This window comes from Helianthus annuus, chromosome 10 (assembly GCF_002127325.2).
Source record: "Helianthus annuus cultivar XRQ/B chromosome 10, HanXRQr2.0-SUNRISE, whole genome shotgun sequence".
Lineage (NCBI taxonomy): Eukaryota > Viridiplantae > Streptophyta > Magnoliopsida > Asterales > Asteraceae > Helianthus > Helianthus annuus.
In genome coordinates this window covers 22,729,112-22,801,200 of record NC_035442.2, presented here as the reverse complement: position 1 = coordinate 22,801,200, position 72,089 = coordinate 22,729,112, and the positions used below count along the sequence as shown (strand labels likewise).

Here is a 72,089-nt window from a genome sequence, read left to right as displayed (position 1 = left end):
CAAGACTTTAACCGCGTCTAGGTGCATGCCGGGCCAGTAATATCCAGCGTTCATGATTTTGGCCACTACCATGCGCGGGCCTGCGTGTATGCCACATATTCCGTCATGTATCTCTCTGATAAGATACGTGGTATCTTAAGGGTCGACGCATCATAGGAGTGGCCCCAGGTATGATTTGTGGTAAAATACCATCCCCCATCTGATAGTGACACGCCTTGTATTGTAGCTTGCGTGCATCTGCCTTGCTCTCGGGGGTAACATCTGATTGTAGGTATGCGATAATTAGCGTCATCCAGGATGTTATACCATATTGGATGACGTTAACTTGGCGCAGGGGTACTGAGGGGTTTTGCAGGATCTCAATACGTATTTCCTTTGCCAGATGTTGGAAGCTAGTGGATGCGAGTTTTGAAAGTGCATCCGCGGGTTTGTTTTCACTCCTATTGATATGGCAAATATTGAAGGAGGTGAACCGTGATTTTAGTTGCTTGGCTTCTTCAAGGTAGAGGATCATGATATCTGATATTCGCTAATTTACACATATTTTAGTCCCCCGTTTTACCCCCATTTTATGCGTTTTCGGCCGTAAAACCGTCATTCGGATACTTAATTATCTACATTTTGGTTTACAGGCCTAAAACAGCATACCAGACGAGATGATACCAAAAACGAGGACTTTCCGGACAAAACGATGAAGCTGCGAAGATTCTGTGGAAAAAGACTGACCTGGGCGTTTGGCACGGTCATGCGGCCATATGCACGACCGTGCATATCCGACAAACCAAGAAGATCCGGCAGTGAACCAGGCGTGCAACTCACCGTGCAAGGCACTGAAGGCAAGCCCGATAAGGAACGACCGTTCCCGATGAAGAACGATCGTGCGGATCCGAGGTCAAACATAAACTCGGAAAAGAACGACCAAAGAACCGAGCGTGCAACTCAAACCTCGGAAAGGAACGGTCGTGCCAAACCAAGAACGACCGTGCGTGACCGAAGACCAGTCAACGATCTGTGACGTCATGCAGTATGGTGGCCCACCACCAATAATGCTTAAAGTGCACGGTCGTGCGATCGGGAGAACGGCCGTGCGACACCGAAATTGCATATAAACAGAACAGAACCATTTTATCCGTAACTCTGGACATTTTGGGAGCTCTGCAGGCGATTTTGAGGCTCCGAAGGCTGCTGCTTTCACTCGGATTCAAGCCACATTGCCCGGTTTTGCTCATTTACTATCCAGATTCTCATTCTTATGCTTGTTTATGGTTTGGTTTCTCAAATCTTTCCATAATTTTGTTATGTTTCAAGCATCTAGACTGATTATTATGTATTAATGTAAGCCTTCGGGCAAAAACACAACAATCCCTTGCTTGATTATAGCTTGTAGTATGTCAATCTATGTTTGTAATGACATTTTGAAGTGTTTTCTATGATTATCTTTGATGATTAGTTTGCAACCTTGTTATTGATATTGATTTCTTGATTATAAGTAATTGTGTTGGATGATTGGTGCTTGGTTAGGTAAGATAGTTGCAAAATGAAGCTTATTTAATCATGTATTAGTAAACTTTTAATTTGGTTAACTAGTTTAACTTGGTTAAAATGTAGGCACCATGATACTCTAACGGGTTAGTGGTTTAATAAAATGTAATTATTATTAATCAAGAGAGCTTGCCCTCACGGAAGGACTCTAACGGGTTAGATGGTGTTGTTACGAATTCCTGCCATGATTTGTTAGCTTAGTTAGTAGTTTCGGCCAAAATTGCTATCTTGGTGAATTTATGTGCAAGATTTGTAAAATGAATTCGGTTGTGATTTAATCTAGTTTATGCTTGTCTCGGTGGTTGCATTGTGTTTATCGGTGTTGCTTTCCTTGATTAAGTGAGGTTAGAAAACTCCTAACGGATGACTAACTTATTTTTAGGAGATTTTTGTAGACATTAATCAATCGCACGTTAAAGAACAATTTTAGGTGGTTAAAGTGTGTCTATCGTTTTAACTTTCCGAATGATTGTCATGTTAGGATTCCCGAAAGGGATACTAATTGTCTCAAAATGGAAAATTGACCGAATGCTTCTAGTGCCAAAACTGACTTAGTTGACATGCTGTGGTTGTGTATTAAGCAAGGCTATTTATATATATTTTACTACGTTTTATAAGTTTTTATTTATGCTTACTTTAGTTTAATTAAAACCAAAACAACTTATGTTTTTACCGGTAATTCAGTGACAAAGGTCTAGTATTATTTCTCCGCCCATTTCCGTGGATCGATACTTGGTTCTTACCGATACTTTACTACATATATGACGGGGTACACTTGCCCTTTCGTGTGTGTTTTGATGTAAAAGTAATAATCACTTTTATAAATTTAAAACCAATTCGTGTGTAATTTCATTGTAAAAATATGTGTAGTCACGCACGTATCAAGTTTTTGGCGCCGCTGCCGGGGAAATGGCGAGTTTTAGGAACGACCCGAGTCATTGTGTTATCGGTGTATATACTTGTTAATATTTGTGTATATTTTCGTGATTGTTTATTTGTTGATTTATTTGTTAATATTTCTTGCTTTTAATTCAATTTATTCATTTTCGTGATTCTCTGTACACTTGTAAATTTTTATTCTTTTTATTTGTTCTAATCCGGATTTATTTATTCATTTATTCTTTGAGTTTTCGGCTCTTAAAAATCATTCTTGTACTAGCCGATTCGATTATTTTCGTTGCTTTAATTTTTATAAAAATTTCGGCCCATTTTCGGATTTTTATAAATTTTACAGCCCATATTTATACATACTCTGCTTCTATTCAAAAAAAAAAAAAAACAGCATTATTTTATTAATAAAATATTCATTGTGTCAGTTTTTCGTTTGCAGGTTGATGTCCTCAACTCCCGCACCCGCTATTGCTGAGCCGACTGACGAACCAGCGCATAATCTTAGAAGAAGTAGGAGGCTGCGCGAAAGGTCACTCGTCGTTGCACAACGCATTGCAAATGCAATTGACGAGCCGGTGATTATCTCTGAAGACGAAAGCTTAGAGGACGAGGAGAGAGTCGTCATGGCGGACGACGACCGACCATTGAATGAAACAAATCAGCCCGGAAGGGCAGGCCTGGAGCCGAGTATCCTTCAGCCCACTATAGATGCACCTAATTTTGAAATTAAATCTAGTGTTATTAACATGTTGCAGAATTCGGTGCAGTTCGACGGACGTGAGCATGAGGATCCCGGGAGGCATATCGCTGCTTTTCTTGCTATTTGTTCGATATTTAGGATGACTGGTGTTTCAGAGGATGCAATTCGGTTGAGGTTGTTTCCGTTTTCGTTACGTGACAAAGCTAGAGCTTGGCTTATGTCACTTCCTGCCGGGTCCATCAGGACCTGGAATCAGTTGGCGGAGCAGTTTATGCAGAAATATTTTCCACCTGAGAAAACGAACAAACTACGGAACCGGATTGTTTCCTTCCGCCAAGACGAGGGCGAGTCGTTGCATGCGGCTTGGGAGAGATTCAAGGATCTGTTGATTGATGTGCCACATCACGGCTTCTCCAAGCGACAGCTGGTTTTGACGTTCTATCAGGGGCTCAGCTATAACACGCAGGAGCGATTAGACGTGAACGCGGGCGGCGATCTTGGAACTAAGACGCCGACTGAAGCGTATGATATTATCGAAAAAGCTGCGTTGAAATCCAGCTCGCGTCGGGATGGAGATAGAGGTCGGGCAACATCATCATCATCTCGCTCAGGAGTTCATGCTGTAGACGACTACACGGCCATTACTGCACAACTCTCGGCTCTTACATCGAGATTCGACAAGTCCCAGATGATTGCGCATGCTGGCTCGGGATGTGACCAGTGCGGAGTGTCACACGAGCCTGGGGCATGTTTTCAGGGAGTCGTATATGAGGGCCATGAAGAGGTAGATTTTGTGAGTAATCAAGTGAGGCCGCAGAACAACCCGTACAGCAACACCTATAATCCCGGATGGAGAAATCATCCAAATTTTGGGTGGCGAGCGAATGCAGGAAATCAGAACCCATTGGGGTTCACTCAGCGTGCTCCTACGCCTCAGCAGGGTCAGCAGTACCAGCAGTACAACCAACCCTACCAGCAGCGTCCATATTCGTACCAGAATCAGGGTACTGGGAGTAGCTCCCAGCAACAGGCCCCTCAGTCCAATTCCAAACTGGAGGATATGATGGCTCAGCTCCTCTCTAGCTCTGAAAAACGATACCAACAAAGCGAGTATCGTTTTCTAGCTAACGAGGGAGAAATGAGGAGTCAGAAGGCCTCGATTCAGAATATCGAGAATCAGGTTGGTCAGCTGGCACAGATGATGTCCAAAAGACCCCCAGGCGGTCTTCCGGGTAATACAGAACCAAACCCGGGCGGACAGAGGGATGTAAATGCTGTGATGACCAGGAGTGGAAAAACTACCGGACCCGTCATATCGGACTAAGTACCGATCACTGAAGCGGTCCCGACTGACACACCGGACGAGGTGCAAGCCAGGCTACGCCCAGCAAGTACAGCACAAGTCCAGGAGCCGGTCAAAGATTACACTCCTCCAGTACCTTATCCAGGCAGGCTGAAGAAGCAGAAGAATGAAGAACAATACGGTAAGTTCCTAGAGTTGTTTAAGCAACTACACATCAATATACCGTTTGTTGAAGCCTTGGCCCAGATGCCAAAGTATGCGAAATTCCTTAAGGATATCCTCTCGAATAAACAGAAGCTCGAGGATATATCATGTGTGGTGATGAACGAGACTTGTTCCGCCGTTCTGCAAAACCGTCTGCCCACGAAAATGGGAGATCCTGATAGTTTCACGCTCCCGTGTTTGATTGGAAACATGTCTGTTAGCCATGCATTGGCTGACTTGGGAGCGAGTATTAACCTTATGCCATATAAGGTTTTTACTAAATTGGATCTGGGTGAGCCGTCACCCACTAGGATGAGCATTCGGTTGGCAGATCGCTCAATAAAGTATCCGCGCGGATTTGTGGAGAACATGCTTGTAAAAATCGATAAATTTGTTTTCCCCGTGGACTTTGTTATCCTTGACATGGATGAAGATTCAAGGGTACCTTTGATACTTGGACGTCCTTTCCTCAATACAGCGAGGACGATTGTTGATGTGGCAGCTGGCCAAATCACGCTCCGAGTGAATGATGAGCACGTGACATTCGATATCAAAAGATTGATGCAGCATCCGCAATGTCACGATGACAAGCTTTATTACGTCGACATTGTCGATGCATGTGTGTGCTCTCATTTTCAAGGTACTATTGACGAGATTGATTCGGACACACGTCTGTCGTGTGGGGACCTGATTGGCATTACGCAGGAGGGCCACGATTTCGAGCAGCCAGTCTATCAGATTGGTGACGATGGTTCCCAGAGTCCGGAGAGATTTCTTGAAATTGACCATGTGAAAAAGGGGGAAGCAGAGCCTGCGGTTGATGATCCGACGCCTTTGGAGTTGAAAGAACTCCCGCCACATCTCGAGTACGCATTTCTAGACGAGGAGCGTCGCCTACCGGTCATAATTTCAGCATCATTGGAAAAGGATGAGAAAAATCGGCTTCTCGAGGTTCTGAGACTTCATAAGAGAGCCATTGCATGGAAAATCATGGATATCAAGGGCATCAATCCTTCTTTTTGTACTCACAAGATTCTGATGGAAGACGAGTACAAACCATGTGCGCAGCATCAGAGACGTTTAAATCCAAATATGCAGGACGTGGTGAAGAAGGAGGTGATTAAATTGTTGGATGCCGGCATGATTTATCCTATTTCTGACTCTGTATGGGTGAGTCTGGTGCAGGTTGTACCTAAGAAAGGTGGTATGACTGTAGTCTCGAATGATAGGAATGAGCTAATTCCTACCCGTACCGTCACTGGGTGGCGAGTTTGCATTGACTACCGCAAGCTCAATGATGCTACTCGCAAGGATCACTTCCCGCTTCCATTCATCGACCAGATGTTGGAACGTCTGTCGGGGAAGTTGTATTACTGTTTCCTTGACGGATTCTCTGGGTACTTTCAGATTCCTATCGCTCCTGAGGATCAGGAGAAGACTACCTTTACATGCCCCTTCGGCACATTCGCCTACCGGCGGATGCCTTTTGGGTTGTGTAATGCACCAGCAACCTTCCAGAGATGCATGGTTGCAATTTTCCATGACATGATCGAGGATTCCATGGAGGTTTTCATGGATGATTTTTCGGTATTTGGAGATTCCTTCGATCACTGCTTGGAAAATTTGAGAAAGATGTTGAAGAGGTGTGAGGAGACGAATCTGGTCCTGAACTGGGAGAAATGCCACTTCATGGTGAAGGAGGGCATAGTTCTGGGACACAAGATTTCGCATGCTGGTATGGAGGGCGACCCAGCCAAAGTGGATATCATTTCACGACTTCCGCCTCCCACCTCTGTTAGAGCGATACGGAGCTTTCTCGGTCATGCCGGGTTCTATCGGCGATTCATTAAAGATTTTTCAAAAATCGCCAGACCCATGACCCGTCTGTTGGAGAAAGACGCTCCGTTCATATTCGGAGATGATTGCTTGAGAGCCTTTGACCTTCTCAAGCAAAAGTTGATTGAGGCCCCTATTTTAGTTGCACCGGACTGGAGTTTGCCGTTTGAGATTATGTGCGACGCGAGTGATTACGCCATAGGGGCCGTTCTTGGTCAAAAGAGAGAAAAGCACTTTCATCCGATCTATTATGCGAGCAAAACTCTTCACGACGCTCAAGAGCATTATACCACGACTGAAAAAGAGCTCTTGGCGGTCGTTTTCGCATTTGACAAATTTAGATCGTACTTGGTGCTTTCGAAAACCGTTGTGTATACTGATCACGCTGCCATCCGATATCTCTTCAGCAAGCAGGACGCTAAGCCACGTCTGATCAGGTGGATCTTGTTGCTGCAGGAGTTTGATATTGAGATTCAAGATAAAAAGGGTGCGTTGAATGTAGCGGCTGACCATCTATCTCGGTTAGAGCATGGAGACATCGTGGACGCGCGTTGGGATTCCATAAATGACAACTTCCCACACGAGTCTTTGATGAGTGTTGAGATATGCGATGAGTCGCCATGGTTCGCTGACCTTGCGAACTACCTTGCTTGCGGGATTCTGATCAAAGGGTTGACTCACCAGCAAAAGAGGAAATTCTTTTCGGATGTCAAGCACTACATTTGGGATGACCCTTACTTGTTTCGGGTTGGTGCTGATCAGGTGATTAGGAGATGTGTTTCAGGGAAGGAGGCGACCGACATTCTGCGCCACTGTCACGAGGGACCTACCGGAGGCCACCATGGAGCCAACTTTACCGCCAAGAAAGTATTGGACTCCGGGTTTTATTGGCCGACTATATTTCATGATGCGCAGAGCTGGGTTAGAGCGTGCGATGCCTGCCAGAGAGCGACAAATATATCGGCACGTGATGAAATGCCTCAGACCTGGATTCAGGTTTGTGAAGTCTTTGATATCTGGGGGATAGACTTCATGGGACCATTTCCCCCCTCACGAGGTAATAAGTACATCCTGGTCGCGGTTGACTATGTATCGAAGTGGGCGGAGGCACAGGCCTTGCCCACCAATGATGCCAGGGTGGTCGTGAGATTTTTGAAAAGCTTATTTGCCCGGTTCGGCGCTCCGAAAGCGCTTATCAGTGACAGAGGGACGCATTTTTGCAATACTCAGCTCGAGAGAGCTTTGTCCCGTTACGGTGTGCATCACCGTCTATCCACGCCCTATCATCCACAGACAAGCGGGCAGGTGGAAGTCACGAACCGGGGGCTGAAAAGAATCCTTGAGCGGTCAGTAGGTGCAAACCGCAAGGATTGGTCAGATAAGCTTGATGAAGCGTTGTGGGCCTTCCGTACGGCTTACAAGACGCCTATTGGGACTACTCCCTTTAGGCTTGTTTACGGAAAGGCATGCCATTTACCGGTTGAGTTGGAACATAAAGCGATGTGGGCGCTAAAGACCGCAAATCTGGACCTAAAAGCCGGAGGTGAAGCCCGGTTCCTCCAGATTCACGAGTTGGAAGAGTTGCGACAGCGCGCTTATGAGAACTCCGTGTTGTACAAGGAGCGCACGAAGAGATTGCATGATAAACGCTTGAAGGACCACAATGAATTCCAAGCGGGCGATCTCGTCCTTCTTTACAACTCGCGGTTGCGCTTATTTCCCGGAAAGCTCCATTCACGTTGGACAGGCCCATACACGGTTAAAAAGGTATTTCCGTATGGGACTGTTGCAATAGAGAACGCGGACGGCGTTATTTTCAAAGTAAATGGGCATCGCTTGAAGTTATACGTTGCCGGGCCGACAGAGTCGGTGATGGAGGTCATTGAACTCCAAACCCCGCACACATCATAAGTGTGGGGAGGAGAGAGTCTACGCTGCTGACTCGTGGATCAAAAATGCAGCAAGAGCGTATTTTGCGCTTTAGGGGTAGTTTAGTCATTTAGGATTTATTTTTCTAGTTTTAGCTTGGAGTCTTGCTATCGACTCGTCGACAAAAATTTAGCATGAGTCTACGCTACTGACTCGCCGACAAAAATGCAGCAAGAGCGTCTTTGGCGCTATAGGGGCAAAATTGTCCATTTTTATGTTTTTATAGTTTTAGCGTAATTTAGGTTAGTTAGGTAGTTTCCGATAGTTTGTACAGTTTCTATTCGTGCCGAGCGAGGGTTCTATGTTGCAATATTATTAGAACAGTTGGTGTGTCGAAAAAAATGGCGAAAAACGGCCAAAACAGTTGCTGGAAATGCATTCTGCAGAAAATTCTGATCTGCAGCTGATGCACGCCCGTGCCAGTATCCGCACGACCGTGCGTTTTCGAGGATCAGGCACGATGGGTCGCACACTCGGTGCATCACCGAGGAAAATGAAAAACGTCGGTTTCGCACGACCGTGCCAAAGGTCGAACGACCGTGCGGCAGGTTGAGGGCATTTATGTCATTTTGCACATTATATATACCCTCATCTGCAGAAAAATCTATCATTCGCGAACCCTAGAAACTGCAGCCGTTCCAGAGCGGTTTTTACACCAAATCGCACGATTTTTCGCACGATCTCGCACCCAACTTCGCACGGTACGTCTCTAGTGTTAGATTTCTTGTTTTCCCACTTTCTAGGTTAGATTTATTCCGATTCTTCAAGGAAATTTTTAGGGTTCTCTTCATAAACAAATCGAAACCCTAACCCTTGTTGAATCGAAGTATCGTGAACACCCGGTTGACTTTCAGACCCCTGTTGACCCAATGCTTGTTAAAATTTTATAGAAATCAGGTTGTTCTAAATACAGGGGTCGAAAACTGCAGAAACTGAACGGCACGGTCGTTCCTCAGGTGGAACGGACGTGCAGTTCCTACTTTTTCATAATTTCTGTTGTTGATCGGTGATGCACGGTAGTGCAACGGGTTGTCCGATTTTGCACGGTCGTTCTGCTTAAGGAACGGGCGTGTGTGTCCGACAATCACTGGGCTTGACTGTTAGTTCTCGGATATGCACGATCGTGCATATCGAAGCACGCACGTGCCATTTGCCCAGTTCAGTTGGACAGAAGCTTCATAATTTGCTGCTCGGCTGTTTTCAATTCCATTTTCTCCTGTTTCTGTCTTTCTAACAATGTTCCCCATTACAGATGGATCATCCCTTCCTACAGTTCGATCCTAACAACGAGCGTGAAGCTTTGTGCATTCCAAAAAGAGACGAGTTATGGGCCCGGAGGGGGCAATTCGGAGTCCCTAGATGGCTTGATTGGGAAGTTATGCAAGAACTAAATCAATACGACCGTTTAGAAAATATGATGAGTCGTCCACCTATAAATCTGGTCGGTTGCAACCGACCCGTGTACTTGGAGCTTACCATAGAGTTCTTTGCATCATATGCTTATGAGAAGCCAGTTGCTGCTCGTAGACCCAAATTCCGCCACAAGGAGCGGATAGCTTTCCGATTGTGTGGTAAATGGCACCGGTGGTCGGTTGGTCGTCTGGGAAGGAGACTCGGTATTTACACTAGGGAAGACATGGATGATGCCAGTGTCTTCACAGAGCAGTTCACTTTCCCGTCTGATGCAGCAAGGGATGAGTTTTGGGCTGCAAATGTTGTTGGGGACCCATACAACCCAAGGATGTCAAAGGCCTCACGACTTAAAGACCCTCTAGTGCGGGTGATGCACCATGTGTTTAGCCACACTATATGCGGGCGCATGGACAGTCTTGGTAACTGTCCAACACCAGATCTGATTTTTCTTTACGCATTGGTGGAGAAGGCGCCAATTAATTTAGCGGCGCGTATGGCTGAATACTTTGTGAAGAGCTCAGGAAGGACCCCTAACAGTCAGATACATGGCGGTCAATATGTGACCGAACTTGCATACAACGAACACCTCATGACTGACGAGGTACTTCAGAGTCTCAACCTGATTACTGAGGGAGTGCATGTTGACATCAGGTCGCTGAAGGCGATGGGGGTTATTGTCGAGACTGATCACGGGGATAGGTTGAGGGGGCTGAATAACGAGGTCTGGGACCCGTTACCCCCGCTCCCAGCAGAGGAAGAGGAAGAAGATGTAGAGATGCACGAGCAGCACCAGCCACACACACCGCCACACCAGCCGCAGCACCACGAGTTCTACCAGCATCAGGATTGGCCTGAATTTTATCAGCAGTTCCAGCAAATGCGGGTCACGCAGGAACAACATGGTACGTATATCGATCAGATCAGGACCAGCCAGGACCAGATCCGGGTCAGTCAGGATCAGCTGCGGACCAGTCAGGATCAGCTGAGGCAGAGCCAGGAGAGCTTGTATCAGGGGGTGAGTGCCGGGTTTTCGTACCTATTTGGGGAAATGCACCATGCATATCCCAACTACTTCCAGAACCCTCCAGAGTTCCCACCGTGGAACCCTCCTGGTTACGGTGGTGCGGGCCCGTCCTTCACGAGACACGATGACGATGATGACGAGTAGGAGTTGCCGGTGATAATCGTGGTGGCTTTTATATTAGTATTTGTTATTTCGGGTGTTATTTTTGCATACTATTTCCAACACCCTCGGATTGTTTTGTATTTTAAAACATTTTACTTTTTGTTATGTCTTTATTTGAACTATTAGTATGCATGTACATTATGGTTTATTTGTGTTTATCTATTACTGTTCTGTTTTGCTGTGCCATATGCCATACTTGCAGATTCTGGCTATCAAGTCTTTGATCGGAGCATATGACCAGACGTAGCTTTGGAAGTCTCGATTCATTTGGTATCATCTTGAGGGAAGTACTATTATCCTTTTTCTCTATATTTCGGGTTTCGCATTGGGGACAATGCGAAGTTCAAGTGTGGGGAGGGGGTTAACTTTGTTAACTTTGTTTGTCCTCTATATAAAAAAAAATCAGAAAAATCATTAAAAAATACCTGTATTTTGGATATATTTTAGTAAATAAACCGGTTGATTTTGTTTTAGAAAGCATCGGACTTGATAAAAACTCGACAAGCAAAATATTTTTGAAAAAGGAAACCGGAAAGCGTGACAAACAAAGAAAGACTTACATGATAGTTTTCACACTTTTACCCATTCCATCCGTTACGTGAGCATATTTGAGCCTATTGTTATATATTTGTTCATTTCGAATATAGGAGTGAGCCGGATGTTATGTGTAATTTAGAATTTGTCACTAGTATGCTTGTTAAGACCATGAACTTGTGAATTCGTGTAAAAGTGATAGAGGCACTTAGATTACCCCTTTGTTGTAAACCTTGTTCTTTGTGTTGTGCTTCCCGTTCACCTTATATTACCCTTTAGGATTAACCATGTCGAGCCTTCCCGTTTACCTTTGTTTACCCACATTATCGCCCACTTAGCCAAATTTAGCCTTTGTATGTTTTTAAACCCTTTTTAGTGTTGAAACTCGGACAAAATAATCGTTTAACTAGCATTTGTTTCGGTTTATTGTATAGTTATTTATATATATAAAAAAAAAGCAACACAACCCAGAAAATAAAACACCCTAAAATAGGGTGAAGTTGATAGAAATCGAGCAATTTTGAATGCTTAAATGTTAAAATTTCGTTGACAAGCTCGATTGCGCTTTAGTCGCCTTTTTAAGGCATTTGTATGTATAGTTGTATTATGTTCTTGCTAGTTAAACGCTAAAACCGAGTTTTAACCATTTTCGCCACTTTAAATGTCTACTTCCATACCCTTCGCCCAAGCCTAACGTTACAACCCGTAAAGACCTCTTGATTTACACTTATTTGCATGTTAGTTGGTGGAGACGAGATCTTATGACAAGCTTATGATATTGCATATTTCATTGACATGGCATTGAGTGTTTGCACATACACATTTTATGTATGTTTCATAAATAAAACCGAGTGTGTGTGAATATTGTGAGTCGTGTGAAGATTAACATGTTGAGTCAATTAAATGTGAAGTCACGGCTTTTTGGTTGTCGCTATTATAATTGCATATGCTTGTTGGGTTTGAGTCTTTTGATGATGTCTTTCGACAAACCGGCCAACCGTTTATAGTAGTTTTCAATAAAATAGTGTGTAAATTATCGTACTTGTTTCTTTCCGTCTTTTATTGCTTTTTAGTTCTGCTTGCTTGAGGACAAGCAAGGTTCAAGTGTGGGGAGATTTGATATTCGCTAATTTACACATATTTTAGTCCCCCGTTTTACCCCCATTTTATGCGTTTTCGGCCGTAAAACCGTCATTCGGATACTTAATTATCTACATTTTGGTTTACAGGCCTAAAACAGCATACCAGACGAGATGATACCAAAAACGAGGACTTTCCGGACAAAACGATGAAGCTGCGAAGATTCTGTGGAAAAAGACTGACCTGGGCGTTTGGCACGGTCATGCGGCCATATGCACGACCGTGCATATCCGACAAACCAAGAAGATCCGGCAGTGAACCAGGCGTGCAACTCACCGTGCAAGGCACTGAAGGCAAGCCCGATAAGGAACGACCGTTCCCGATGAAGAACGATCGTGCGGATCCGAGGTCAAACATAAACTCGGAAAAGAACGACCAAAGAACCGAGCGTGCAACTCAAACCTCGGAAAGGAACGGTCGTGCCAAACCAAGAACGACCGTGCGTGACCGAAGACCAGTCAACGATCTGTGACGTCATGCAGTATGGTGGCCCACCACCAATAATGCTTAAAGTGCACGGTCGTGCGATCGGGAGAACGGCCGTGCGACACCGAAATTGCATATAAACAGAACAGAACCATTTTATCCGTAACTCTGGACATTTTGGGAGCTCTGCAGGCGATTTTGAGGCTCCGAAGGCTGCTGCTTTCACTCGGATTCAAGCCACATTGCCCGGTTTTGCTCATTTACTATCCAGATTCTCATTCTTATGCTTGTTTATGGTTTGGTTTCTCAAATCTTTCCATAATTTTGTTATGTTTCAAGCATCTAGACTGATTATTATGTATTAATGTAAGCCTTCGGGCAAAAACACAACAATCCCTTGCTTGATTATAGCTTGTAGTATGTCAATCTATGTTTGTAATGACATTTTGAAGTGTTTTCTATGATTATCTTTGATGATTAGTTTGCAACCTTGTTATTGATATTGATTTCTTGATTATAAGTAATTGTGTTGGATGATTGGTGCTTGGTTAGGTAAGATAGTTGCAAAATGAAGCTTATTTAATCATGTATTAGTAAACTTTTAATTTGGTTAACTAGTTTAACTTGGTTAAAATGTAGGCACCATGATACTCTAACGGGTTAGTGGTTTAATAAAATGTAATTATTATTAATCAAGAGAGCTTGCCCTCACGGAAGGACTCTAACGGGTTAGATGGTGTTGTTACGAATTCCTGCCATGATTTGTTAGCTTAGTTAGTAGTTTCGGCCAAAATTGCTATCTTGGTGAATTTATGTGCAAGATTTGTAAAATGAATTCGGTTGTGATTTAATCTAGTTTATGCTTGTCTCGGTGGTTGCATTGTGTTTATCGGTGTTGCTTTCCTTGATTAAGTGAGGTTAGAAAACTCCTAACGGATGACTAACTTATTTTTAGGAGATTTTTGTAGACATTAATCAATCGCACGTTAAAGAACAATTTTAGGTGGTTAAAGTGTGTCTATCGTTTTAACTTTCCGAATGATTGTCATGTTAGGATTCCCGAAAGGGATACTAATTGTCTCAAAATGGAAAATTGACCGAATGCTTCTAGTGCCAAAACTGACTTAGTTGACATGCTGTGGTTGTGTATTAAGCAAGGCTATTTATATATATTTTACTATGTTTTATAAGTTTTTATTTATGCTTACTTTAGTTTAATTAAAACCAAAACAACTTATGTTTTTACCGGTAATTCAGTGACAAAGGTCTAGTATTATTTCTCCGCCCATTTCCGTGGATCGATACTTGGTTCTTACCGATACTTTACTACATATATGACGGGGTACACTTGCCCTTTCGTGTGTGTTTTGATGTAAAAGTAATAATCACTTTTATAAATTTAAAACCAATTCGTGTGTAATTTCATTGTAAAAATATGTGTAGTCACGCACGTATCAATATCTCCTTTCGCGGCATAGTCGCCGCGGACCTACCCCGCAACTAATAATGAGTCGACGTGTGCTTCCAAGTGTTGGACGCCGAGTTTGACTGCCAAGCGCAGCCCTGCTAGTAAAGCCTCATATTCTGCCTCATTATTTTTACTCTTGAAATCGAGGCAGATGGCGTAAGTAAGGTCTCACCCATCGGGGCTTACGAGTCGCAGACCTGCACCTACACCGTCTTCGTTGGACGCACCATCGGTGTATAGTGCCCAGATGTCTGATGAGGACGGCAGAGGTGTAGGAGTTTGTTCGTCTTCGCATTCTTGAATGCGATTCGCCGGTACTTACGCGATGAAGTCAGCTAAAACTTGGCCTTTGATTGTTGGCGTGGTTTGTAAATCAATGTGTGCGCGCCCAGTTCAATGGCCCATTTTGCTAGTCTCCCAGAGATTTCGTGTTTGGACAGGATTTGCCCGATCCTATAGTTGGTTAACACGGTGATGACTATGTTCTGCAAAGTAACGGCGTAGCCTTCTGGATGCGTGTACTAGTGTGAGTACCAGCTTCTCCATGATAGAGTATCTTGTCTCTGGATCATTGAGCATTTTTCTGACAAAATAGATTGGTGTTTGAACTCCCTCTCGTTTCACTATGAGTACCACACCCACCGCGTTGTCTGTGGCAGATAGGTGTAGGATGAGCGGTTCTTTCTTGCGTGGTGCGGTGAGAGTTGGGAGTTGGATCAAACACTCTTTCATTTCCCAAAAAGCGTTTTCTGCCTCTCCGGTCCATTGGAATTGTTCCTTTTTTAAGCAATTCCGCAGAGTACTGATGAAGGGGTAAGATTTAGCCGCGTGGTTAGCTAAGAATCTGTTTAACGCGGCTAGCCGGCCGACTAGTCGTTGCATTTCCTTTATTGTAGAAGGCGACGACATGCGCTCGATCACCTGAACTTTTTCCGGGTTGACCTTGAATCCATCTTTTGTGACGATAAATTCAAGGAACGTGCCTTCTTCCATTCCAAACGAGCATTTCCCTGAATTGAGCTTCATGTTGACGCTTCGCAGAGTTTGGAATGTTCTTTCGATATCTGTGAGCATGGTATCTTCCTCCATGCTCATGACAACTAAGTCGTCCATGTAGATTTCGACACTCTTGCTGATTTGATTGCTAAAAGTGTCATTCATCAATTTTTGGTAGGTTGCGCCTGCGTTGCGCAACCCGAATGACATTTTTGTGTAACAGTAATTCCCCGTAGGGGTGCGGAATGCCGTTTTGTCTTCGTCCTTGATTGCCATCTGCACTTGGTGGTAGCCTTTATAACAATCGAGGAAACACTTCCATCGAAATGGGGCGAGGTTATCGACTTCCTCGTCGATCTCTTGAAGTGCGTAACAGTCTTTGGGGCAGGTTTTGTTGAGATCTTTGTAGTCGACACAAATGCGCCAGCCCCAGGTCGTTTTTTCTACCATGACTGGGTTGGATAACCAAGTCTGGTATTTGACCTCCCGCAGGATACCTGCAGAGAGTAGTTCTTTGACCTGCTCGTTCATCACCTCGTTCTTTGCGGATCCAAGGTTGCCTTGGCCTTGGATCACCGGCTTTATACCCGGTAGGGTATTCAAGAAATGTTGCGCGACCTCGCGTGGCACACCTGTCATGTCTGCGGGTGTCCATGCGAAGATGTCTTAATTCCTGAAGAGGAGTTGCTTCAGGTGCGCCCTTGTGCTGATAGACAAGGTGTGACAACCCTCACAAAACCAGGTATCCGTACGACTTAATTTGCTATTAACTGTTGCCTAATTACTGTGCTTAACTGAGATTTCTGATAAACTGCTACTTGGTTGTTGATACATGTACATGTCTGCATCATACTTTGATTTTTCCTGTCACTACATTATTTATTTACTGAACTCTAGTGACAAACTTGATGCACAAAAAGCACAATAGCACTAAACGGATACACAGTGAACATGCTGATGTAGCCAGCGTCAGGCAGACACTGCCTCTAAAGGCCTGAATGAGCCAAAATTATTTTACTACACCATAGTGTGTGTAAGGATACAAGGGTTGTATGATTACGTCTCTAGGAATAAGATACAGAGATTGGATGTGCCTAAAACGTACTTTAAGCACGGAACACAGCACTTTTATTTACACACTAGCTTCTAGCTAATAAATAAAGTGCCAAAATATGAGGAATTATTCCTGACACTTTGCAGAATAAATTGTGTCGCTAAAAATATTATTTATGACGCTTAAAGGATATCTTAAGCACCTTAACGGATTACTATCCGACCGAACAACCGGACAATACCCGGAACATAAAAATATTGCCAAAATTAATATTGGTATTTTTCTGAGCCAGTTAGGGTCCCTGATTACCCTAACACCCGCTTTCTAATGCATTAAACAACTAACGGGGTTAGACCTCTCACTTAACGCACTTAACCAAACTGAACCGTAACTGAACGATTGGAAACGAACCGGATACCATTACATTCTAATGAAATCGGCCAACTAGTGGGACCCAGGGAGAGTACACCTTTGAATATTTAATTAGATTTCGCAAAGACCGAGACGACATTCTCTATAAATACCCTCACATCTCACACACACAAACACACACACTTCACAAAACTCTCTCTCTCCCTCCCCCTTGCTCCCTCTCGGCCGAACCACACACCCACACCCAACCATTTTTCGGTTCTTGATTCACCCATTCCAAGTCCATACAAGTGTCGGGGATCACGTACAACGAAGCTTGGAACAAACGGAACGCCAAGGACCTCTACCGTTTGCTTTTATCCACGCCGTATTCGACTAGTTTCTTCCCTAGCCTCGAGCTAGAGGTATATTGTTTAAAACTCGTTATTAGTCATGTTTAAAGTGGTTAAAAGGATTTTTATCGGTTAAATGTCGGTAACCCGCTTCATGAATCTTTAAAGTCTACTAAAAAGTGAAAATCGTTGGATAAAAGAACATAACGCGTGTAAATGTCGTAGTATTTGAATATGTTGGTTTTTATGGCCCGATCTATGATGTGGTGGCTCTCATCATCGTTTAACCCGACTTTGTTAGGATCACGTATCTTGACATACACTTGTTTCTTTGGTACAAGGGTTAAAAGGTGAAACTCCACCACACGGGAAACATGAACTTGTGTAAAAATGTTTTAACGAGAAAAATAGTATTTAAAACGAGCCGATCTACGTATGTACAAGTGGTATATTCGTAGGACCGGGTGTCGAGAAAATCATGTTTTATAAAAGTTGTATAACATGTTAACAAATGTGATTTTTATGAACTACAAGTGTAGAAACACTTATAAAATGAAAGATCCGACAAAATAACAATTTTTATAAAAATTGTCGGAAGTTGTAAAGAGTGATTTGTTCCAAAAACGGGGTTTTTGCAAGACTAAACTATTTTATACCTAGATCCACTAAAAATAACGAGATCTACGTAATAGTTTTTAGAAAAACTACAAGTTCATGTAATATTGTGACTTTACATACTAGTCTACGAATTCGAAGTGTTGAAACTTGTTTATTATGTTGGAAATTGATTGATTGAAATAAAAGAAGTGATTTTGTAAAAGAAAATGATACGCTTAAAAGCGTGGCCACCTCCAGTTACAGAGGAAACTCTGGCGAAATTTTCTAAAAATATAACACTTAGAATTATTTACAAGTGTTAGACTACTTTGACATGTTTTCAAATATATTTCGCCACAACTTTATTTATAAATAATCGGAGGTGGGATTTTCACAAAACTAAACGTGATAAATATATATTCGGTAAATATATTTTGTCACAACACTGTTTATGATTATTTTGTGAACATGTATAAATATTATTTTTAGAGTAAAAATAATATTTACTAACTTGTCAAACCCAAAATAATACCAACGCTTATACGACAAGCATAAAAGTTACAACGGTAATTTCTATTACCACCTAATCATTTAAAACGTAACTTACGCATTACGCGGAAATATTCACCAACACGTATGTTGTCAACGTATTATTTTGGAAAGTATTATGTAAAGAGAAAATATATTATTTTTGAGAAAAATAATTATATTTTGGAATGAGAAATAAAAATATATTAAGTGGGACTTAATGAGATAGTATAAATACACATGTATTTAAATCCCCCATCCTTGGGAAGGAAAGTAAAATACCAAGTATGTACACGAAACGGTTGTCTAACCGTCTCCTAAAAATATAAGTTATAAAGCTAAGGCACGGCCATCCGTCTAATAGAATTAGCACCTGTAGGTCGTTGCACAGCTTCGGATATTCGGATTACTTGGTAGAGATACGCATTCACTGTGAGTTCATGTCCCCCTTTTCTCTAACTGTTTTCAGTTTACTTAACTGCGGGGGTGAAATACATGTTACTATGATTTACGAGTACTTTACAACGGTATGTTTAACGTAAGGAGGTGTTAGACGATCATGTGAGTGGATAGGAACAACATGGGGCCATTAGTCCTCATGGAGGGACCGAGGGACAGGAGCGGTAGATCTATCTGGGTGTAGCGAGCCCAGCCCCCGGCCAAACTAGAAACGGACCGTGGGGTGACTTTGTCCACATACTTGCCGTGGCATAAATCTGCTAGGTTTGAGTCTCCCTATTTGCACTTCACATATGTCAGTGGCCTTGCAAACCATTGGTGATCACAAGTCCTCTTACACTGCTACATACCACAACTATTTTCATACTCACAAAGGTTTTACATACTCACTTACACATGAACTCGCTCAACATTATTGTTGATTTTTCAACTCACATGTATTTCAGGAAATTAAACGGATCTGGCACGGTATGGAACGTTTTCCGCTGCACTGGTCATGAAGTCATCAGGGTTTAGGGTTGTGTCTCTTACCTGGACAAGACACAATCCCTAAATCACGTTTATGTTTTGTTATAAGTTGTTATGTTTCTGAACAAGGTTATGGTTGCATGTTAAAAACAATGGTATTGTATGATGTTTTCAAAAACTTAATGGATGACTTGCATGGTTTTTAAATTCATATAGCTTTGTTATGATTAAGCTATGGTATTAAGAAGTCACACAAATTAACCACGCTTCCGCAAAGCCAGGGTGTGACAGCTTGGTATCAGAGCTCTGATCATAGCGAACTAGGATTCATTCTCGAGTCTAGACTATGATCACTAGGGCTCTCACGAAAACATTTTTCTGCATACCACTTAAGTCCAGATCCACAAACTTTTTACAAACAAATGTTGAGCACATATTATTCATTATTTTAGGCTCAGTCTGGGAGGCTGAGGATCAGGCTAGTGGGACTAGGAGTGTTGGCTAGTGGGACTAGGAGTGTTGGCTAGTGGGACTAGGAGTGTTGGCTAGTGGGACTAGGAATGTTGGCTAGTGAGACTAGGAAGGACAGTCTGAGAGGCTGGGAGGCTAGTGGGACTAGGTGGATTATGTGATTATTATCTGGTAACTTATGTGACTATTTGATTTACTGATTTTCGTGCTTATTCTGTGATTGTGTTATGGACCCATGGATTCACCAGCTACAGGTGGATCAGATACCACTGGACCTACCCATAGTGTCGGATGACATTATGTCATCGGAGCGTGAGGTGCATACCTCAGATTTACACGAGCACGGACGACGATGACTTTCGGCACCCTCTGGTAGAGATTCCGGCACCCATACCTTTTGCCTATGAGCCCATTGATGGCGACCCTGCTGAGTACCTCCCTATTGTTGCGATTCCGGCACCGATTCCTCTTGCTGCTTACCCTGCTTATGAGCTTATGCCAGACGCCGATGCCGACGGCGACATCGAGCTTTACGAGGACGCGCCATTTGAGGACGAGGATCCTGACATAGCTCCTCTACCTGCTGGCGGTCTCTTGATGATAGCTGACGTTCCAGCTGGAGACTCGCCCATTCACTCACCAGTCCCGGACTCTTTAGAGTCTGTGGCATCTGTATCATCTCGCGGGGCGAGCGCGCAGCAGTTTATTCACGACTCAGACCCTGATCAGGCGTCTTCAGCTGCCCCTATTCCGAGCTACGCGTTTGAGCATGATGAGATCGAGGATTCTGACCCTGTTTTCCCTTCAGGATTTGATCCTGACCATGATATCGAGTATATTCCTATGGATGAGCATATAGAGGACCCTGATGATCCTATCGATCCCATTGATCCAGACTTTGACTTTGATATGGCGTTCGACGACCCTGAGCCTGCCGTAGCCCCAGAGCAGGCAGCTGCTTTTGATCCTTTACCTGAGCATGACCCTGTTCATGCTGATTTTCCTCTTGAGCCTGTTGATGTTGATCCCCCTGTAGGTGTTCCTGTGATCGAGGGCGATCATGTTGCTGCTGATCCCATTGTTCCTTTACCCGTAGGTGACATACCTGCTGACCCTGTTATTGATCCTGTCGATCCTGTTATTGCACCTGTTGACCCCGTTATTGCTCCTATCGATCCTTTACCCATCGAGCCCGAGCACGCTCTTTTTGCTGAGCACATGGATCCTCCAGATGAGGAGGCACAGCACGGGTGGATACCGGCGGACGAGGATGTTCCACCGTTTCCCCCACATCACACTGGCACACATCATACTGAGTTCTCTTTTCAGATCCCACCGTTTATTCCTCCAGCGGGGCCTGGAGAGGGCTCTTCAGCCCACCCTTTCGGTCATGTACCGACGACCATGCCATTCATGCCTCAGATAGCATCTATCCCATCTTCTGTTGCACCTATTGATCTTACCAGCACGCCATTACTTTGGTCATCTTCCTCACCCATGCCACCCACAGATCCATACCACCCATTTCATTTGGGCCATACTATTGAGGATCTTTTGATGTCGTTTGTACACCAGCACGAGTCTCATTCGCAGCGACTCCAGGAGCTCGAGAGAGCTCAGTTGTCTTTTGGTCCATATCTTGGTCAGACATCTTCGTCATTTCAGCCTTTTCGATCATTTCCTCCTGACATTGCTGCCCGACTTTCGACCTTGGAGCAGCAGGTTGCGTCCATGATCCGTACTCAGCAGGCGATGGAGGAGGACTGGTACCACTTACGCCGCTTACTTTTTGCTCACTTTCCCCCTCCCCACCCCCATCCGCATAGGGCTCATTGGTACTGTAGTGGTAGGCGATGGTGAGACGACCGCGATTGTGACTGCACAGATTTTTGGAGACCATCTGACGATACAGATTTTTGCTGATATTTGTTGTTGTACTGGTTGTATGTGACACTGATGTGATGTTGTTTCGACAGGGGTGATGTAGCCCCTATTTGATTTATGATTGTATGATACAGTGACGTGCTGACACACTTGCTACACTTTATGGTCTCGATATATATAACAATCGCCGTATTCTCACCATATCTGTTTCACTTGATTGCTTATTTATGTTTTGTGACATGGGATGTTGTGTAGATGATATTTGTGACATGGGATGTTGGGACATGGGATGTTGTGTGTGATATATTGATAACATGAGATGTTATATGCTATTACTATTACTATATACGTATGTTTATTATGGCCTAATCGACGTACGCATCTTTAGAAGATGGCACCAAGACGTCAACCGCAGCCGATGCCCACTACTCCTGAAGAACTACAGCAAGTCATTGCTGCCGCCATTGCTCAGTATGCTGCCTCGCAAGAAGGACCCAGCGGAAGCAACACGAACATCAACGGCAACCAAAATCCTCCACATGGGTGCACCTACAAACAATTCTTGGACTGTAAGCCCATCAACTTCGACGGCACAGGAGGTGCTGTTGCTTTCGTTCGCTGGGCAGAGAAGACTGATTCCACCATCCGCATGAGCAAATGTGCGCTCGACCAGCAGGTCACTTACATCTCAGGGCTGTTTCTAGACGGAGCCCTATCTTGGTGGAACTTACAAGTGCAAACACTAGGCGAAGCTGCCGCCTACGCCCTGACTTGGGCCGAATTGAAAGAGCTTATGCGCAAGAAGTATTGTTCCCGTGCAGAAATTCAAAGATTGGAGACTGAATTTTGGCACCTAAAGATGGATGGACCGAAGGTTGCAGAGTACGTCCAGAGATTTCATGACCTATCTCAAGTGGTTCCTTACATGGTCACGCCTGAATACAAGCGAATTGAGCGCTTCATTTGGGGGTTAGCTCCCCAAATCATTAGCATGGTGACCTCCGCCAGGCCAGCAACTATTACGGAAGCCATTGATTTGAGCGTGGCTCTCACTGAGGAGGCAATTCGTTTGAACAAGTTTGATGAAGTCAAGGCGAAGAAGACAGAGACTCACGTTGAGTCCTCAGGAGACAACAAAAGGAAGTTTTCAAACTTCAAACAAGGTGTCAGTACGGCAGTAAAGAAAGGAAAATCAGCTGGTAGTACCAAGAAAGGAAAAGGGCACCAGGGCACCCAGCCCAAATGCAACAACTGCCAACGCCACCATGCGGGCAATTGTAACGTGAAAGTTTGTGAAACTTGTGGAAAACCGGGCCACTCAAAGGAATCATGTTGGGCTAGTACTGGCCGAGGAGGCCAGGGAGGAAATATGAATAGAAACGATAATCGTGGTGGTTTGGGAAATCGCCCACAAGGGAATAATCGAGGCTACAATGCAAATCAAGCCGGAACTGCCAATCAAAACAACCCGCCAGTTGGGGGCGGTGCAGGGAATGGAAAAAGATTAGGATGTTTTCATTGCGGTGACGTTGGGCACTTCAAGAAGGATTGCCCAGGATTGAACCAAGCCCGTGGAAGGGTGTTCCAGATCGGTGCACAGGAAGCGCGCCAGGATCCCAACGTTGTTACTGGTACGTTCCCTGTAAATCAACGTTATGCATCTGTTCTGTTTGATACTGGTGCCGACTATAGCTTCGTATCACTAGAATTTAAGAATATACTTGGGCTAGCCGCTAATAAGTTAGACATTCCCTACGTAATCGAATTGGCTAATGGAAAGTTGGTAGAAGCCAATGATGTGATCAGAGGCTGTGTGATTGAATTAGGAGAACGCGAGTTTACTCTAGATCTACTACCAGTCCAGTTGGGAAGCTTCGACGTGGTAGTAGGGATGGATTGGTTAACGAGAAACAAGGCTGAGATAGTGTGTCACGAAAAGGTTATTCGTATCCCGACCGGTGATGGTGAGACCATTGTTGTTCATGGAGAAAAGCGTGAGACGCCGTTAAGGATGATTAGTTGCCTGAAAGCAAGGAAGTGTTTGAGGAAAGGATGTGTTGCTTTTCTAGCACACATTGTGGATAAGAAGGCTGCTGAGCCGAAGATCGAAGACATCCCTGTCGTGAGGGAATACCCAGAAGTCTTTCCAGAAGACTTGCCTGGCTTGCCACCTCAAAGGCAAGTGGAGTTCCGCATCGACTTAGTACCAGGCGCCGCGCCTGTGGCTAAGGCACCATACAGACTTGCTCCGTCTGAGATGCAGGAATTGTCGACACAACTTCAAGAGTTGTTAGACAAGGGTTTTATCCGACCAAGCTTCTCGCCTTGGGGAGCTCCAGTTTTGTTTGTCAAGAAGAAGGACGGAAGTTTCCGCATGTGCATCGACTACAGAGAGTTGAACAAGCTAACGATCAAAAATAGGTATCCCCTGCCAAGAATCGATGATCTGTTCGACCAGCTTCAAGGTTCAAGCTTCTATTCAAAGATCGATCTTCGATCCGGATACCATCAACTTCGGATACAGGAGGAGAGTATCCCGACGACAGCTTTCAGAACTCGTTATGGACACTACGAGTTTCTCGTTATGCCGTTTGGTTTGACAAACGCGCCTGCAGTGTTCATGGATTTGATGAACCGAGTTTGTAAGCCGTACTTGGATAAGTTCGTGATCGTATTCATCGATGACATCCTGATTTACTCAAGGACGAAGGCTGAGCACGAGCAACATCTTAGAGCTATTCTGGAGCTGCTAAAGAAGGAACAGCTGTACGCCAAGTTCTCTAAGTGTGAGTTTTGGCTAAGAGAAGTGCAGTTTCTTGGGCACGTGGTGAATGGAGATGGAATCCACGTGGATCCAACCAAGATCGAGGCGATCAAAGATTGGGAAACGCCAAAGACGCCAACCGAGATTCGGTAATTCTTGGGTTTGGCTGGCTACTATCGAAGGTTCATCGAGGACTTCTCGAAGATCGCTCAACCGTTGACGCTCCTCACGCAGAAAGATAAGAAGTTTGATTGGGGAATCAAACAGGATGAAGCGTTTCGAGTGTTGAAGGACAAGCTTTGTAACGCGCCAATCTTAGCTCTACCGGAAGGTACCGACGATTTTGTGGTATATTGCGACGCATCGCGTCAAGGATTGGGTTGCGTGTTGATGCAACGTCAAAAGGTTATCGCCTACGCATCACGCCAACTGAAGGTGCACGAAAAGAACTATACCACTCATGATCTGGAGCTAGGCGCAGTGGTTTTTGCTTTGAAGATCTGGAGACACTACCTGTATGGTACGAAGTGCACAATCTTCACAGATCACAAAAGCCTACAGCATATATTCAACCAGAAGGAGTTGAATATGAGGCAAAGACGATGGGTTGAATTATTGAACGATTACGACTGCGAGATCAAGTATCACCCAGGGAAGGCGAATGTAGTCGCTGATGCCCTAAGTCGTAAGGAAAGGATCAAGCCCCTAAGGGTTAGGGCTATGGAAATGATAATCCAAACCGATCTCTCCTCGCGCGTTCGTGCAGCGCAGAAAGAAGCTCTCAAGGAGGAGAACCTTGAGAAGGAGTATCTCCGTGGGATGGAGAAGATATTGGTGCCAAACGAGGAAGGAACATTATGTTTTGAGAAAAGGATTTGGGTTCCTCTATTTGGTGAATTAAGGGAAGTTATTCTCGATGAAGCGCACAAGTCACGGTACTCTATCCACCCTGGATCGGATAAGATGTACCAAGATCTCAAAAATTACTACTGGTGGCCTAGGATGAAAGGCGACGTTGCTATTTACGTGAGCAAATGTTTAACGTGCGCTAAGGTCAAGGCGGAATACCAGAAGCCCTCGGGACTTCTGCAACAACCTGAGATTCCCAAATGGAAATGGGAACAAATCTCAATGGATTTTGTTACAAAACTGCCAAGAACGCCAAGAGGCCATGATATGATTTGGGTGATTGTTGACCGCCTAACAAAGTCCGCACACTTTCTGCCAATCAAGGAGAAAGACAGTACTAGTAAACTTGCGGAAATTTACTTGAGAGAGATCGTAGCACGACATGGAGTACCCCTCTCAATCATCTCTGATAGAGACGGAAGGTTTGTGTCAAGGATATGGCAATCCTTCCAAGAAGCTTTTGGCTCACAATTGAATCTGAGCACTGCGTTCCATCCGCAAACTGACGGCCAGAGCGAGCGAACGATACAGACTTTGGAAGACATGCTGAGGGCATGTGCTATGGATTTGGGCGGTAGCTGGGATAAACACTTACCTTTGGTCGAATTTTCATACAACAACAGCTACCACACCAGTATTGGTGTCGCGCCTTTTGAAGCCCTTTACGGACGCAAGTGTCGATCACCACTATGTTGGGCTGACGCAGGTGATAGGCAGCTTGCCGGTCCCGAAATCGTCCAAGAGACGACAGACAAGATTGCGCAGATTCTTAAACGCATCGAAGCCGCTCGCCACAGACACAAGGCCTATGCGGATCCAAACCGAAAGCATGTGGATTTTCAAGTTGGAGAAATGGTGTTATTGAAGGTATCACCCTGGAAAGGGGTGGCACGCTTTGGGAAGCGTGGGAAGTTAAATCCACGCTACATTGGTCCTTTCAGAATTCTAGAAAGAATTGGGACCGTAGCATACAAGTTGGACCTACCTGCTGAGCTAAATGGTGTTCACGATACATTTCATGTATCCAATTTAAAGAAGAGTCCAACTCAAGTTGACGTTGCCATTCCTATCGACGAGATTCATGTTGACGACACGCTCCACTTCGTAGAAGCACCTGTCGAGGTCACAGACTGGAAAGTTAACAGGACCCGCCGGAGCAGTGTCAAACTCGTCAAGGTTCGCTGGAATACCAGACATGGTCCTGAATACACCTGGGAGCGTGAGGACCGGATGAGAGAGAAATACCCCCACCTATTTCCTAAAAACTCTGCATCTACAAGCAGAACTTAAATTTCGGGACGAAATTTATTTAACGGGGGGAGAATGTGACAACCCTCACAAAACCAGGTATCCGTACGACTTAATTTGCTATTAACTGTTGCCTAATTACTGTGCTTAACTGAGATTTCTGATAAACTGCTACTTGGTTGTTGATACATGTACATGTCTGCATCATACTTTGATTTTTCCTGTCACTACATTATTTATTTACTGAACTCTAGTGACAAACTTGATGCACAAAAAGCACAGTAGCACTAAACGGATACACAGTGAACATGCTGATGTAGCCAGCGTCAGGCAGACACTGCCTCTAAAGGCCTGAATGAGCCAAAATTATTTTACTACACCATAGTGTGTGTAAGGATACAAGGGTTGTATGATTACGTCTCTAGGAATAAGATACAGAGATTGGATGTGCCTAAAACGTACTTTAAGCACGGAACACAGCACTTTTATTTACACACTAGCTTCTAGCTAATAAATAAAGTGCCAAAATATGAGGAATTATTCCTGACACTTTGCAGAATAAATTGTGTCGCTAAAAATATTATTTATGACGCTTAAAGGATATCTTAAGCACCTTAACGGATTACTATCCGACCGAACAACCGGACAATACCCGGAACATAAAAATATTGCCAAAATTAATATTGGTATTTTTCTGAGCCAGTTAGGGTCCCTGATTACCCTAACACCCGCTTTCTAATGCATTGAACAACTAACGGGGTTAGACCTCTCACTTAACGCACTTAACCAAACTGAACCGTAACTGAACGATTGGAAACGAACCGGATACCATTACATTCTAATGAAATCGGCCAACTAGTGGGACCCGGGGAGAGTACACCTTTGAATATTTAATTAGATTTCGCAAAGACCGAGACGACATTCTCTATAAATTCCCTCACATCTCACACACACAAACACACACACTTCACAAAACTCTCTCTCTCCCTCCCCCTTGCTCCCTCTCGGCCGAACCACACACCCACACCCAACCATTTTTCGGTTCTTGATTCACCCATTCCAAGTCCATACAAGTGTCGGGGATCACGTACAACGAAGCTTGGAACAAACGGAACGCCAAGGACCTCTACCGTTTGCTTTTATCCACGCCGTATTCGACTAGTTTCTTCCCTAGCCTCGAGCTAGAGGTATATTGTTTAAAACTCGTTATTAGTCATGTTTAAAGTGGTTAAAAGGATTTTTATCGGTTAAATGTCGGTAACCCGCTTCATGAATCTTTAAAGTCTACTAAAAAGTGAAAATCGTTGGATAAAAGAACATAACGCGTGTAAATGTCGTAGTATTTGAATATGTTGGTTTTTATGGCCCGATCTATGATGTGGTGGCTCTCATCATCGTTTAACCCGACTTTGTTAGGATCACGTATCTTGACATACACTTGTTTCTTTGGTACAAGGGTTAAAAGGTGAAACTCCACCACACGGGAAACATGAACTTGTGTAAAAATGTTTTAACGTGAAAAATAGTATTTAAAACGAGCCGATCTACGTATGTACAAGTGGTATATTCGTAGGACCGGGTGTCGAGAAAATCATGTTTTATAAAAGTTGTATAACATGTTAACAAATGTGATTTTTATGAACTACAAGTGTAGAAACACTTATAAAATGAAAGATCCGACAAAATAACAATTTTTATAAAAATTGTCGGAAGTTGTAAAGAGTGATTTGTTCCAAAAACGGGGTTTTTGCAAGACTAAACTATTTTATACCTAGATCCACTAAAAATAACGAGATCTACGTAATAGTTTTTAGAAAAACTACAAGTTCATGTAATATTGTGACTTTACATACTAGTCTACGAATTCGAAGTGTTGAAACTTGTTTATTATGTTGGAAATTGATTGATTGAAATAAAAGAAGTGATTTTGTAAAAGAAAATGATACGCTTAAAAGCGTGGCCACCTCCAGTTACAGAGGAAACTCTGGCGAAATTTTCTAAAAATATAACACTTAGAATTATTTACAAGTGTTAGACTACTTTGACATGTTTTCAAATATATTTCGCCACAACTTTATTTATAAATAATCGGAGGTGGGATTTTCACAAAACTAAACGTGATAAATATATATTCGGTAAATATATTTTGTCACAACACTGTTTATGATTATTTTGTGAACATGTATAAATATTATTTTTAGAGTAAAAATAATATTTACTAACTTGTCAAACCCAAAATAATACCAACGCTTATACGACAAGCATAAAAGTTACAACGGTAATTTCTATTACCACCTAATCATTTAAAACGTAACTTACGCATTACGCGGAAATATTCACCAACACGTATGTTGTCAACGTATTATTTTGGAAAGTATTATGTAAAGAGAAAATATATTATTTTTGAGAAAAATAATTATATTTTGGAATGAGAAATAAAAATATATTAAGTGGGACTTAATGAGATAGTATAAATACACATGTATTTAAATCCCCCATCCTTGGGAAGGAAAGTAAAATACCAAGTATGTACACGAAACGGTTGTCTAACCGTCTCCTAAAAATATAAGTTATAAAGCTAAGGCACGGCCATCCGTCTAATAGAATTAGCACCTGTAGGTCGTTGCACAGCTTCGGATATTCGGATTACTTGGTAGAGATACGCATTCACTGTGAGTTCATGTCCCCCTTTTCTCTAACTGTTTTCAGTTTACTTAACTGCGGGGGTGAAATACATGTTACTATGATTTACGAGTACTTTACAACGGTATGTTTAACGTAAGGAGGTGTTAGACGATCATGTGAGTGGATAGGAACAACATGGGGCCATTAGTCCTCATGGAGGGACCGAGGGACAGGAGCGGTAGATCTATCTGGGTGTAGCGAGCCCAGCCCCCGGCCAAACTAGAAACGGACCGTGGGGTGACTTTGTCCACATACTTGCCGTGGCATAAATCTGCTAGGTTTGAGTCTCCCTATTTGCACTTCACATATGTCAGTGGCCTTGCAAACCATTGGTGATCACAAGTCCTCTTACACTGCTACATACCACAACTATTTTCATACTCACAAAGGTTTTACATACTCACTTACACATGAACTCGCTCAACATTATTGTTGATTTTTCAACTCACATGTATTTCAGGAAATTAAACGGATCTGGCACGGTATGGAACGTTTTCCGCTGCACTGGTCATGAAGTCATCAGGGTTTAGGGTTGTGTCTCTTACCTGGACAAGACACAATCCCTAAATCACGTTTATGTTTTGTTATAAGTTGTTATGTTTCTGAACAAGGTTATGGTTGCATGTTAAAAACAATGGTATTGTATGATGTTTTCAAAAACTTAATGGATGACTTGCATGGTTTTTAAATTCATATAGCTTTGTTATGATTAAGCTATGGTATTAAGAAGTCACACAAATTAACCACGCTTCCGCAAAGCCAGGGTGTGACACAAGGCAAGACCCATTGTCACCGTCTATTCGGGGTACCTCGCGTTAAGTACCCATTTTTCTGGTTCGGTGTTGGGGGTAAGCCTTGTCGTCTTGGTCGGACGCAGTTCGTCCGTAGACATAACTTCTCTGCGGGCATAAATTATCGCGACCCCCTTCTCGGTTAGGAAACCGATGGCAGAGTGGGGGACGGACGTAATCATGTTAAAATCGCCCTGAGATTCTCGCCCGAGAAGTACGTCGTATCGGGAGGTGTGGGGCAAAACCAGAAAATTTACCTCCTCGGTCCGCGTGTGCTTACCGTTGGTAAGGCGCACGGGAAATGTGATTTGGCCCAGGGGAAAAAGTGTTTCTCCCGCAAATCCAGCCAACGGGTAATCTACCAGCTGCAATCGATCTTTATCTTCTTGATCGAATTGGTTGAAGCATTGCTCATAGATAATGTCAGAGGTATTGCCCGGGTCGATAAATAGACGTTACGTGCAGTAATGAGCTAGGTAGCCGGTGATTATGATGTCGCGTCTATCGCGCGGTCCGCCTCGAACTTTGGGGAAAAAGACCTGTTCATCTTTCCAGTCGTTATCCCCTCTCCTTTCCGCCTTGCGCGGCCTTCCACGGCCTGCGTTGATCATGTGGGTTGAGGCCACATGCATGGTCTTTTTGCCTGTGGAGGTACCCTCGTCGTGTGGGGGTGATGCGCTTGTTTTGTTTCTGCGCGGCTGTTAACAGATGTTGCAGCTTCCCCTCCTTTAGGGCTCGTTAAATCTCCAACCGAAAACTGATGCAGTTGTTGGTTGAGTGGCCTGTGTCCTTATGATACTCACAGTAAAGAGTGAGATCTTGGTTCTTCTTGGACTTCATCGGTTGGGCTGGTCGCAAGAATTGTACATCCGTAAGGAGGACTTCTCTTGGTGACTTGTTGATCTCGGTCCAATTGCGATCCCAAGATTCCTTCTTAGATACCCATTGGTTACGTTGGGCATTGCTCGTTGCCCTTCCGTCGGGCTGGTAACCGCACGGGACGTAAGGTTTGGAATCGTTGCCACGATTCCATGTGTCTCGGTTGCGCTTGTTGTTGCGCTTGGTGTCTTGGCGGGAGGATTAACCTTCCGCCTGGGGTTGCGTCTTGCGAGTGTGCGGTTTAAGAGACCGTTGGGTTTAGGCGTACGTCTTGACCGCAGCCATGACGTCGTCCCAGTTTTCTAGCAAGCCTTCCTTGCCTGAGATGGTCATAACCATTTCATCGTCTTTGACGGCTCGGATGAAATGGTTGCAGACCATTTGGTCTGCTATCCCGCCGATCTCGAGGCATTATCTAATGTGGCGGATTACGAAAGACTCCTGGCTTTCGTTGTCTCCACGCCAGATGTTTATGACGTCCATTGAATCGCGTTTGTGACGTCGCTGCTAGCTGAAATGTGCCAGAAATTTTGCTTGCAGTTGTTCAAATGAAGCCAGCAATCCAACTGGCAAAGAATCGAACCAGGCCCTCGCCAATCCTGTGAGGGTCTGGGGGTAAAAATGGCACCATGTGGCCTCGTTCCACTTGCCCATGCACCCAGCGCCGGTAAAAACATTCATTTGTTCGTCCGGATCGGACGAGCCACTGTATTTCCCAATCGTAAGTGGGAGTTTGGTTGTGGTTACTTCGGCGTGGGCGATCTCCGGTATGAATTTGAAGTTTTCGGCCACGGACCTTGGCTTGTAGGGTTGGGCTTGTCTGCGCTTTGCAGCGCGGACGTATCTAGTGCGGGGTTGAGTGGGAGGAATGTAATTGTATCCTCCTGGTCGGCTGTTGGCCGAGTGGGATTCCCTGCAATATGTACGGTCGTCTGGGTCGGTGCGATCATACCCCTCGTTGTGGGGTTGTGGTCCCAGACGGCTGTGGATGCTGGAGCCGTGGTGGGCTGTTGATTGTCACTGAGTTTCGCCATGCGGGCCTTGGCAGCTTTGTATTGGACCCCTACGGCGGGACCCATATGTAGAGTCGTCCTCTTCGGGTGTGCGGACGCTACAGTAGGAGGATTCGCGTTCCTCTACCCTATCCCGGGAGGCCGGGTTGGCGGGTGCCCTGCCCTCGTATTGCAAGATACGAGCCGCAGGTGTGTATGGTGCGGGTGTGGTCCTCCAGGTACTTGCGCCTCTGCGCAAGCTTTGTTGTAGGTTGCCGCAAGGGCAGTCTGTTGTTGGTAAAACCAGGTATGGAGATCCATTCCTGGGGGTATCACAGAACTATACTGTGAAAAATCTGGCATGAACACTGGGGGAGAGCCCCCTGTGCGGATGTGCCTATGTGGCTGATTGGTTGTGCTGGGGTAGTATTCCCCGTAGGTACCAAGTTTGTGGGGTTTAGTTTTTCCCCGGTAGGATTGTTTTGACGATCATACATGATCTTCAAGGAAGAAAATGATGTGAAAAAAGTGCTAAGAGTAGCGGTGGGCGCCAATGATGAAACAGTGGTTAACCAAGAGAGGTTAATTCACTGGTCTCGTCAAGTAGGGTTAATCCCTTCTTTCCGAGGATCGGTGGCTGGATCGTCCGCTGATCTGTCTCCTGCACAATGAAAACACACCGTGACTCGTAACAAGGAGGAAGGGTGGGGGGTGCTCCTTGTTACCACTCTCAGGCGTGAGAATCAGTAATTTTCTTGGGAAGCAAAGTGTGTGATAGTAGTAGTGGTGAGAGAGTTGATAACCGATACCTCAAACCTGGTCTGGTCTGGGATGGGTATTTATAGCCGAGGAGTGAAGGAGGGTAATTGAGTGGCTAGACTGACAACGCGCCGCCCTTATGCAGGTGTGTCAGGCTTGTCGGTTGTGGGTGAAGCAACGTCCTACTGCGGTGTCAGTCTGTTGCTTACGTATGGGCTGACAGGCGACTGTTAGTTTCCAGATGTATTTCCAGAAGAATTGCCAGGATTACCGCCAGACAGGGAAGTTGAATTCAAAATCCATCTGCTACTAGGGACAGCACCGATTGCCAAAGCACCTTATCGTTTGGCACCCGCAAAAAATGTAAGAATTGAAGAAACAGTTAGACGAATTGTTAGAGAAAGGATTCATACAGCCAAGTGCATCATCGTGAGGAGCGCCAATTTTATTCATCAAGAAGAAAGACGGATCAATGCGTATGTGCATTGACTACCGTGAATTGAACAAGGTCACGATTAAGAACCGGTATCCATTACCAAGACTCGATGATCTGTTTGATCAATTGCAAGGAGCTCGATTTTTCTCTAAAATAGATTTAAGGTCAGGATATCATCAATTAAAGGTACAGGAAGAGGACATTCCTAAGACCGCATTTAGAACAAAGTACGACCATTATGAATTTACTGTCATGCCACTTGGTTTAACCAATGCCCTAGCCGCATTTATGGACATGATGAACTGAATATGTAAGCCATATTTGGATAAATTCATAATTGTTTTTATAGATGATATTCTTATTTACTCTAAGAGTAAAGAGGAACATGCAAAGCATTTGCATGCACTTTTAAGTTTATTAAGGAAGGAAAAGCTTTATGCTAAGTTTTCCAAGTGCGAATTCTGGTTAGAAGAGGTACAGTTTCTTGGACACTTAGTCGATCATGAAGGAATTCATGTGGATCCCACCATGATCGAAGCAATTACTAAATGGAAAACCCCTGAGTCACCAATCGAGGTTAGAAGTTTCTTAGGATTGGCCGGTTATTATAGAAGATTTATTCGAGATTTTTCTAGAATAGTCATTCCCTTTACTAAGTTAACCTGTAAATCCATTAAGTTTGAATGGGGACCAAAACAGGAAGAAGCCTTTAGAATTCTTAAGCAAAGACTAACCCATGCACCCATACTAGCGTTTCCAGAAGGAACTGAAGACTTTATAGTATATTGTGACGCTTCTAAGTTAGGTTATAGATGTGTATTAATGCAACGCCAAAAGGTTATAGCTTACGCATCTAGACAGCTTAAGAATCATGAAGAGAATTATTCAACCCATGATCTAGAATTAAGAGCCATAATTTTTGCCCTTAAGAGTTGGAGACATTACCTTTACGGTAGTAAATTTACCATTTTTACTAACCATAAGAGTTTAAGATATGCCTTCGGACAAAAGGAGTTGAATATGAGGCAAAGACGCTGGATGGAAATTCTTAATGATTATGAGTGCAATATCCAGTATCAAGCAAGAAAAGCCAATGTAGTGGCTGATGCTTTAAGTCGAAAATATCATGAGAAGCCAAAAAGAGTACGTTCTCTTAAATTAAATCTACACATAGATTTAAATGAACAAATTAGAAAAGCACAAGAATCAGTAATCAAGGATGATACTGAAAAGTTAAAAGGAATTATTAAAGAACTAGAACAAGGAACAGATGGAATTTGGAGATTCCATAGGAAAGGAATGTGGATACCTAAATTAGAAAACCTACGTCACCGTATATTAGAGGAAGCCCATAAATCTAAGTATACAATGCATCCTGGAAATGATAAGATGTATCAGGATTTAAGAAAGAATTTTGGTGGATAGGAATGAAAAAGGATATAGTTGCTTATGTTTCTAAGTGCTTAACCTCTTCACAAGTCAAGGCTGAACATCAGAAACCCTCAGGTTTATTGCAGCAGTTAGAAATGCCAGTGTGAAAATGGGAACTGATAACAATGGATTTTGTTACCAAATTACCCAAAACAAGAAAAGGTAATGATACAATCTGGGTGATTGTAGACAGGCTAACTAAGTCAGCTCATTTCCTACCAATGAAGGAAAATTTCAGTATGAAACAGTTAGCTAAGCTATATGTAAATGAAATAGTTTCATTGCATGGAATTCCTTTATCAATTGTTTCTGATAGGGATATCCATTTTACCTCTTATTTTTGGACAAGTTTCCAAAAAGCAATGGGAACCAAGTTGAATCTAAGCACAGCTTATCATCCTCAAACGGACGGACAAAGCGAAAGGACAATTCAGACAATGGAGGACATGCTTAGAGCTTGTGTAATTGATTTCGGAGGTAATTGGGACAATCACTTACCATTGATAGAATTTTCTTATAGTAACAGTTATCACACAAGCATCAAAGCTGCACCGTTCGAAGCACTTTATGGACGAAAGTGCCGAACCCCAGTCTGTTGGGCAGAGATAGGAGAAAAGCAATTATCTGGACCTGAAATAGTGCAACAGACAACCGACAAGATCATTCAAGTCAAGGAACGATTGAAAGCAGCACGTGATCGACAAAAGAGTTATGCTGATAACAAACGAAAGCCGTTGGAATTTCAGGAAGGAGACAAAGTATTGTTGAAAGTCTCTCCTTGGAAAGGAGTTGTACGATTCATCAAAAAGGGGAAAGCTAAGTCCCAGGTATGTTGGACCTTTTGAGATTATTAGAAGAATAGGACCTGTAGCCTATCAGCTACAACTGCCAGAGGAAATGGCAGGAATACATGATGTATTTCATGTATCTAATCTCAAGAAATGCTTAGCTGATGAATCATTGATGGTACCTCTTAAGAATATAGAGGTAAATGAACAACTTAAATTTGTAGAAAAGCCTCTACAGATTGAAGACAGGAAAGTTAAGAACCTCAAGCACAAAAGATTGGTTCTGGTCAAAGTAAAATGGGACTCCAAAAAGGACAAGAATACACATGGGAACTTGAATCAGAAATGCAAAGGAAATACCCGCACTTATTCCAGTAGATCTCGAGGACGAGCTCTAAAACAAGGTGGGGAGGATATAACAACCTTAAAATAAACCGACACCCTAAAAATATTTAAGATACCCCAAAATATCCTAAAATACACCCCATACGCGAAAACGGACCCCGAATACCTTTATTTTTATTAAAATAAAATAAAAACGAATTTTAATGGTCTCTCGTGGGGCGCGTAAGCCACCCCCTCGACCTACGCGGGCCGCGACAGCTTCAATCTCAGGCGAGTCCCCAGGCCGCCACGTGTTGGACTCGTGTTAAGGCTACGGTCAACGCAGCAAGGCGAAGGCCTAGTCTACAAGCCCTCACGGGCTGCGTAGACCCTGGCCAAGGCTTACGCGGGGCGTGAGGAAGTCAAATTTCAGCCGTATAAATTGAGGGCATCGGCCTCAGTCTCCGATCGCTCACATTTTCTTTCTCTCTCTCGACTTTCTACATAATTAAAGCTATTTCCGGGTATAATACCCCTAAATAACGAAGTTCTGCTCCGTTGTAAGTATCATAACCCCGGTTACGTATTAGATACGCTGCCCGATTGATCCAGGGTTTCGTAACGGCTGTCGTGGTTCTGCCCGACGTAGTCGTTAGAATGCCGTCTTTACTAATGTAAATGTTAAGGGTTATTATACTAACACGTATGCATTTGTGTAACTTATAGATAATCACCAGGAAACCCTTACAGAAAACCTAAGACAGCAATGTGAGTAATCTCCTTTTTAAACTGTTTTTACAAAACCTTAAATATTTTACAATGTGGTTAAGCAGTGATTGAGTCTTTGTAGTCTTCAATAACTGCCGGTATGTTGGGGTATTGTATACAAAATGTGAGACACGTTACCATTGGACAAAGAGTTAGCCAATGTGTAATATGACCCACCAGTCAGGATTGACAGTACTGAATGAGTAATTGTGAAGATATAAACATTGTAGTCGCTCTCAATACTGTTTAAGTGATAAATCTCTTCTTGATTAAACTGGGATTCACTCACCAGTATTTTCCACTGAAAAAATGTTTTTAAACGCGTTTCAAGTAACACAATGTGAAAACCAACTAGAAGCCAGTTGGACAACACTGAAGGCTTGGAAAAGTGGCTATAAAAGTTACCCAAATAAAGAAGGCATTTTATTTCAATAAAATGGGACTTATCCCTATAAATCAGTTTGTAATGAAAACTTGGGTTTTATCCCAATTTACTAATTTATATAAAATATGGTGTTTTACTCTGATAAAATATTTCCTAACTACGGTCCTGATGTAATTTCCGCTGCCAAATTAATAAACACCGATACCACCAACACCGAATCTCGCGGCCACCCGTTCCCGGGACAGATAGGGGGCGGGGGTTGCGACAGAAGGTGGTATCAGAGCTAAGCCACTGATTCAGCCACATAAGTGTTCTGCTGACACCAAAATATTATTCAATATGTTAGGAAATAAATTATGGAACTATGTGCATAATTATATTTTATTATTGTGTGTTATTTGACTATTTGTTAGTTTACAGTTTGAGCGACCAAGGACCATCTGACGCGTATCGTCAATTGTCCGGTTCGCCTAGAAGCGAAGGCGCCTCTTCACAGCCTGCCCTCTCAGGGTATTCTGCTGATAATGAAGAAGGAATATTCGTGTTTAAGGCTCAGTCTGAAGAGCCATTCCCTCCTAAAAAGAGAGGATGGTTCAGTAGGGGAGCACATGAACGTAGGAAACGAATGAAAAAGTTGCAACAACAGAGAGCCCTAGCTGCCGCTAAAAGAGAAACAAATGCCCATGCCCAGGATATGCTTAATAGGGGTTTAGCCAATTTCCATATCTTAGCAACCACAGCCGCCGACCCTAACCTGGAGCAACTGATAGCACCCCAACCATTACCTCTATTTCCCGCTCAGCCAAATGGAAATAGAAAACAACCCTGAAAATCAAGTCGAAATGCATGATTTCAACCCAGAGGAGATACCTAGGGTACCAGCACCCAGTCCCTTAGACCCAGATTATGACCCGTGGTGGGATGACAATAGGGATTATGTGCAATGATACCCAATAGCAGAAAATGAACCCATGCCGAATCTAGCAGCCTACCCAGGTTTGGACCCTCTAGATCCCTACTATGATAACGATGTATTCATTAGGGGAATTTTAGAGAATCCTTACCCGTACCAGGATTCACTCACCAGTATTTTCCACTAACAAAATGTTTTTAAATGCGTTTCAGGTAACACAATGTGAAAGCCAACTAGAAGCCAGCTGGACAGCACTGAAGGCTTGGAAAAGTGGCTATAAAAGTTACCCAAATAAAGAAGGCGTTTTATTTCAATAAAATGGGATTTATCCCTATAAATCAGTTTGTAATGAAAACTTGGGTTTTATCCCAATTTACTTATTTATATAAAATATGGTGTTTTAGTCTGATAAAATATTTCCTAACTACGGTCCTAATGTAATTTCTGCTGCCAAATTAATAAACACCGATACCACCAACACCGAATCTCACGGTCTCCCGTTCCCGGGACAGATAGGGGGCGGGGGTTGCGACATAAGACATGTGCGGGATGCGGTGCCAGGCCGAATCGCCACTTGTGGTGACTGTTGCTGTTGTCCAGATCCCCTGTTGTGACAAAAATGTTCATAGGATGCGGTGCCAAGCCGCATCGCTATGTGTACACCCATTTTCATACACAAGGTAAGTCTTCTCATCCCTTGACCGATTGGATTTGACCGATGTGTTCGCGCGTGCCCGCACGGACACAGATAAGTTCTTGCCGGTGGAGGTTTTGATAAGGGTAATGGTCACTCGCGGCCATGCTGGTGCGAGATCTGGGACCATACCCCTTCAATGCCCCTTACATCAAATTATGTGACGGCAGTCTTTATATTTTAAAAGGTAAATTACACTTTTCGTCCTTTATGTTTGTATCGGATTGCAATAGATAATCTTTAACTTCAATAATTACAGTTACAGTCCTTTATTTAGGAAACTCGTTACATCTTTCGTCCTTTAGCATTAACAAGGTTAAATTTATTTGTATAAGGGTACTTTGGTCTTTTTACCAATCTAATTAAAATATTTTATAAATAAAACAAAAATCAATAAATAAATACACACCTGCATCTTGACCCATTTCTCCCCCTTTCAACTTCATCCCGTCACTCCAGAGGACCAGATCTACATCTTTTCTCTTCAGGTACACAAACCAACACTCAAAATCAAAACTTTTTCAACAATACACATTTGCTAGATTTCACAATTAACCCACTTCACTTTCACATTTGCAGATCTTGAACATCAACGGGTTCCGTAACCCACCACCCCTAACAACCACCACCACCATTACCTATCACTCATTCCTTTCGCCGGAACACAAATAGATCTTGTTGGAATTAGATCTGAACGGTGACGGATCCAACCCCTTTTCCATCGCAGTCGGCAAGCGGTGTTTGAATCTTGAATGGGTTTCCGGAAACTTGACCGTAGCTTCTTTGAATCTTGATGGGTTTCCGGTGACTTGTAACCCCTTCTGGTTATTTAGATATCTTTTGAAGCAAAACCTTTAATGGGTTTCTTTGAACACAAACAGGGTTTCTTTGATGAAATGCTTGACTCGTGTAGTGTGTTTGCTTTAATGGGTTTCTTTGAACACCAATGGTTTTATTTGAATACCTATAAGTGGGAGAAGCGGTGTTTGCTTTAATGGGTTTCATGTGAAAGTGAATAAAAAACCAGAAGGTGTTTGACCGGAAACCTATTAGATCTGAACACCAACAAGGTTTCTTTGAATCTTGATTTGTGAATTTGTGTAAAGTATGGCCAGAGAAGTGGCGTTTACTGAGGGTGTGAGAGAGAGATGAGAAGGAAGTGGGGGTTTGTTATAAAGAGGGAGAAGTGGTGTTTACTGGATACGGTGGTGGTGGCGGTGGCTGGCAGATGGTGGTGGTGGTGGTGTAGGTCGGTTGAAGAGAAAGAGGGAGAGAGAGATGGTTGAGAGAAAAAAATAGGGTTTTATATATATAAAGGTGAAATTATCAATTTACCCTCATGTGCAAGACATATGTTCTAACTTAACTTAAAATTTTAACCTTGTTAGAGCTAAAGGATGAAAGATGTAACGAGTTTTCTAAATAAATGATTGTGACTGTAATTATTGAAGTTAAAGGGCATCTATTGCAATTCAATACAAATATAAAGGACGAAAAATGTAATTTACCCTATGTTAAAAAGTAGTTGTAAGAGCATTCACATCCATTCCATCTTTTTTACCCTATCATTTTACTAAAAACAACTACATTTTCTCTCCCATTTCAATTAAATAATATTTTTTTTATATTTTTATCATTACTTTTCCTCTCTCCTTCACCCACAAGGCCACAACCACTTTCAAAATATATTAAAAAATTATAGGGGATGAACAATATCTCAAATTTACGGATAAATATTAACATTTTCTCTCTCCTATACTCACAACAACTTCCAACCAACTACAATCACTTTTCATAATATAAAAAGCTCCCTCACGGAATTTGGGGGACGGATTGTGAATGCTCTAAGTAGTTGTTAGTGGAGGAGAGAGAAAATGTTATTGTTAAACTGTATATTTAGGGAGACACTATTCACCTTCTATAATTTTTTAATATATTTTGACAATAGTTATGAGTGGGGAAAGAGAAAAGGCATGATAAATAGGGCTATAAACGAACCGAACGTTCAGCGAACAGTTTGTGAATCGTTCGACGGGAAGTTCGTTTATGTCCGCTCGATTGCTTAACGAACGAACACAAACAAAAAATTCCGTTCAGTTAGCTTAGCGAATGAACACGAACAAAGGTCTCGTTCGTTCGACTACGTTCGTGAACGTTCGGTAATGTGTTCGGTTACGTTTGTTCATGTTCGTTCGGTTACGTCCGTTCGTGTTCGTTTGATTATATTAAAAAATTAATAAATAATAAACCTTTTATGTAAACACATTGAAAACTTGAACCCCAATTTTTTTCTAAGTTAGCTAAAATTTGGACATTCAAGATAGTTTTTGGGGTAATTATGACTAACTTAGTTAAACTTTGAATAATTATGGCTAAGTTAGTTAAACTTGATTCATCGTTTGGTGGTTGTAGTAGAGTTCTTCTGTTTTGATTTATCATTTGATGATTATATTTAACTACTTATGTCAAATGTTTAAGGTTAAGAATGGTTTTATTTTTTATTTTCAAGTTAGATGTTTCTTTACGTTCGTCTTTATTCGTTTGCGTTCAAGACCAGTGTTCACGAATTGTTCGCGAACAACCGAATATCCTTAACGAACGATCACGAACATAAACTTATGTCCAGTATGCGTTCATGAACAGTTCACAAACATGTTAATTTCCTTAACGAACGAACATGAACACTACCTTGTTCATGTTTGTTCGATTCGATTACAACCCTAATGATAAAAGTATAAAAACATTATTTAATTAAAAGAAGAAAAAAAATGTAATTGTTTTAGTTTTTAGTGTAATCATATAGTATAAATAGAAAGGCATAATACGTAACTTTAAATATTCTACATGACTTTTTTGTCCTTTTCAAATTATACTTTATCCAATGGTATTTTACCTTAGTCATGCGTTTATAGCAAATTAGCAATTAGGGATTCTTTTTTCTCTCATTATTCTCGTATCACTAAATTTTATTCATACGTCCTTTTCACTCTATATATATATCTATATATGTATAGAAAGATAAAGGAAATAGGTGTGTGAATATTAACTCTCTTCTTTTTTAAAACAAATATACACACATAAATATCACTAATCTAGTATTTGCATGGATTTAAGCACATTAACACTTTTGTAAGAGCCAAATATCATAATACTAGACCATTAGGTAATGAGTTATACCAATTAAATTGTTTGGCTTTTCCATAACGCATGAGATACTTGAGATCTCAACATGCGGAACATTTTGTATATTGGCATGTATAAAAACTATGGGCCTGTTTGGTATGGGGTAATGTAATAAATGAGAGAATTGAATGGACGAGGTAATGGAATAGACAAGAGAATGCAATGGATCATTACCATTTCATGTCTCGTTTGGTTACAATGTGGGAATAAAATGAATTATTATCGTGTATTGTTTGGTAGGCAAGAAAATTAAGGAATAAATCAGCGGTGAGTGGTGGTCGATGGTAGTGATTGTAGGTGGTGGCGGCGACGATGATGATGGGTGGCGGAGACGGGGGTGGCAGCGGCGGTCGTCGATGGTGGTTGGTAGCGGCAGTGGTTGGTGGCGGCGGCGACGGTGGTAGTGGTTGGTGGCGGCGAGCGACGTTGACGACAACGGTGGTTGTTGGCGGCGAGCGACGTTGACGACAACGGTGGTTGTTGGCGGCGGTGGGTGGCGGCGGCGGTGGGTGGCGGCGGCGGTGGTTGGCGGCGGCGGTGGTTGGTGGCGGCGGTGGCGTGTGGATGGCGGCGGCGATAGGCGTCGGTGGTGGTGATGGTAGTGGTAGTGAGTGGTGGCGAAGGTGGTGGGTTGTGGTGTTGTTAATGAAGGGTGCAAGAGGGGATGGAATGAAAAAAAAAAACATGGGGAGTGGATGGAAAGATTTTGAGGGAATGAAATGCCTTATGGAATGAGTGATTCCATTCCCTTGATCAACCAAATACCCTTTTCTTCATTCACTCGTAATGACCTGTTCCATTCCCCCTCTCATTCCTGTATAACAAACACTACCTAAGTTATCACATAAATCAATGTTTAATTGTGTGGGATCCATATGATGAGATGTGAGTATTAAATACATGATTTTGCATATCTTTTATCATATAAATGTTTACTTTGACACACCGTCAATCAACTTGGAAGAGATGAGTAGTCATATTTAAAGAACGAGTTAAATGCTATTTTAATCTTTGTTATTTTCTTCAAATGTTTTATTTTTAGTCTGTGGGTTAAAAAATGTTTCAATATTGGGTTAAAAAATGTTTCAATACTATTATTTTAGTCCACTGTGTTAAGCTCATTCATTTTTTCTGTAAATAAGAAGGGCAATTCGGTCATTTTATATGGTCGAATTGCTCTTCTAGTTAACAAAATTACATATAAAATGACCGAATTGCCCTTCTTGTTAACAGAAAAAATGGATGAAGTTAACCCAGTGGACTAAAATGGCAACGATGAAACCTTTTTGGACCCACAGGCAAAAAATGAAACCTTTGGACTAAACTAGCAAAATGACTCAAACCACAAGAACTAAAATGACATTGAAGAGGTATGGTCCCAATTCCATGCACACATGGCAGGGACCACACCACTTTTTCCGTCCAACATGACGCCTATATCAGCAAGCAAATCCAGAAGCTTCTGGAAGACGTCAAGGTGGCACCGAAGATGCTCATTCAGACAAAAAGGACAACATGTGTCACCACAAATCGGACGCCATGTGGACTTGCGACACTACCTGGGGGCAGACCGACAGCTGCAGTACCAATTCTCCTACATGGGCAAATAACGGCGCGCCACGTGTACCACTATCCTGACCACAACAGAGGAGACCAAGAGGATATTCCCCTTGGTCGGACAGCTGGTGCCCGATAACAGCTGGCAAGGTCTCTCCTCCCTCCTTCACCCTTCGGCTATAAATAGGACCCTTCATCATTCAGGTTAAACATTCTATTCTCCTTACATTTCACCTACAACACACACTATTTCTTCCTCCTCGGGACAGTACTTATTCTCACGCTGGAGCCTGGTTAAGAGGGAAACCCCCATATTCCCCTCTTAACGAGCTAACGGTGTTGCTGTTTTGCAGGATCCCAGTCTTAGACGAATAGAGAAGGAGATTGAACCCACATAAGAGACGATCCAGCTAGATAACCTTGGTGTTAACGGGTGTTTCATCAGACATTTAACTCTTAAAGAAATGATTTATTATTGTGCGTTCGTTTGATTCGGTGCAGATTAAACTAAGGGGAATAGTAATACGAGTATTAAAGGGATACATCCTAAATATATATTTGAATTCTTGGTTGATACTACCACAAAAAAAGGTAAAAAAATCATTGGCCAAAAGCATCGTGATACATTACATGCCACCTTATGTCTTTGACATAGAAAACAATATTAGGACAATCATAAAAAATGTTATAGGCCACTAGTTAATTATAAAAACAACCATTGTATAGATACGTTGCAACTATGAGATGTATTTTTATGTAATTTATAGATAAATCATATTGTTAAGGATAATCAATTGTATCAAAATTATCACACCCCGCCGAAATTGAAATGGCATGAAAATTTTCAAGCATCCGATTAGCAAACATCGAAATATGATTAAACCGTGTAAAGTGATGCCAAAGTGTTTTGAAAGTTACAAACCAATGTTATTAGTTTAGGGTCTACATAACCTGAATAAAATACAAGTTCCAAACATTCATCCAAAAGAAACGAATAACCAAGGGTTTGACTCGTACATCCCAAAGTAAATGGAAAATACAAGGCAACCCACAAAAAAGGTATTGCCCAAAGATGCATGTTAAAGACTCCACAAGTTGTGAACCTCCGTTCACTTACCTGAAAAAACATGTTTAAAAAACATGTTTAAAATGTCAACATAAAGTTGGTGAGTTTCATAGGTTTAAATGACACAAATAAACCCTTAATCATTTAATAAAAATAGTATGTATCTATATCTTCTCTACTAGCTATTACCTAGGGGACACATTGTATCTAGGGCTGTTCACGAGCCGAACCGAACCGATCAGACCTTTGCTCGTGCTCGGTTCGTTTACAAACCGAACCGAACCGAGCGTTTTTTCAACAGAACAAAAGTCGAGCGAGCGTCTTTCGATCCGAGCATTTTTCGAATGAACATCAAGCGAGTATCGAACGCCATAGAACAAAAAAGGAAAGTGATGATGGGGGTGCTAGTTATCTGAACACTTACAATATGCCCACACCCCAATCTTTTCAAGTGTCTAAAATGTTTCAATTCTAGCTAGCCCGTTTCATTTTAAGATTTAACAACTTGAATAGCTTCCCATCTTGCATTTTTAATGTCCTCATGGGGACATCTCTCTAGTGAAAAAAGCTTGTTTAAAATGTAAGGGTTCGGGTTAAAGTTTAGAATCAACAAATTATGTTAACTGTTATCTACTAAATGATAGCATTGCAATTGATTGTCTAGTTCTCGATCATAGTTGTCGAAAGGGCTAGGCGCACTTAAGGCGCAAAGGGTGAGTTTGTTTCAGACCCGTTCAAATCGTTCTTTTTTTTTACTGAGCCTTGATGGACGCATGGTGTTATTGCTGCTCTGGGCTAGGTCTAGGCGAGTGTTTTTTTGCGCCTTTCACTACTATGTTTTCAATTTCTACATCACATAATCACTTTCAAATTTTACATTTATTCAGATAAAATTGACCAAAACGTTGGGTTGTATTTTGATCTTCAGGTAAGGGATGATTAGCAGATCCTCAACTGGTCAAGTTTTTGATGATTCTCTGAAGCTCGTTAAGGTTACCTTCTATAGTTTTATTTTTTCTTTTGAGTCTGATATTGATATTGATATTGATACCGACTTTTGTTTAAATTTACATTTTGCTCTTTATTTAATCCGACGAAACGAGTCGTGTAGAGGCTGCAATTTAGTCGTCACCTTTGCTAATGTATTTGGTTATGTAGTTTATGTTTTAATAGTTGGTGATGGATGGTTTTATGTTTGGAGGGTGAAAAGGCTTGAAAGCCATAAAAAAATTATTTTGTTATTTTCTTACAAAGAAAGCAATTTTAACACGGGTTTTTAATTTCTATTCAGGCGACTGTGTGGACCTGCAAGGTCGCAACACCCTGGCTAGAGTGTGGAGCTGTTAACTAGGCTTGATCCATCGCAACGCGCGGGGTCGCCAACTCCAGAAACATATTTAGTGCAATAAAGTCAATAATTATTTTGAAGTTCTATAGACTATAACTGAAAGTCTGAAACATCCAGAAACATTACAAAGCACCTCGCCTAGCTCGCCACCCCCATTTGGTTTTAATGAAACAAATGAAGTGTTATTGTCATGGGCCTGTACGTGAACCAACTAGGTAATCATGACTCATGACCCAAGTCCAATGCATGGACCACCGAGCCCAAACCATGATTCATAGACATGAGTACATGACCATGGGACCGGATTGTGATATTTTGGGTTCATTTATATCAGTACCAAAAAAGAAAAAAGTTTGTGACATTGAAATCTTACTTCATTACATCCATATGTTTAGCAATTTCTATTTTTATTTTTTTAACACAACATTTAATGTTTGAAAGTTAAGTTTGGTTGGTTTATGGTCAACATCATGTTGCCAATTATCGAGTTGGATCTTCCAAAACCAATTAGTTCTAGTAGCATGATTGATTGTGACCATATTTTATGGTTTCGATAGGTCCAAAGACACCATTGGATGCATTGTATGAAGCGAAGATGTCGGGATGATCAGGGTCCGTACCAAAGCAAAAACAAATGTCACGTGGACTTTTGAGATTGTAGGAATGGGTTGGGCCAAAACCATTAAACGGGTGATACACTATCGCCCATTTTTAAACTTCCAAAAATAAATGAATGTCACACGTGACAAAATGAATGGAATGGTTATTTTAGTTAGACCACCCACCGGCAGATTCCGCGATCCACCAATGTTGTGTTTCATTAGAATGAACCAACAACAGAACTACAGGGGGGTCCGTTGACCCTCCTGAGACCCTTCGTCAATCAAGTATTTCATGATCTTTTCGTTAACATGTGCCTTTTATGTAGCCGTCTTTTGCTATTTTGACCCTCATTATTAGCCCTAGAGTTGTTCAAGTGAATAGAAGATAATAATAAAAAAGAAATCACGGCGTCATTGGCAGCTTCGAGTAGCGGTGGTCGGCCGGAAAGTGTTATGACAACATCTAATTTACAAACACAAAAGCTTCAAAATGCAGAAAACTGTGAGTTAGAATCAAGTTGAAGTTGATACCACTGCCATACTTTTATGCTTGTTACATGAAAACCTCAAAAGGTTATATACATATGAGCACCGCATATTATGCACATGATTCTAAACCCACTTCGACATCTATGAAATTCGAGTTTAAAAAGGCGTAGGTCTGTCAATGGATGGCTATGGATTGGATCATGGTCCGATCTATTAATGATCCAACTTAAATGGATCATGATCCGATCCATGATCCAACATAATGGATCGTGATCCGATCCATATCCAAATAATTTTAAATGGATGGATCACTGTCCGGATCGATCCATATTAAAAAAATATATATATAATAAGAAACTCTAAAAAATAAAAAATCACAAAAAAAATCAAAAGATTCTAAAAAAATCAAAAAATTTGTAAAAAATTTAAATAATTTCTAAAAAATCAAAAAAATTCTAAAAAATAAAAAAGTACAGAATGGTATCAAAACCGTGCCGATAAAGTTTCTGAACATCTCGTCAGCTGGAACGGATGCACCAACTCCACCAGCGATTAGTCTTGATATAGAAAAAGGAACCTACAAAGCTACAGTTGGTGAAAAAGAAACAGAACTATTGTTTGTTGAACTTACTATCAGAATTCCCAACAGACTAGATATCACCGTCATTGCGAGAGCCAATGCCGGATTTCCTCCAGCAAGCCGCATCACAGGATTTGATCTAATGGTTTTTTTTTAATTACATAATTAATAAAAATTGCTTGAGCAATTAACTAACTGTGGTTAGAGCAACTCCACTTGAAATTGCTGTAAGCATGCAGTTATATAGAGCTAGACCTCTGTATGGCAGATATATAGAAAAATTATTAAAGATGTTGAAAAATAGAATATATATAACTCTACCACCAATTTGATGTGGTGTTATTGTTACATAATCACTTTTCAGCTGGCCAGACCGTTACAAATTCTTAAGGTTGTAAACGAACTTGCACCATAATTTGGGAAAGGAGGAGTGTAAGCAGTAAAATTGAAGTCTGCATTGACATTAATAATAGAGTGTATAACAAATCGATCACTAATTCGAAGACAGATTAAATGCTAATGGGAATACATAATTACATATGATAGATCTAAAAACAGTAAAAGAAAAAGATTAAAGTCTATTATAACCATACCATTATTACTACATTACCCTTCCAGAAACAAGGGGTTTGGGTGGATTCAATGACCTAAGTTCAGGGGCAGAACTGGGAAAAAGTATATTAAGCTTATGCATCAGAATATCACTTCTTGATGGTATGTCATTCAAAAGAAACTGCTGAACAATGGGCTTCTTAAACCATTCTGATACAGAGTCCCCAGGTGCCCTTAAAACCACCTTACTCACCTCGAATGGTGACTCAACCGAGTCTAGCATTTGCGCAACAACGATCTTTAACGTGGGCCCTGTCACCAACTTAATCCGTCTAGGAACCACGCCATAATACAACATCCGTTTCCTGAACCTATGAAGCGTATGCACCACTGCGATTAAGGCTGCACCAACCGATAAGTTTCTCACATCGAGTGACCAAGCAATGTGTTGATCAAACACAATTGCTTTCGGGAAAAGCTTGTTTTCATATGAAACTTTCCACACGCAACGGGCCCGATTAATCTGACCCATTAGAACAAGATAGTTTAAAAGCACATTAACAAAGTACCGTGCTGCTCCTTCTTCCGATTCATAATCAATATTCTGAAAAAACTCCCGAACAAAGGCTAACACGGGCTGTTTCCTTTGTTCCGGGCCCGTGAAAAGCCCACACATAAAGTCGTGTGCTTTATGTTTAGTAGCACTCAAGATTGACATCAAATGCCGTTCGTTTTGTTCTTCTTGACATCTCACCAGATGGGCTAGAATCGATGTGTAGAGTATGAGGTCAACTTTAGCCGCTGAGTCAACATAATTTTCAAGAAGCGGTTTTGCAGAGTCATATAGCCCGCTTTTCATGCACGACTCAAATAACTGCCTTATTATAAAGTTGTTTGTTCTAATCCCTGATGAACCCATGAATCTAAGCCATCTTAAAGCAAGATCAACAGATGCATCTTTAATGAAAACCATTAAAACATCACTAGCAGTCACGTCTACAGAATATCCCATTGATTTCATTTCCAGAAGAATCTTTGCAGCAATGTCTACGAGTTTCTTTTTCGCTAAAAGCGTTAGTAGAGCAGTGTAAGTGGTCAAACCCGGTCTTACACCTGCGTTGCTCATTGAGTTGTAAAGTTTCATAGCTGCATCAACTTGACCAGAACCTGCGTGCATCTCTAACAAGCAAGAATAGGTGCTCGGGGTTGGTAAAAAACCGGCCTTTTCCATATCAGAGAATATAGACATTGCCGTCTCGAGTTTTCCTGATTTCGCATGGGCCTCGACAACCATGGTGTAGAGCCCGTAATTAGGTCTAAATCGGGCTTTCTTCATTTCATCCCAAATCCTTATAGCTGTGTCTAGCTTTCCAGCTTTCACATACGACTCAATCAAAGAAACAAACATGGGTGCGGACGGTTTAAGCCCGAATCCTTGCATTTCCATGTAAATTTTCATCGATGTATCCAATCTACCAGCTTTCCCCAATGAATCAACTAATGCTGCAAAGATTGTAAACCCTGGTTTCAAGTTGTTCTCTTTCATTTGTTGAAAAAGCTTCAACGCTGCATCAATCCGGCCCGATCGGGCTAGGTTTGGTATCATCAACTCATAGGTTGCTAAATCTAAAGAGCATCCCGATCCTTGCATGTTTTCGTATATCTCAAACGCTTTAAACGGTAAGCCCTTGTCCAAAAACAAAGTTATAAGCGAGTTGTACGTTTTCGTGTCGACTTTACAGCCAGCTTCCTTAATCTTCTTAAAACAACAAAACGAAACTTCCAACTTTTCAGCTTTTGCAAGACACTGAACAACTCTACTAAACGCAGCGAAATCAGGAACCATCGTTGTTTTATCGTCCGAATCAAGAACAAGATCATCAAACACCGACTGAATCCCGTCAAAATCCCTACTCTGGTTCAACCTATCAATCAACGCGAGATAACACTCGTCGCTAGGCGAATACCACGACTGCCGCTTCGCCCACTTAAACAAACTCAAAGACAAAGACGCATCGGTAACCTTGAACGCTTGCGTGATATGAGTCATGTTGGGAACAAACTGAAGCTTATCCAAGTGAGTTTCCATCTCAGGACCCCATTTCCACCTCTTAACAATCTCAACAATTTTAGCAACAGCGGAAGCATTCGAAAACGGGTGTTTTAAACCGCCTACCATTACGTGATCATCCACCCGAGGCTCGACCGATCTTACACCTTTTCCGGTGTAAATAACACTACCTGATTCATCTAAATATTGTATCTCTTCTTCTGTCCATTGATTGTTGTTACAATAACTCCTAATATGAAAACTAGGGTTTGGTGTTCTAATTGTAGCATGAAATCTATGATTATGTGTGGAAATTGATCGGAGATTGTTGAAAACGTACCTGGAGAACGAACGGCTGTGACCGATCATCATCTTAAATTCGAATATTGTTCACATGAATCGAAGGGGTGCTACAGGTTTCATAAGACTGGAGGCATGGTGTTTGTTAATGGCAGAAGAAAACGAGTAAGTTGTAGAGGTTTAAGTCGACTGTAACCTAGCCACAAGTGAGTGCTTAAACCCTAGCGCCTCAACTTTTTTTTTTTAATTTCTTTCTCACAGAGACTTTCTTAATCGTTAGGCTAGGGAGGGATGACAATTGACAATCGAACCCAATGAGTAAACCTAAAACCCGACATATTTAGGACGGTTTAAGATTGGATAATTGGGTTTGGGACTCGTTTTTATTTTTTTGGTGAGTTTAGAATTTAGTGATATACCCATTTACCCGACACCCAATTACCCAATAACGTCTACCCTAGCCTCCAACTTTTATTTTTTTTTTCAAGGAGATTTTCTTCTCTGTTAGACATATGCACATTATATTATAGTGGAGGGTTCAAATGAGAAGAATTTTTTTGTAAGAACAAAAAAGAAGAAGTTTCAACCAATAAGAATGCTTCATTTTACTTCATTTAATATTTGCATTTAATTTTTATATAAGGGTATATTGGTAAACTTACAAAAATCATTAATTTGTATTCTTCCCCTTTAATAACTAACTAAATTAAATTTGTAACTCCTTTTCAAAATATATACTTTTTTCCAAATTAAAAAAAACAAGTTAATTTAAAGTGTAGAATAAATTACTAGTTGTGTATGATAAATTACGAGTTGTGTAGGATATATTTTCGAGGTGTGTAGGATAAATTTCGACTGTGTAGGATAAAATTCTATAGTGTGTAGGGTATATGTAGGAAAATATTGATATGTGTAGGTTTTGTAGATTATATGTAGGATAATTAATGATTAGTTGACTAATTAATTAAAGAGTTAATAATTAATGATATGAGTTATAAATGAAATAGTATTTTACTAATATGTCATTTCTTCTTTTTCTTCTCACATTAAATTTCTTCTTAAATGAACCTTCCCCTATATATATATATATATATATATATATATATAGTGGAGGGTTCAAATGAGAAGAAATTTTTTGTAAGAATAAAAAAGAACAAACTTCAACCAATAAGAATGCTTTATTTTACTTCATTTAATTTTTGTATTTAATATAGGTGTAAGGGTATATTGGTAAAATTAGATAGATAATTAATTGTTAGTCTTCCTTTTTAATAGCTAACTAAATTAAATTTGTAACTTATTTTCAAAAAAAAAATATCTTTCAAAGAAGAAAAAATTAATTTAAGGTGTAGGATAAATTATGAGGTGTGTAGGATAAATTACGAGTTGTGTAGGATAAATTTCAATATGTGTAGGATAAATTAAAAAAACGTGTAGGATAAATTTTGATGTGTCTAGGAAAAAATTTTAAAGTGGAGGATGATAATCTTTATGACTAATTAATTAGTCAAAAAGAATAATAAATGAGATGAGAGAAAACTATTTAATGTTTTACAATTGTACCCTTTGTTCTTTTTCTTCTCAATTTATTTTTCTTCTCAAATGAACCTCCCCCTTATATTATATTATATATAATTTTAAAATGAATGGTCGGTGGCTGTCACATCACAGTCACCGCCATTCTTTATATATAATATATTATCGCTTGATAAGAACTAATCTCTAAGTTTGATGTGGTGGTTGTTTCCTCAAAGTCTCAACTTTAGGTCACAGGTTCAATCCGGATAAGTCTCTGTTTTTTTTTGGCCTGCACTTTTCAATGTTATCATGACTCACATATGGGTGGCTCCATATCTGATTCATTAAATATATACACATAATTAGTCAATCTTAATAAAAAATATAACATTTTTATCTTTTACTATACAAAATTACATTTATGCAACTCGTGTAATACACGGGGTTTTTAAAAATATAATTTTTTTATTATGTAATATATAAAATTAGATTTATTCAATCCATATAATACATAGGGTTTATAAACATATAACTTTTTATTGTTTGGTATATAAAATTACATGTGCTCAACCTGTATAACACATGAGGCTCTTAAAAATGTAATGTTTTTCATTATTTAATATATAAAATTAAATTTACTCAACCCGTACAATACACGGGGTTCTTAAAAATACAACATTTTTATTATTTAATATACAAAATTACATTTATTCAACCCATGTAATAAACGATATTTTTAAAGATATATATATTTTTATATTATTTGGTATATAAAATTACATTTATTCAACCCGTGTAATACACGGGGTTCTAACCTAGTAAAAATAATATAATCAAATCATTACTTCACTTAGATTTAACATACTAATTTACTCAAAAATAGCTTTGGTTTTTTTTAATTATACACTAAAAAACTTTGTAACGAGTCGATATTATTCTTGGTATATCACGATTTATTTTGTGGGTATTTTCTTTTTTTTCGGTTGCTATAACGATTAGTCGTATTATATAGGTAACTTACCAATCACGTAACAAACCAAGCCAATATCCACACCGCATCTCCCGTCATAACACGTGGGTTAAAAAACTAGCATCCCTTAAAGTTCATGGTCGGTGCTATGACACCACAAAAAAGCCTACCAAAATTATAAAATGACACAAACAGTACTTAGAGTTTTGAAATTGACATTGACATCTACACCCTTACACTTTCTTAAAATTTTATTTCTAACTTTTCAAATTTACCCTCAGTATTGACGCAATTTTTTTTTCGGAAATGAGTGGGGTCAAATATAATGTTTTTAATGCTCATTTTTATGTACGTTTTCAGTTAGTCTACATTTTGACATTTTCGTGTACATGTCGGTATAAATTCACATTTCAACTTAAATGATATAAATTCACGTTTCTAGATATTTTTTTTTTTCAGAAATTAGTTTGGTCAAATATAATACATTTTCATGCTTATTTATGCATACATTTTCGGTTGGTCTACGTTTTGACGTAAACTTTGTTCGGTAACGAGTTGGGTCAAATATAATACATTTTCATTCGACAGTATAAAATTTGAGTTATTGTACGTTTTGTCGCTGCTAAGTATTGTGCATTTTCGATTGGTATACGTTTTGAGGTAAACTTAAAACGCTTTTTATTTGTTTTATAATTTGAAAACTTTTTTTTTCAATCTATTTTAAACGATTTCTATTTATTTTTTTCACTTGATTCGAAGTTGGTGATAACCACTTTGCATGTCTTTCTTGTAACAAATAAATTACCGTTATTTTTTAGTACGTAAAAGCATGGTGTAACAAACTCATGTATCAACGAGAGATTGAAATAATGCAAGGACGATGTCGTCAAACGATTATCGTTGGACAGTCTTACCGCCAAATTTCTTCGACATGTTAAATGAACAAGATATTGATGCAACCAGATACGCAGATGGTTCTACAGCAACATATCCTCCATTCTGGGAAATTGATACGGTAGGCTTAATCAATTTTTTTATTTTATTATATCCATTTTTTATTAAGATTTTATATTTACTGTTGTTTTACCTTGTAAATACTTATACCGTATATACCATATACCGAAGCACAAGCCTCATTCTTACTCCACACCTATTTAAACACATGTTGGTCCACTACTCACCTGGCATCCCCCTTTTTTCTACCTCATGGCGAATCAAGAACACAACATTCATCTACACATTCATATCAACGTCAACATTTCCCAAACGGTTAACCACCCAAACCCACCCTCAGATAACCCCGAACCAAACAATTCCCAAACTCGTAACCCCCCAAACGCGGTGCAACAGCCAACACGTGAAGCACCATTTAGCGGTTCAGGTCAGTGTCAGGCGCTTGTGCCGTTACCTAACACCGATGAACGATAACGTCCTTTGGACCAGATTATTCCACAAGAATGTTTGACGATTACTGCTGACGAAGACTCAGACGAGGAATTGGATTTCGAAAGACTGTATGATGAAGTGCGTTTTGAAGCTTATCATGCGGAAATGGAAGAAGGAGTAGAGTATGATTCTGAAGCGGAAGACCATTCTGGTTATTAGTTAAATGTCAGGGTTTTTTTTTGGAATAAGAACTTAAACGTGTTTGATGTAATATTTATTTTTTTGCTAAGAATTTTTGTTTTTTTTATTTACGACATTGATTTAGAACCTAAGATTATTCACTTTTTGCAGGTATACATTCCTATACCGGACAAGGAACAAAATTGGTTGCTTTTTAAAATAAATCTAAAGTCACTAGAATTAAGAATTTTTATTGCCAATACTTGTGACACGATTAATTGCGGAGATTCATTTTGCGTACACAGAAGAGTACATCAAATTGTGCTAGAATTTGAGTCTCTATTTTTTGTGGTTTCTCGGACGTAAGTAGTGGCAACACTCAGAAATATATGAGACGCGTGCCATGCAAATAGTAGGGGATTTCGTGTGGCCTGATCAAACAGATCGTATTGGCAGAAATTCAGGAGTCATCATATGTATGCTAATGGAAAAACTTGTTCGGGATAGTTCTTTAACATGGAACGAAGGAAACCTTCAGGATGCTTGTTTCAGATACAAACGGTACATGGCAGATGAACTCTACGCCGGGCGCTTCACACCTGTTAATGTTTAATGGTTCTATGAATGCATGTAATATAAAAAAAATAATAACATATTGTAATGAAATGATTTTCAATATTAATTATTTGCAACTAAATAGACTTACTACGTTATTTAAGAAATTAAAATACACAAAATAAATTATAGTATTAAAAGTCTCCCAAGTTAAAAGATGGATACATATAATTAGACGGAGATTATGTAAAATGATCAGGATCATCGGTTTCTTTCCCTTTCCCTTTGTTTGGGCCTTTGCGAGTACGAATTTCTGACGGCATGGGCTACCGACAGACATCCCGATGATGACCGTATGAGTTACACTGGGAACAATACAGGGGAGTAGGTTCTTCCCCGCGGGATAAGATCCGGTGGTTTTCTCGAGGACGACTGGCCTGGCGTTTTGTCATATGCGGTGGTTGAAGATTGATAAGGTCTTCTGGAGTCTCCCATTCAGATCTACAAGGAAGAGGATTAATCGCTTCTTCATAAGTTTTTTTATAGACTTCGTTTGAGTAATACGGGATGCAACACTTACTGCAATCGGTTTCACCTAAAAATTTTGACACGACAATAACATGCCCGCACGGTAAACCAGAAACCTGCCAAACTCGGCAACTACAGCTTCCATTAACAAAGTCAACAAAACCCCCTTTCCACTGTCTACGACAGAATAAGTGTTTAACCCAATTCCAGCAACCGTCCAGGTTCTTGACCCTTCAATTTTTTTATAAATTTTTTTCTGTGCCCAATGTGTAAGTAAATGTTTTTCATGAATACCTTGCAAACGACGATCGTAAAACCATTTCTGTACTGATTGCCGAAAGAACTCTAAGAGTTGCGTTACCGGCATTTTACGCGAGTGTCTATATAAAGCGTTAATAGACTCCGTCCTGTTAGATGTCATATAATGATATCGATTGCCTGGACAATGCGCTCTTGCCCATCTACCGAACCCAATACTTGTTAGAGTGTGACGTACTCTAGGAACGGCAAGACAAAGAGCATTGAATGACTCGTTAAAATCAGACAATCGGTACGATTTGCATGTCTTCCACCGCAGCTTCTCATTTTTTTTTGTCAGAGGGTAACGGTAGGTTCATCATTAAATGACGACAGCATAACCCATGATAAGCATGTGGAAAGACGTTTCTAACAGCTAGGTGTATAGAATTCGCTCTATCCGATATTATCGCCATGTTAGGTATTTCACCGATACATTCTTTAAGCTTTGACAGAAACCATGTCCAAGATTCACCATCCTCTGATTTTCCTATTCCGTAGGAAATTGGTAAAATTTGGTTGTTTCCATCCATCCCGACTGCTAAAAATAACGTCCCTTTAAATTCACCCTTTAGGTGTGCAGCATCAATGATCACCACCAGTCTTAGATTACAGAAAAAGGTACGAATCTGAAACGAAATTATTTAAAAAAACGTCAACAAGATGTAGTTTGACGAAAAAAACAGAGACTGGTGTAACTTACCGCAGCACCAATCGCGACAAAGACCATTTTAAACCGACGCTCGTCATCAGTCTTGATATGAGTGACAGAACCAGGATTTGCCCGCTCTATATTGTAACAGTAAAATGGTAGTTCTACAAACGAATCTCTGCTTGTTCCTTGTAAAAGCTCTAGTGCCAGACTTTTTCCACGCCAAGCTTGACTAGTGGTTATCTCAACTTGGAATCTTTGTCTAAAACCTTTCACTATTTCATTACAACGATATATTCTACCACTGTCTTTTAAAGGTTCTTTTAAATAGTGAGCCACAACCTTTGGGTTTGCCTGACGAAGATGTGGGTACGTTAGTGTCTTCGAGCACGTGTGTTTATCGTTAAAACTTTTAACAAAAAACAACCCACTATCCCCAAAACTGTATGCACGAAAACGCCAAACGCAACCGTCCACCAAACATGACACTTCGTACCGAGTTTTAGAAGATCTATCTACTTTAAACTCAAAGCGTTCTAACAAACATTTTTTTTGCAACTCAAGTTTCATTTCTTCTTTGTTATTAAATACCTGCCCTGCTTCAAAAGTAATTGTTGAAGATGGCAAACACTTTTCAAATGAATTATCGGGATTTGGCTGGTAATCGTTTAAAACATCATAATTTTCTTCATCAGTATAGATATTCAAATCAGGAACTTTAAATTTATTTGGAGGTGAAAAACTAGATGACCCAGCACAAAACCCTTCAACAACATATAATTTATAAATTTCAAAAATATTTTCCATAGCAAAATTATAAAATATTGCAAGATCTTCATCATTTATTATATCGATTGGATCACTAAACGAAGACAACCGATACGATAACTTCGTAATGTTTGTAGAACTACACATGTTCGACACTTTACTTAAAAGAGCAGTGTATGAAAGGTTGGGTTCAATTTCTTGTCACACCCTGGCTTTGCGGAAGCGTGGTTAATTTGTGTGACTTCTTAATACCATAGCTTAATCATAACAAAGCTATATGAATTTAAAAACCATGCAAGTCATCCATTAAGTTTTTGAAAACATAATACAATACCATTGTTTTTAACATGCAACCATAACCTTGTTCAGAAACATAACAACTTATAACAAAACATAAACGTGATTTAGGGATTGTGTCTTGTCCAGGTAAGAGACACAACCCTAAACCCTGATGACTTCATGACCAGTGCAGCGGAAAACGTTCCATACCGTGCCAGATCCGTTTAATTTCCTGAAATACATGTGAGTTGAAAAATCAACAATAATGTTGAGCGAGTTCATGCGTAAGTGAGTATGTAAAACCTTTGTGAGTATAAAAATAGTTGTGGTATGTAGCAGTGTAAGAGGACTTGTGATCATCAATGGTTTGCAAGGCCACTGACATATGTGTAGTGCAAATAGGGAGACTCAAACCTAGCAGATTTATGCCACGGCAAAGTATGTGGACAAAGTCACCCCACGGTCCGTTTCTAGTTTGGCCGGGGGCTGGGCTCGCTACACCCAGATAGATCTACCGCTCCTGTCCCTCGGTCCCTCCATGAGGACTAATGGCCCCATGTTGTTCCTATCCACTCACATGATCGTATAACACCTCCTTACGTTAAACATACCGCTGTAAAGTACTCGTAAATCATAGTAACATGTATTTCACCCCCGCAGTTAAGTAAATTGAAAACAGTTAGAGAAAAGGGGGACATGAACTCACAGTGAATGCGTATCTCTACCAAGTAATCCGAATATCCGAAGCTGTGCAACGACCTACAGGTGCTAATTCTATTAGACGGATGGCCGTGCCTTAGCTTTATAACTTATATTTTTAGGAGACGGTTAGACAACCGTTTCGTGTACATACTTGGTATTTTACTTTCCTTCCCAAGGATGGGGGATTTAAATACATGTGTATTTATACTATCTCATTAAGTCCCACTTAATATATTTTTATTTCTCATTCCGAAATATAATTATTTTTCTCAAAAATAATATATTTTCTCTTTACATAATACTTTCCAAAATAATACGTTGACAACATACGTGTCGGTGAATATTTCCGCGTAATGCGTAAGTTACGTTTTAATGATTAGGTGGTAATAGAAATTACCGTTGTAACTTTTATGCTTGTCGTATAAGCGTTGGGTATTATTTTGGGTTTGACAAGTTAGTAAATATTATTTTTACTCTAAAAATAATATTTATACATTTTCACAAAATAATCATAAACAGTGTTGTGACAAAATATATTTACCGAATATATATTTATCACGTTTAGTTTTGTGAAAATCCCACCTCCGATTGTTTAATAAATAAAGTCATGGCGAAATATAGTTTGAAAACATGTCAAAGTAGTCTAACACTTGTAAATAATTCTAAGTGTTAGATTTTTAGAAAATTTCGCCAGAGTTTCCCCTGTAACTGGAGGTGGCCACGCTTTCAAGCGTATCATTTTCTTTTACAAAAACACTTCTTTTATTTCAATCAATCAATTTCCAACATAATCAGCGAGTTTCAACACTTCGAATTCGTAGACTAGTGTGTAAAATCACAATATTACATGAACTTGTAGTTTTTCTAAAACTATTATGTAGATCTCGTTATATTTAGTGGATCTATGTATAAAATAGTTTAGTCTTGCAAAAACCCCGTTTTTGGAACAAATCACTCTTTACAACTTCCGACAATTTTTATAAAAATTGTTATTTTGTCGGATCTTTCATTTTATAAGTGTTTCTACACTTGTAGTTCATAAAAATCACATTTGTTAACCTGTTATACAACTTTTATAAAACATGATTTTCTCGACACCCGGTCCTACGAATATACCACTTGTACATACGTAGATCGGCTCGTTTTAAATACTATTTTTCACGTTAAAACATTTTTACACAAGTTCATGTTTCCCGTGTGGTGGAGTTTCACCTTTTAACCCTTGTACCAAAGAAACAAGTGTATGTCAAGATACGTGATCCTAACAAAGTCGGGTTAAACGATGATGAGAGCCACCACATCGTAGATCGGGCCATATTAACCAACATATTCAAATACTACAACATTTACACGCGTTATGAGCTTTTATCCAACGATATACGCATTTTAGTAGACTTTAAAGTTTCTTTTAGCGGGTTACCGACATTCAACCGACAAATATCCTTTTAACCACTTTAGACAAGACTAACAATGAGTTTTAAACATTATACCTCTAGCTCGGGGCTAGGGAAGATTCTAGTCGAAAACTGCGTGGATAAAAGCAAACGGTAGAGGTCCTTGGCGTTCCGTTTGTTCCAAGCTTCGTTGTACGTGATCCCCGACACTTGTATGGACTTGGAATGGGTGAATCAAGAACCGAAAAATGGTTGGGTGTGGGTGTGTGGTTCGGCCGAGAGGGAGCAAGGGGGAGGGAGAGAGAGAGTTTTGTGAAGTGTGTGTGTTTGTGTGTGTGAGATGTGAGGGTATTTATAGAGAATGTCGTCTCGGTCTTCGCGAAATCTAATTAAATATTCAAAGGTGTACTCTCCCCGGGTCCCACTAGTTGGCCGATTTCATTAGAATGTAATGGTATCCGGTTCGTTTCCAATCGTTCAGTTACGGTTCAGTTTGGTTAAGTGCGTTAAGTGAGAGGTCTAACCCCGTTAGTTGTTTAATGCATTAGAAAGCGGGTGTTAGGGTAATCAGGGACCCTAACTGGCTCAGAAAAATACCAATATTAATTTTGGCAATATTTTTATGTTCCGGGTATTGTCCGGTTGTTCGGTCGGATAGTAATCCGTTAAAGTGCTTAAGATATCCTTTAAGCGTCATAAATAATATTTTTAGCGACACAATTTATTCTGCAAAGTGTCAGGAATAATTCCTCATATTTTGGCACTTTATTTATTAGCTAGAAGCTAGTGTGTTGATAAAAGTGCTGTGTTTCGTGCTTAAAGTATGTTTTAGGCACATCCAAATCTCTGTATCTTATTCCTAGAGACGTAATCATACAACCCTTGTATCCTTACACACACTATGGGTGTAGTAAAATAATTCTGGCTCATTCAGGCCTTTAGAGGCAGTGTTTGCCTGATGCTGGTTATATCAGCATGTTCACTGTGTATCCGTTTAGTGCTACTGTGCTTTTTGTGCATCAAGTTTGTCACTAGAGTTCAGTAAATAAATAATGTAGTGACAGGAAAAATCAAAGTATGATGCAGACATGTACATGTATCAACAATCAAGTAGCAGTTTATCAGAAATCTCAGTTAAGCACAGTAATTAGGCAACAGTTAATAGCTAATTAAGTCGTACGGATACCTGGTTTTGTGAGGGTTGTCACATTCTCCCCCCGTTAAATAAATTTCGTCCCGAAATTTAAGTTCTGCTTGTAGATGCAGAGTTTTCAGGAAATAAGTGGGGGTATTTCTCTTTCATCCGGTCCTCATGCTCCCAGGTGTATTCAGGACCATGTCTGGCATTCCAGCGAACCTTGACAAGTTTGACACTGCTTCGGCGGGTCCTGTTAACTTTCCAATCTGTGACCTCGACAGGTGCTTCTACGAAGTGGAGCGTGTCGTCAACATGAATCTCGTCGATAGGAATGGCAACGTCAACTTGAGTTGGACTCTTCTTTAAATTGGATACATGAAATGTATCGTGAACACCATTTAGTTCAGCAGGTAGGTCCAACTTGTATGCTACAGTTCCAATTCTTTCTAGAATTCTGAAAGGACCAATGTAGCGTGGATTTAACTTCCCACGCTTCCCAAAGCGTGCCACCCCTTTCCAGGGTGATACCTTCAATAACACCATCTCTCCAACTTGAAAATCCACATGTTTTCGGTTTGGATCCGCGTAGGCTTTTTGTCTGTGGCGAGCGGCTTCGATGCGTTTAAGAATCTGCGCAATCTTGTCTGTCGTCTCTTGGACGATTTCGGGACCGGCAAGCTGCCTATCACCTGCGTCAGCCCAACATAGTGGTGATCGACACTTGCGTCCGTAAAGGGCTTCAAAAGGCGCGACACCAATACTGGTGTGGTAGCTGTTGTTGTATGAGAATTCGACCAAAGGTAAGTGTTTATCCCAGCTACCGCCCAAATCCATAGCACATGCCCTCAGCATGTCTTCCAAAGTCTGTATCGTTCGCTCGCTCTGGCCGTCAGTTTGCGGATGGAACGCAGTGCTCAGATTCAATTGTGAGCCAAAAGCTTCTTGGAAGGATTGCCATATCCTTGACACAAACCTTCCGTCTCTATCAGAGATGATTGAGAGGGGTACTCCATGTCGTGCTACGATCTCTCTCAAGTAAATTTCCGCAAGTTTACTAGTACTGTCTTTCTCCTTGATTGGCAGAAAGTGTGCGGACTTTGTTAGGCGGTCAACAATCACCCAAATCATATCATGGCCTCTTGGCGTTCTTGGCAGTTTTGTAACAAAATCCATTGAGATTTGTTCCCATTTCCACTTGGGAATCTCAGGTTGTTGCAGAAGTCCCGAGGGCTTCTGGTATTCCGCCTTGACCTTAGCGCACGTTAAACATTTGCTCACGTAAATAGCAACGTCGCCTTTCATCCTAGGCCACCAATAGTAATTTTTGAGATCTTGGTACATCTTATCCGATCCCGGGTGGATAGAGTACCGTGACTTGTGCGCTTCATCGAAAATAACTTCCCTTAATTCACCAAATAGAGGAACCCAAATCCTTTTCTCAAAACATAATGTTCCTTCCTCGTTTGGCACCAATATCTTCCCCATCCCACGGAGATACTCCTTTTCAAGGTTCTCCTCCTTGAGAGCTTCTTTCTGCGCTGCACGAACGCGCGAGGAGAGATCGGTTTGGATTATCATTTCCATAGCCCTAACCCTTAGGGGCTTGATCCTTTCCTTACGACTTAAGGCATCGGCGACTACATTCGCCTTCCCTGGGTGATACTTGATCTCGCAGTCGTAATCGTTCAATAATTCAACCCATCGTCTTTGCCTCATATTCAACTCCTTCTGGTTGAATATATGCTGTAGGCTTTTGTGATCTGTGAAGATTGTGCACTTCGTACCATACAGGTAGTGTCTCCAGATCTTCAAAGCAAAAACCACTGCGCCTAGCTCCAGATCATGAGTGGTATAGTTCTTTTCGTGCACCTTCAGTTGGCGTGATGCGTAGGCGATAACCTTTTGACGTTGCATCAACACGCAACCCAATCCTTGACGCGATGCGTCGCAATATACCACAAAATCGTCGGTACCTTCCGGTAGAGCTAAGATTGGCGCGTTACAAAGCTTGTCCTTCAACACTTGAAACGCTTCATCCTGTTTGATTCCCCAATCAAACTTCTTATCTTTCTGCGTGAGGAGCGTCAACGGTTGAGCAATCTTCGAGAAGTCCTCGATGAACCTTCGATAGTAGCCAGCCAAACCCAAGAATTGCCGAATCTCGGTTGGCGTCTTTGGCGTTTCCCAATCTTTGATCGCCTCGATCTTGGTTGGATCCACGTGGATTCCATCTCCATTCACCACGTGCCCAAGAAACTGCACTTCTCTTAGCCAAAACTCACACTTAGAGAACTTGGCGTACAACTGTTCTTTCTTTAGCAGCTCCAGAATAGCTCTAAGATGTTGCTCGTGCTCAGCCTTCGTCCTTGAGTAAATCAGGATGTCGTCGATGAATACGATCACGAACTTATCCAAGTACGGCTTACAAACTCGGTTCATCAAATCCATGAACACTGCAGGCGCGTTTGTCAAACCAAACGGCATAACGAGAAACTCGTAGTGTCCATAACGAGTTCTGAAAGCTGTCGTCGGGATACTCTCCTCCTGTATCCGAAGTTGATGGTATCCGGATCGAAGATCGATCTTTGAATAGAAGCTTGAACCTTGAAGCTGGTCGAACAGATCATCAATTCTTGGCAGGGGATACCTATTCTTGATCGTTAGCTTGTTCAACTCTCTGTAGTCGATGCACATGCGGAAACTTCCGTCCTTCTTCTTGACAAACAAAACTGGAGCTCCCCAAGGCGAGAAGCTTGGTCGGATAAAACCCTTGTCTAACAACTCTTGAAGTTGTGTCGACAATTCCTGCATCTCAGACGGAGCAAGTCTGTATGGTGCCTTAGCCACAGGCGCGGCGCCTGGTACTAAGTCGATGCGGAACTCCACTTGCCTTTGAGGTGGCAAGCCAGGCAAGTCTTCTGGAAAGACTTCTGGGTATTCCCTCACGACAGGGATGTCTTCGATCTTCGGCTCAGCAGCCTTCTTATCCACAATGTGTGCTAGAAAAGCAACACATCCTTTCCTCAAACACTTCCTTGCTTTCAGGCAACTAATCATCCTTAACGGCGTCTCACGCTTTTCTCCATGAACAACAATGGTCTCACCATCACCGGTCGGGATACGAATAACCTTTTCGTGACACACTATCTCAGCCTTGTTTCTTGTTAACCAATCCATCCCTACTACCACGTCGAAGCTTCCCAACTGGACTGGTAGTAGATCTAGAGTAAACTCGCGTTCTCCTAATTCAATCACACAGCCTCTGATCACATCATTGGCTTCTACCAACTTTCCATTAGCCAATTCGATTACGTAGGGAATGTCTAACTTATTAGCGGCTAGCCCAAGTATATTCTTAAATTCTAGTGATACGAAGCTATAGTCGGCACCAGTATCAAACAGAACAGATGCATAACGTTGATTTACAGGGAACGTACCAGTAACAACGTTGGGCAATCCTGTGCACCGATCTGGAACACCCTTCCACGGGCTTGGTTCAATCCTGGGCAATCCTTCTTGAAGTGCCCAACGTCACCGCAATGAAAACATCCTAATCTTTTTCCACTTCCTGCACCGCCCCCAACTGGTGGGTTGTTTTGATTGGCAGTTCCGGCTTGATTTGCATTGTAGCCTCGATTATTCCCTTGTGGGCGATTTCCCAAACCACCACGATTATCGTTTCTAATCATATTTCCTCCCTGGCCTCCTCGGCCTGTACTAGCCCAACATGATTCCTTTGAGTGGCCCGGTTTTCCACAAGTTTCACAAACTTTCACGTTACAATTGCCCGCATGGTGGCGTTGGCAGTTGTTGCATTTGGGCTGGGTGCCCTGGTACCCTTTTCCTTTCTTGGTACTACCAGCTGATTTTCCTTTCTTTACTGCCGTACTGACACCTTGTTTGAAGTTTGAAAACTTCCTTTTGTTGTCTCCTGAGGACTCAACGTGAGTCTCTGTCTTCTTCGCCTTGACTTCATCAAACTTGTTTAAACGAATTGCCTCCTCAGTGAGAGCCACGCTCAAATCAATGGCTTCCGTAATAGTTGCCGGTCTGGCGGAGGTCACCATGCTAATGATTTGGGGAGCTAACCCCCAAATGAAGCGCTCAATTCGCTTGTATTCAGGCGTGACCATATAAGGAACCACTTGAGAAAGGTCATGAAATCTCTGGACGTACTCTGCAACCTTCGGTCCATCCATCTTTAGGTGCCAAAATTCAGTCTCCAACCTTTGAATTTCTGCACGGGAACAATACTTCTTGCGCATAAGCTCTTTCAATTCGGCCCAAGTCAGGGCGTAGGCGGCAGCTTCGCCTAGTGTTTGCACTTGTAAGTTCCACCAAGATAGGGCTCCGTCTAGAAACAGCCCTGAGATGTAAGTGACCTGCTGGTCGAGCGCACATTTGCTCATGCGGATGGTGGAATCAGTCTTCTCTGCCCAGCGAACGAAAGCAACAGCACCTCCTGTGCCGTCGAAGTTGATGGGCTTACAGTCCAAGAATTGTTTGTAGGTGCACCCATGTGGAGGATTTTGGTTGCCGTTGATGTTCGTGTTGCTTCCGCTGGGTCCTTCTTGCGAGGCAGCATACTGAGCAATGGCGGCAGCAATGACTTGCTGTAGTTCTTCAGGAGTAGTGGGCATCGGCTGCGGTTGACGTCTTGGTGCCATCTTCTAAAGATGCGTACGTCGATTAGGCCATAATAAACATACGTATATAGTAATAGTAATAGCATATAACATCTCATGTTATCAATATATCACACACAACATCCCATGTCCCAACATCCCATGTCACAAATATCATCTACACAACATCCCATGTCACAAAACATAAATAAGCAATCAAGTGAAACAGATATGGTGAGAATACGGCGATTGTTATATATATCGAGACCATAAAGTGTAGCAAGTGTGTCAGCACGTCACTGTATCATACAATCATAAATCAAATAGGGGCTACATCACCCCTGTCAAAACAACATCACATCAGTGTCACATACAACCAGTACAACAACAAATATCAGCAAAAATCTGTATCGTCAGATGGTCTCCAAAAATCTGTGCAGTCACAATCGCGGTCGTCTCACCATCGCCTACCTCTACAGTACCAATGAGCCCTATGCGGATGGGGGTGGGGGAGGGGGAAAGTGAGCAAAAAGTAAGCGACGTAAGTGGTACCAGTCCTCCTCCATCGCCTGCTGAGTACGGATCATGGACGCAACCTGCTGCTCCAAGGTCGAAAGTCGGGCAGCAATGTCAGGAGGAAATGATCGAAAAGGCTGAAATGACGAAGATGTCTGACCAAGATATGGACCAAAAGACAACTGAGCTCTCTCGAGCTCCTGGAGTCGCTGTGAATGAGACTCGTGCTGGTGTACAAACGACATCAAAAGATCCTCAATAGTATGGCCCAAATGAAATGGGTGGTATGGATCTGTGGGTGGCATCGGTGAGGAAGATGACCAAAGTAAGGGCGTGCTGGTAAGATCGATAGGTGCAACAGAAGATGGGATAGATGCTATCTGAGGCATGAATGGCATGGTCGTCGGTACATGACCGAAAGGGTGGGCTGAAGAGCCCTCTCCAGGCCCCGCTGGAGGAATAAACGGTGGGATCTGAAAAGAGAACTCAGTATGATGTGTGCCAGTGTGATGTGGGGGAAACGGTGGAACATCCTCGTCCGCCGGTATCCACCCGTGCTGTGCCTCCTCATCTGGAGGATCCATGTGCTCAGCAAAGAGAGCGTGCTCGGGCTCGATGGGTAAAGGATCGATAGGAGCAATAACGGGGTCAACAGGTGCAATAACAGGATCGACAGGATCAATAACAGGGTCAGCAGGTATGTCACCTACGGGTAAAGGAACAATGGGATCAACAGCAACATGATCGCCCTCGATCACAGGAACACCTACAGGGGGATCAACATCAACAGGCTCAAGAGGAAAATCAGCATGAACAGGGTCATGCTCAGGTAAAGGATCAAAAGCAGCTGCCTGCTCTGGGGCTACGGCAGGCTCAGGGTCGTCGAACGCCATATCAAAGTCAAAGTCTGGATCAATGGGATCGATAGGATCATCAGGGTCCTCTATATGCTCATCCATAGGAATATACTCGATATCATGGTCAGGATCAAATCCTGAAGGGAAAACAGGGTCAGAATCCTCGATCTCGTCATGCTCAAACGCGTAGCTCGGAACAGGGGCAGCTGAAGACGCCTGATCAGGGTCTGAGTCGTGAATAAACTGCTGCGCGCTCGCCCCACGAGATGATACAGATGCCACAGACTCTAAAGAGTCCGGGACTGGTGAGTGAATGGGCGAGTCTCCAGCTGGAACGTCAGCTATCATCAAGAGATCGCCAGCAGGGAGAGGAGCTACGTCAGGATCCTCGTCCTCAAATGGCTCGTCCTCGTAAAGCTCGATGTCGCCGTCGGCATCGGCGTCTGGCATAAGCTCATAAGCAGGGTAAGCAGCAAGAGGAATCGGTGCCGGAATCGCAACAATAGGGAGGTACTCAGCAGGGTCGCCATCAATGGGCTCATAGGCAAAAGGTATGGGTGCCGGAATCTCTACCAGAGGGTGCCGAAAGTCATCGTCGTCCGTGCTAGTATAGTCTGAGGTGTGCACCTCATGCTCCGAGGACATAACATCGTCTGACACTAACGGTAGGGGTCCAGTGGTATCTGATCCACCTGTAGCTGGTGAATCCATGGGTCTGTAACACAATCACAGAATAAGCACGAAAATCAGTAAATCAAATAGTCACATAAGTTACCAGATAATAATCACATAATCCACATAGTCCCACTAGCCTCCCAGCCTCTCAGACTGTCCTTCCTAGTCTCACTAGCCAACACTCCTAGTCCCACTAGCCTCCCAGCCTCTCAGACTGTCCTTCCTAGTCTCACTAGCCAACACTCCTAGTCCCACTAGCCTCCCAGCCTCTCAGACTGTCCTTCCTAGTCTCACTAGCCAACACTCCTAGTCCCACTAGCCAACACTCCTAGTCCCACTAGCCAACACTCCTAGTCCCACTAGCCTGAACCTCAGCCTCCCAGACTGAGCCTAAAATAATGTATAATATGTGCTCAACATTTGTTTGTAAAAAGTTTGTGGATCTGGACTTAAGTGGTATGCAGAAAAATGTTTTCGTGAGAGCCCTAGTGATCATAGTCTAGACTCAAGAAAGAATCCTAGTTCGCTATGATCAGAGCTCTGATACCAAGCTGTCACACCCTGGCTTTGCGGAAGCGTGGTTAATTTGTGTGACTTCTTAATACCATAGCTTAATCATAACAAAGCTATATGAATTTAAAAAACCATGCAAGTCATCCATTAAGTTTTTGAAAACATAATACAATACCATTGTTTTTAACATGCAACCATAACCTTGTTCAGAAACATAACAACTTATAACAAAACATAAACGTGATTTAGGGATTGTGTCTTGTCCAGGTAAGAGACACAACCCTAAACCCTGATGACTTCATGACCAGTGCAGCGGAAAACGTTCCATACCGTGCCAGATCCGTTTAATTTCCTGAAATACATGTGAGTTGAAAAATCAACAATAATGTTGAGCGAGTTCATGCGTAAGTGAGTATGTAAAACCTTTGTGAGTATAAAAATAGTTGTGGTATGTAGCAGTGTAAGAGGACTTGTGATCATCAATGGTTTGCAAGGCCACTGACATATGTGTAGTGCAAATAGGGAGACTCAAACCTAGCAGATTTATGCCACGGCAAAGTATGTGGACAAAGTCACCCCACGGTCCGTTTCTAGTTTGGCCGGGGGCTGGGCTCGCTACACCCAGATAGATCTACCGCTCCTGTCCCTCGGTCCCTCCATGAGGACTAATGGCCCCATGTTGTTCCTATCCACTCACATGATCGTATAACACCTCCTTACGTTAAACATACCGCTGTAAAGTACTCGTAAATCATAGTAACATGTATTTCACCCCCGCAGTTAAGTAAACTGAAAACAGTTAGAGAAAAGGGGGACATGAACTCACAGTGAATGCGTATCTCTACCAAGTAATCCGAATATCCGAAGCTGTGCAACGACCTACAGGTGCTAATTCTATTAGACGGATGGCCGTGCCTTAGCTTTATAACTTATATTTTTAGGAGACGGTTAGACAACCGTTTCGTGTACATACTTGGTATTTTACTTTCCTTCCCAAGGATGGGGGATTTAAATACATGTGTATTTATACTATCTCATTAAGTCCCACTTAATATATTTTTATTTCTCATTCCGAAATATAATTATTTTTCTCAAAAATAATATATTTTCTCTTTACATAATACTTTCCAAAATAATACGTTGACAACATACGTGTCGGTGAATATTTCCGCGTAATGCGTAAGTTACGTTTTAATGATTAGGTGGTAATAGAAATTACCGTTGTAACTTTTATGCTTGTCGTATAAGCGTTGGGTATTATTTTGGGTTTGACAAGTTAGTAAATATTATTTTTACTCTAAAAATAATATTTATACATTTTCACAAAATAATCATAAACAGTGTTGTGACAAAATATATTTACCGAATATATATTTATCACGTTTAGTTTTGTGAAAATCCCACCTCCGATTGTTTAATAAATAAAGTCATGGCGAAATATAGTTTGAAAACATGTCAAAGTAGTCTAACACTTGTAAATAATTCTAAGTGTTAGATTTTTAGAAAATTTCGCCAGAGTTTCCCCTGTAACTGGAGGTGGCCACGCTTTCAAGCGTATCATTTTCTTTTACAAAAACACTTCTTTTATTTCAATCAATCAATTTCCAACATAATCAGCGAGTTTCAACACTTCGAATTCGTAGACTAGTGTGTAAAATCACAATATTACATGAACTTGTAGTTTTTCTAAAACTATTATGTAGATCTCGTTATATTTAGTGGATCTATGTATAAAATAGTTTAGTCTTGCAAAAACCCCGTTTTTGGAACAAATCACTCTTTACAACTTCCGACAATTTTTATAAAAATTGTTATTTTGTCGGATCTTTCATTTTATAAGTGTTTCTACACTTGTAGTTCATAAAAATCACATTTGTTAACCTGTTATACAACTTTTATAAAACATGATTTTCTCGACACCCGGTCCTACGAATATACCACTTGTACATACGTAGATCGGCTCGTTTTAAATACTATTTTTCACGTTAAAACATTTTTACACAAGTTCATGTTTCCCGTGTGGTGGAGTTTCACCTTTTAACCCTTGTACCAAAGAAACAAGTGTATGTCAAGATACGTGATCCTAACAAAGTCGGGTTAAACGATGATGAGAGCCACCACATCGTAGATCGGGCCATATTAACCAACATATTCAAATACTACAACATTTACACGCGTTATGAGCTTTTATCCAACGATATACGCATTTTAGTAGACTTTAAAGTTTCTTTTAGCGGGTTACCGACATTCAACCGACAAATATCCTTTTAACCACTTTAGACAAGACTAACAATGAGTTTTAAACATTATACCTCTAGCTCGGGGCTAGGGAAGATTCTAGTCGAAAACTGCGTGGATAAAAGCAAACGGTAGAGGTCCTTGGCGTTCCGTTTGTTCCAAGCTTCGTTGTACGTGATCCCCGACACTTGTATGGACTTGGAATGGGTGAATCAAGAACCAAAAAATGGTTGGGTGTGGGTGTGTGGTTCGGCCGAGAGGGAGCAAGGGGGAGGGAGAGAGAGAGTTTTGTGAAGTGTGTGTGTTTGTGTGTGTGAGATGTGAGGGTATTTATAGAGAATGTCGTCTCGGTCTTCGCGAAATCTAATTAAATATTCAAAGGTGTACTCTCCCCGGGTCCCACTAGTTGGCCGATTTCATTAGAATGTAATGGTATCCGGTTCGTTTCCAATCGTTCAGTTACGGTTCAGTTTGGTTAAGTGCGTTAAGTGAGAGGTCTAACCCCGTTAGTTGTTTAATGCATTAGAAAGCGGGTGTTAGGGTAATCAGGGACCCTAACTGGCTCAGAAAAATACCAATATTAATTTTGGCAATATTTTTATGTTCCGGGTATTGTCCGGTTGTTCGGTCGGATAGTAATCCGTTAAAGTGCTTAAGATATCCTTTAAGCGTCATAAATAATATTTTTAGCGACACAATTTATTCTGCAAAGTGTCAGGAATAATTCCTCATATTTTGGCACTTTATTTATTAGCTAGAAGCTAGTGTGTTGATAAAAGTGCTGTGTTTCGTGCTTAAAGTATGTTTTAGGCACATCCAAATCTCTGTATCTTATTCCTAGAGATGTAATCATACAACCCTTGTATCCTTACACACACTATGGGTGTAGTAAAATAATTCTGGCTCATTCAGGCCTTTAGAGGCAGTGTTTGCCTGATGCTGGTTATATCAGCATGTTCACTGTGTATCCGTTTAGTGCTACTGTGCTTTTTGTGCATCAAGTTTGTCACTAGAGTTCAGTAAATAAATAATGTAGTGACAGGAAAAATCAAAGTATGATGCAGACATGTACATGTATCAACAATCAAGTAGCAGTTTATCAGAAATCTCAGTTAAGCACAGTAATTAGGCAACAGTTAATAGCTAATTAAGTCGTACGGATACCTGGTTTTGTGAGGGTTGTCACATTTCTAAACCTCGTCTACTTGAATCAGCATCAACAACATACTCCAACTTTCCGTTAACGATTTCTCACTTTCCGCCGCTGTATACAACCATATGAATCTTCATAATTTTAAGTTGGTAAGTTCCTTCTACAAAAGCTAAATGTTTTGATAACTTTAGATGAATCTGTTGCACAAACAAACAGAAAAAAATAGACAAATATAAATCTATAAACTAAAGCATTGAAACGGCTCGGAGCCAGCTGAAACGGCTCGGAGCAGTTGAGCCGGCACAAACAATGGGGCGAAACGCCTTGGCTGGCAGCAGTGGGGTCCACGTGCGTACGGTAACGGCTCGGTTCCAACCCAAGCACACGGCTTGGCTCACTGAAGGAACTCGGCTAAGTTCCTTCAACATGAGCCGATTGTAACGACTTGGCTATGATCTTTTAACATTGGTCGGACACGTGGCGTGGACTGCAACATCCTCAAGCCGTTACAGGCTTTGTCGGACACGTGGCACTCAAGGGTTGGCTGGCCATTAAAAGAAAATCTTGTGCCGTTTCAGCATGGGGAAACGGCTTGGTGAGGGGTGTCAATTGGCCAAATTGGAAAAGACGGCGTTGATTTGGCTATTTTCGTGGTTTTCCCAAAAAAAATTATACATCACGTGTCAAGACAAAATTATATTCTATTCTATTATTTCAAATAATCTGTTCATTTCAAATATATATATATATATATATATAAATATATATATATATATATATATGGAGGGTAAGTTTCATGCGAGAACCACCTTTATTGCGAGAACCAATGTGAACACAACCTAAAATAGCTAAAAAAACCTAACCCCCCCCCCCCGCTCCAAAAAAAAAAAAAAACCTAAACCCCCCTCCCTCACCCCCC

The 72,089-nt window shown here is 41.5% G+C and overlaps 2 protein-coding genes across 2 annotated transcripts; both read right to left on the bottom strand.

The window, feature by feature from the left end:
- Window positions 1-47,757: 47,757 nt before the first annotated feature.
- Window positions 47,758-50,495, bottom strand: LOC110884171 (pentatricopeptide repeat-containing protein At1g79490, mitochondrial). Its single transcript, XM_022131857.2, has one exon. The coding sequence runs from the start codon at window positions 50,296-50,298 to the stop codon at window positions 47,926-47,928; it is 2,373 nt and encodes a 790-aa protein (XP_021987549.1). The 5' UTR covers window positions 50,299-50,495; the 3' UTR covers window positions 47,758-47,925.
- Window positions 50,496-55,944: 5,449 nt separating this feature from the next.
- Window positions 55,945-67,236, bottom strand: LOC118482602. Its single transcript, XM_035978150.1, has 3 exons — window positions 66,951-67,236; window positions 56,364-57,076; window positions 55,945-56,289 (listed from the first exon to the last, which is right to left on the bottom strand). Exons 1-3 carry the CDS (start codon window positions 67,234-67,236, stop codon window positions 55,945-55,947), a joined length of 1,344 nt encoding a protein of 447 aa, XP_035834043.1.
- Between the last annotated feature and the right edge of the window lie 4,853 nt (window positions 67,237-72,089).

Bases quoted from the DNA above. Each gene is read 5' to 3' on its own strand.
- LOC110884171 (XM_022131857.2), bottom strand. From the start codon at position 50,298: ATGATGATCGGTCACAGCCGTTCGTTCTCCAGGTACGTTTTCAACAAT.
- LOC118482602 (XM_035978150.1), bottom strand. From the start codon at position 67,236: ATGTCCTCGGAGCATGAGGTGCACACCTCAGACTATACTAGCACGGAC. The intron at 57,077-66,950 runs GCGATCTCTTGA...ATGTTGTTGAAG, and splicing joins CGTAGCTCCTCTCCCTGCTG to GGTTTTGTGCTGGGTCATCT. The intron at 56,290-56,363 runs GTAAGTTACACC...ATTTCGTTTCAG, and splicing joins TTGTCGCGATTGGTGCTGCG to ATTCGTACCTTTTTCTGTAA.